Raw genomic sequence first — 72089 nt, forward strand, 5'->3', positions numbered from 1 at the left:
TGTTTTTAGAAGATTCAAAGAGAGGGAAGCTCTCCAAATGCAATCACCTATGCTTGTATCTTGAAGGCATTTTGCATTATGCAAGATGCTGATATGGGCAATATAATTCACGATGATATTTGCATTGACGTTTCATATGCTACAAAAAAATTGCACTTGCAACCTTAAATCAGCAGCGTTTTAAAACGCCCTTTGTAGCTTTGCCTTCTCACGTGCGCCTTCTATTGCAAACTGCATCACCAAAACCACAGCGTCTCGAGATGTCAATGCTCACTGCCTTCGCCTAGGCCTACCAACTCTGTCCGCCAGCATTTCAAAATGCCCTCTATAGGTTTGTGCTTGCGATGAGCCACGACCTTGACCACTACCTGCAAAAATGGTGTCTTAGAACGTTGCCATGCCCAGTGCCTAGGGCTCTCACCTGGGCTCTAATACCACGTGCTGGGTGCAAAAGATATGGTGGTTGGTGACGGTGAGGATTAGGTGAGAACTTGGAGGCGTGCATCGGCACACAGAGAACGAGAGAGAGAGAGAGAGAGAGAGAGAGAGAGAGAGAGAGAGAGAGAGAGAGAGAGAGAGAGAGAGAGAGAGAGAGAGAGAGAGAGTCATGCACATAACTTGTAGAGAATAGCACAATTAAGATTGACAACTTGTTGAGGACTTGATTTGCTTGGAGTTGGTCCCCCCTCCAAAAGGACTTTGTATTATAATCAAAGCTCTCATTGAGAGAATTAAAACGACTAGTTTTTATTTTTAAACTCCTATAATTGCTTTAACCTACCCCCTTGGTCCTGTACCTTTGATCAAGGTTGCTCGGGATAGTTTTATCCTTCCTTCATCTTTACCTTTAACCTGAGATAATTAAATAGCAATTATCCTTGCTCTTTTATAGACTTATTTCCCTTGGTCCCAAGCCTTTGATCAAACTAAGTCTATAAGCACTTTAATTAATTTCACTTATTCTCTTTTATTTTTCCCAGACTTAAATGGCTAGTTTAAGATGGAAAATACTTATAGAAGGTTAGAAATTAATTTTCATGACATTGCGGCTGCCACAATAGCAAGAAGCAACATCTACTTTTGCTGGTTAGCACACACACTTTTTTTTTCAATAGCAATGTCGTTATTTTTACCTCGTTGAGACGCTTCCATCTGGCCTAGCTTCTCGTGCTAAAAATGTCCACCGCGGCTCACAACGTTTTTCACTGCATATTATGGTAGTTTTGAGCGATGTGAATAACCTACAATCGATGCACCAAATCCAGCAGAAGCTCATCAAGCTCCGTATGTGCTTTTACGAGGATGGAGCATTTGGTGTAAGTGTCAATAAAAGCATTACGAATCATGACATGTTTTGGATAACAAGCATTGAACGTCTTGACTTGCCACTGACCTTCAAGTGGCAAGTTGTGGTGAGAGAGCCCTCATGATGAAAACAACTCTTGTACATGTCAAAAACAAAATGTTCTTGGTCATTAAATATCTTCTTTGGCTATGAGGCCCTACAGCAGGTCGCATGTGCCTTGAGAACCGAGGGACATGAGGCTCACGAATCCAATTAGGTTTGCATCAGTCTAACTTGCAGTTTAATAGCCAAGATCTACGTCAATTTTATTGGTTGAGAGGATAACTATTACAAACTCTCTCTCTCTCTCGTGCCACTATCAAAAGCTTCTTGTAACTCTGTGTGACATGGAGCACTCTGCTTGCTCGCATGCAAAACAAGTGAAAGGGTCACGGTGGCTTTCTAAAACAATAGAGATAAAATCATTAGGTTGAGTTTAACTAGAATATATAAGGTGAAGCATTGTTCGAGAATGTCTCTTTTATTAAGCGATAGAGCTTCCTCCTTGCAAAGAAGCAAACTGGAAATACTAGCATAAATTTTGAAATTTGCAAGATTTTTGAACTAAGTCTCAAATATTTCACCGATTTTTCTTCCCTTTACCATGGTATGCTCACACAATAAAAACAACTCATTAATATATATGTGTGTGTGCGTGTGCGTGCGTATAGAATTCACTAGAATTATGCAAGGTGGAGCTTCAATTTAGCATTCTAAAAGAATAGAATGCAAGAGAAGCCAAGCCATGTAAGGATGTGAAATGAAAGGTGAAATAAAAAGATCCGTTTAATATTTTAAATTCAAAATAACATTTAAGGTGGGTCTAAATCATCACTGAAAACATTGAAAGTATGTTCAACTCTCCTCTAAGGCTTCTTTTAGAAAGCCAAACAAGTGAAAGGGTCACGATGGCTTTCTAAAACAATAAGAAAGTGATAAGATCATTAGGTTGAGTTTAACTAGAATTGTGTTCGAGAAAGGATTGCCTCAGCTTAGCCTTGAGCCAGTTGAAAGTCGAGACTTGCCGATTGAAAACCGAGGGGAGAAAAACTAGTGAAATATGTGAGAAAATAGTTCAAAAATCTTGCAAATTTCAAAATTTCTACTAGTAGTTTTGGTTTGCTTCTTTGTGAGGAGGAGGATGGCCGATTAATAAAAGAGACTTTCCCAAACATTGACTAGAACTAAGCTATCTAGTCAAGCCATGTGAGGCTATGAAATGAACGGTGAAATAAAAAATACTCATTAATATATATATATATATATATATATACACACACACACACACACATACATATGTGTGTATGTGTGTGTGTGTGTGTGTAGAATTTACTAGAATGATGCGAGGTGAAGCTTCACTTTAGCATTCTAAAACAATAGAATGCAAGAAAAGTCAAGACCCTCTCCCACCTGTTCTGAGAATGTCTGGCAATCAAAGGCTTCACGGGCTTTGTCTGTAGATGGGTGTACACCCATTTGGACACCCCCTTCTTTAAACACAACCTGACGATGGGCTCTAGATGCATCAATAATGAGGATCTCCTGACTGAAATTTGTATAGTAAGAGCGAGGGCTTTAAAAACAGTTTGACAATCTAGAAATGCACTACTCTCTCAAAAGAAGTGTGATTCTTTTGGACAAAGAACATGTACTGAAAACTTGATGTTGGCTTATTCTTAACAGAAGAAAGCTGCAATGCAAGCTTCACAAGAAAGTGTGGGAGGAATCCGTAACAAATATCTCAAAATGTGTAATATATTGTTAGGGTTTGTGTATGGTCAATGATCTCAAATCCCTTCAGGGGTCTGTGCCCATTGAATGGACTTTTTTGTATATGATGGAAACCCCTCTGCATAGGATATGCAAGGCTCGCATGTATTATTTTGACTTAATTCAAATTTAGCTCGAATGAGATTTTTTTAATAAAAAAAATGTCAAGAATGCACAGGCTCATGCCTTGGTTGCATTATCTATGAAGTGCACTATTACTTCTCAAATTTGCTCAACAAAATCAACAAAACGAGCTTAAGATACTCTAATTGGTCTTTATGCAAGTTGCAATGAGGCTAAAATTGCATTACTACATAAAAAGTTGGATTAAAAGATTATGCAAGAGGAAGATGACATGAATTTTTTCTTGTTGGTATCAAGGATATCAATGAGCAAAACATTTTTTTAGGTGAAGTTATTTTTTAGGTGAAGTTATTTTTTTTTTAGGTGAAGTTATTTTTTAGAGTTCACTTATGCATCTAGATTGTTCTCAATGTGTTGCAAGGCTCTTACCAGAATTTTGCTAGTACTCACGAGAAGTGTTTGCAAACTTCTTGTTCAGGATATTGTCACCTTGAATGGGCTTATTTGACATGGTCTTTGCAAGGAAGCATTTGAGTATATAAAGGAGATGGAAAACAAGGGTCTCTATCCAAATTCTATCACTTTTGCTTATATCTTGAAATCTTGTGGCATCATTGGGACAACAAAAATAAGGGGTCACTAATTGCATGCTCAAATTATTGAAGAGAATTTGTAAGGAAAAAACATTCTTGTCTCCAATGTATTGATGGATATGTATGCTAGTTGTGGTCTACTTGGTAGTGCTCAGAAAGTGTTCCAGGATATGGAAATTGAGGATGTGGTTTCATGGAATACGCTTATGACAACGTATAATCACTATGAGATGTGGGACAAGGCTATCATATGCTTTGAAAGAATGTAGTTTGTAAGATGTGCTCCATATAAGGGCCAGCAGACACATGCTAAAATTTTGAATGATCGATTTTTAGATAGAGACATTGCTGTTGCCAACTCCTTGCTTGATATATTTGCAAAATGTGGAAGAAGCATGGGAGTTATTCAACAGACTTCCGTTCAGGTATGTAGTCTCTTGGAATTCACTGATTACAGGATACACACAGCATAAGCTTTTTGATGACACTCTAAGATGTTTTGATTGTGCAACATTGGCATGACACCAAATGTGTTCACTCTTGCTTCCATATCCTGCATGCATTGATTGCAAGATACACACAATAGGAGCATGGCTAGAAAGCTTTAGGATATTTTCAACGGATGCAAATTTAGGGCCTTTGTCCATATGCAATCACCTATGCATGCATCTTGAAGGCATGTGGCTCTACCCAAGATGTTGATATGGGCTTAAATGTTCTCCAACTGAACAGTATGTCCAACTTCAACTACCTTACTCAGCTCGTTTCTGCATGTGCAACTAGTTATGGACAACATTATGCCGCTCCAAGTATAGCTCATGTAGATTCAACAACCGTGTGCCCTCGGCCATCCTTCAATGTTCATGGAAATAATATGCAGCAGGTCCCATGCCTCATTCTCAAGATTCACACCAATTCTTTTCTGCGCAGTTTGCCCATGCAACAAAACAGGTCGGGCAAAACCAAAAAGGAGTATTGGAGACCTTTCAAACCCTGGTTATATTTCGTAGATCATCAAGCTCAAGGGTACTTCGGATGCTTGCCAACGTGATGAGCACTCTCAAAGATCAGATATTTTGTGCGATCAACCCATGGCAAAGGTCTGTTCTAGTGCTACTAAAACAGAAGACATAAAATTTAATCGATGATCAATTGGCCTAATCTGGAGTTGATTCACCAAAATTCATTGCCTTCGAAGGCCCATTCAACACATTTTTCTGATGATGCTATTAGGCTATTGGCGATGCAGACCGGAGAGGCCGAAGAAATGGAAAGAGTAAACGTCAAAGTGGACATGAGGGCATAAAAGCTTAGCAGGATCAATCACCAAATTAAGCTTATGATGGTTATCCTCAAGTGATTAAGCCAGCGGCTTTAGTGCTAACTGATTGTGCTTTTAACAGAGAGTGTGAAGGGATTAGTGACAGACAACTCAATGTCAAGGGAAAGGCATTAGGGAATATTTCCACTTATATGCAAGTCATGGTCTAACGAGCCGTTGCCTTCAGTCACACTCCTCATTCAACTCTATTAATAGCCTATTTCAAAATTTGATGAGGTAAGCATTTCAGAACGATCTGCAGACAAACAGAAACATCTCTCATGACCAATTCAACGTAGAATATGGTGTCCACAGGAGTTGGTTAACGTGTATCTCCAAGGAGATGTAGCAGCATTGCATCGGAAGTCAAGTAGTCAATCATGCAGGTGCCTATGTTGCCAACTAGGTCAAAAGATAGGCAACATAGGCCCAAGTCGACAACATAGTCAAAGAGCAGAAGCAAAAGCTAATTCTTTTACCCACACAAAGAGTTTTGATGTTGGAGAAGCCAAAGAACACGTAGTGTGGAGTAATAGCATTTTTGGAGACAGGCATACCAATATGTCAACACTTATTAGCCTCCAGTAGCAGTTCACTGCTGGCCATTCAACAATTGGGTGGGATAGCAAAACTTTGTAGACAATATGGCCAATATTGCGACCTATAAAGAGCTTCCCTTGCTCTAAACGGCGTGCAGGCGACAACCAATGTGGGTAGTTGAGATTAGCAACAACACTATATTGCAGCATTGCTCTTCAGCAGCTGCATACGAAGTAGGGAATGCTGGTGGTGTGGATTTGAACGCACAACAATTACTGCTTTGTAGCTCCTTTCTTGCTAATAACCACGATTCGGTGGCAAATCCTATCAGCCAAAGGTCCATGTACGGTTCAGATGGCTGTAGATGGGCACAGACTTCAGTTTGATATTGTAGCCAACACAAACCCTCATTTTCCCGGAAAGCTACTCCAGGGCAGGAAATGAAAATCTATCACACCTTCTCAAAGGACTTTTGTGCAATAGGTGATTGAGGTAGAAACTCTTTATAGCAGTCATAGTATGTTGAACAGGCCGAGTGCAATTATCACCAACGACTTGACATTCCATAGCACAGGGCATACTATCTATTTATATATTGTTTGAGTGCATAACCAATTTCAACGTCAAGAGGATTGTACAGAGTTTGTCTACTGTTGAATGCATTTTGCAATCTCAAGATTCAAAATTGATTTAGTTATACACTCGATATATCATATATGTTGGGTGCCAAGCGACCTCTTGTGCAAATACACTCCTCATGATACTCTAGTAAAGGTCCAGTGAGGCCTGAATAGCTTCTCCATCAAGTGGTTAAATGTGGTTGGTGCATTGGTCAAGCCAAAAGGCATGACAATGTACAAGTAAAGACCAAATGTAGTGCAAAATGGGGTCTTTACAATGTCTTGATCAACTATCCTTATTTGATGGTAGCCACTTTTTAGGTCAATTCTACTGAAGTAGATCGACCCTTATAGTTTATCAAATAGGTCTTCTACCTGTGGAACGAGAAACCTATTCTTGGTAGTGATCCTATTTAGTGCTCTATAGTCGACACACATTTGATATGTGCCATCTTTCTTTTGCACTAGTAATAGTGGTGAACAAAATGGAGATGAGCTAGGCCTAACCATGCCTTTCTCAACTAACTCATGCACTTGCTGCATAATCTCCTCTTGTTGAGCTTGAGAAACTCAATAAGGAGGTTTTTTAGGTAGTGAGATTCCTGGAAGAAGTTCAATGCCATGGTCGTCATTGCCTCGTTTGGGAGGTAGTTCACAAGGGATATTGTCAATAAAAACATCTTGGAACCCCTTGAGGAAATTGGATAACTCTAATTCCTTTTGATTGTTTATATTTTCTTTTGCTAAAGCATTAGGTTCATTTTGAGAATCTTTAACAAAAATCATGTACATGGAGATAGAGCTCTTCATTGACTTATTGAAAGCTTGCTTATGTACAAGGGATGTAGTACTACCCAACTCCTTAGCATCTATGTATATATCTTTTTCCCTGAACATAAAGTAGATTTGTCTTTCAGGGAATTTAACATTAGCAGCCATGTGATCAAACCATGGTGCCCCTAGGATTACATCCTCGTGCTTGAGAGGAGAGATGAACACATCCTCCTTGTCCACATAGCTTTGGACATGGAGCCTCAATTTCCCAATTAAGGGAGTGACTCAGGCTTCTTGCCCCTTGAAAGCACCATCGGCAAGCAAGACATCTCCCATCTCATAGGCTTAGATGCCTAGCTTGGTGGCCAATTCTGTGGATATGAAATTGTGAGTAGAACCGGGGTCAAAGAGAATAAAAGCATCATTTTCTCTTACCCTTCCCCAAGCATGGCATAGAGGAGATCCTTTGTGATGAGCATCCTCTTCTTGAATTTCGACCAAGGTAGCTCTAGGAGGCTCATTATTTGTATTCTTGTGGGGGCAAGCACGATAGGAATGCCCTTGCTCCCTGCATTTGAAACAACGGTTATCTTTTCGATAACGCTCTAGCTCTTCAGGAGAGAGTTTATTTTTTCCTTTATAAACTCCCTTCTCCTTAGCTTTGTTGTTGTTGGCATTGCCTTTGGGGGACTTTTGGACATGGTCCTTCCCCTTAGGCTCATTACGGTCCTTGTTTTCCGTGGGCTTAAGATTTATCTTAGCCCCTTTTTGGAAGTTGATTCTTGAAGCCACCATGATATGGTGTGTGGTCTTTGGGAGTTAACATACTCTGCCATATCCTCAGTTAAACCCACACAAAATTGTTGTTTTTGCTCTCCAAAATCCATCTTTTTTAAAGACAGTGTCTTTGAGATGTAAATCCCAAAACTTGTCTACATATTTGTGAATAGATTCATAGGGAGAGAGCTTCAAGCTTGGCTATTCAGTGAGTACTTTGTCTTTGGCATCATTAGCCAAAAAGTGCTTCATGATGGAAGCTCTTAAAGCTTTCCATGTTCGTGGAGCTTCACCGTTTGCTCGTAGGTTAGACCACCATTGCCTAGCAGACTTTTGAAAATGCATAGCTACATGATGTAGCTTAGAGGAGTCTGTGAAGCCCTCATCTCCAAATTCCGCATTGAATTGTTGGATAAAGGCCAAGACTTTGTCTGTAGCACCAAAGGTGCCATCGTAGGTAAGGAAAGGGATTTTCTTTCCTCCCTCTTTGAACTTTTTGAGCTTGGATGACCTATTCTAGGCGGCATAGGGTTTCCTATGGCCTCTTCTTTTAGGTGGTTCAAGAGCTGCACCATCACTTTCTTCAGAAGAGGAAGAGTATGAGGAGAATGGAGAAGAGGGTGACCTCTTTCTCGCCTTTTTCTTCCCTTGTTCCTCCTTATCTGCACCATCACTTTCTTCAAAAGAGGAAGGGGATGAAGAAGATGGAGAAGAGGGTGACCTCAGTCTTGCCTTTTCTTCTCTTGTTTTCTCTCTTCCCTCTTTGAATCATGGTGTAGAGAAGTATGCGATGGTCTTCTATGTTTAGGGGGTGTTGGAGAGCATTTTGCTCGCCGTCTTCGTGGATCCATGTCCACCGAGGTGACAGGAGACTCACTTCATTCTTGCTCTTTTGGTGGGGGGTATACCGTTGAAACTTGGGTTCTCCTTTGAGAGGGAGATGCCTCATCGAGTAGTAAATTTTTGAGCCCTTCGTACGGATCCTCCTCTTCTTCCCTTACTGGAGAGAGTCCTCTTTTGGAAGTCTCACAAGGAGGCTTCCTAGGTATTCTCTCTTCTTGGTGGGGAGTTTGGGGAATACCATGGGTGCACAATTGCTATAGCACTTTACCTTGGAGGGATGGATTGCCCAGGGCTTGTTGAAGCCTAGAAACAATATAATTTACAAGCATAGGGGCATCATTATTTGCTCTTTCATCAGACAAATCAAAGCTATCAACATTCATTTCAACCTCTTTTCCCTTGTCAGCCATACTAGCAAATTTTAGGTGTAAATTTTTACTTGTACTTTGGCACTTCAAGCCCTAGTTGCTACTCCTCTTTACCTTCAAAGATAAGCACTCAAGCATCTATACCCGTGGCTCGAATATTATTAATTGCAAGGAATAGAAGAGAGAGTTCAATAGATCCAAGACAGCACCAGTTCCTGTGAAGCTTCTAATAGCTCAATAGTGGTTAAGCCAAAGGCAAGCCCGGTAGGACTCCATTATTAAGACCATAGCCCTCAATGGTATCATCGTTAACTATATAAAGCAGGCGTGCTTCAAGGATGAAAAATCCCTATTCTACTTACTTTTTGCAATTAATAACACTAATCATTTGTAGCAAGCTTGAGGATCTCTCTTCTTGAGCAAGAACGGAGAACCAATAGCTCTAACACCAATGTAACATTTAATGCACAAGTAACTTGTGTGTAGTGGAAATTGATAACATAGTGAGCATTTCATTAAGAATAAGTTCCTAATGAGCATAGAGAGAGTACTTAATTTGAGAAAGCAACATAGCAATTTACACCTAGCTAATTTGGCATTGACAATATTTGAAAAGAGATGGAAATAGAAAAATTGATAACAGTTGAGGACCGGATTTACATGGAGCCGGTCCCCCCTCCATAAAGGCTTTGTATTATAGCTTCTCCCATCAAAGGAGACTTTTGTACGATATAATTCTTGTGTTCCTTGATAAAACTCATTGGTGCAATGAAAATGGAAGCTTCATGCACCAATTTATGCTTGAAAAACACACCTAGTGTCCCTAACCTCAGTCCCAAGACCTCACACACCTTCAAAAATGGTGAGCGCTAGCAAGGAATGAGGATAGATTTAGAGGAAGAAGGTGTATCTTACAAGAAAGAAGTATTCTCCTCACATAATCACTCTATTAGCATAGCTTAGCTTAGTAATTAGCATGGTAGAGAAGATGAGCATGCCATTGAAGCTTGGCTCTTGGTTGGATCTGCATTCCATAGCCAAGCATTGTTGGTGTAGGCCTCTACTTCTCAATGCTTGGAGAAGGAGATGGAGTTCTTCTTGCACACATGAGTTGTGTGTGTGTGTGTGTGTGTGTGTGTGTGTGTGTGTGTGTGTGTGTGTGTAGCATAAAAGACAAAGTAAAATGCCAAACTCCCTCTCTCTTGGTCGACCCCTCTTTCTTTTTGCTCTTGCTGGCATCCTATTGGCTCCTGCAAAGCTTAGCCAATCACAAATTACAAGCCTAATTGATAGCCTTTTGAGATGTATCCCCCTTTCCCCTTTTGTGATAGCTTTAGATAATTAAATAATTTATTAAACTCTCAGACCTCTTTGTCTTCTGGCCAATAGGTAGCCATTGGGCTGCTGGATGCTCATTGGACCCCTTGGTAGAGTGTCCAATAGTGTTCTAGGGAGCTTAATTCCTATTGGTTCTTTTATCAAGCACTTTTAAATTGATTAGACTAAATTTACTCTAGCCTAATTCTCATTGGTCCACCTCTATGGCCATCCAATAGGATTTGAGGGGAGATTGGGGGCAACTGGCCTAGGAGCCTGACATGTGCCAGTATTTCCTTTGTACAAAGGGGGAGCTTTGGAGTGTGTGTGTGTGTGTGTGTGTGTGTGTTTTTCTCTCATACCTACTATTAGGGCTCGCCCTCTCCTTCCTAGCGATGTGGAAGACTTTGTAGTCTTCCCATGACCATCCAATTTTCCCCTACTTTGGCCATTGGATAATTGAGTTAATTTTTGGAACTTTAGCCTATGGAAGGCTTAATGGAGCCGAACCTTAGGTCTTTTAAGCCCCATTGAAGCACATTGCTCTTTTGCAGACTGTCCCCCTTTGGATCCCTATTTTCCCTCCTTTGGATCCCTGTAGAGACCGGTCTGGCAATCTTACCAATAGTCTAGCTTTTACTCCCCTGGTACTTCCCCATATTAAATGGTCAGTTTAACATGATAAAATTATTTGGGAGAACTAGATATTAGTTTTTATGACACTTCTATTTATGCTAAAAACACAGACTCAATTGTGGACGCTCTACCTGGACTTATATTTGCACTGACCGCCAATGAGTCCTCAATAGTTTGGCCTTCACTATAAGTGGAAAAGTTGAGAACCGCTGCTATTGCCGTGAATTAACAAAGGAAACTAGAAAGAGATAATATTGCATATGCGGAAATAACAATGGCAAAGGACGCGGTAGTTCTCCAACAACAATCTACATGATAAGATGCACGAATATATATTCATGCCTATTATCGCATATATTACTGCCTATATTACGGTGTATATTTCCGCTACACGACTTTTCAAAAATAAAGATGCTCATTTGGGCCATCCAAATTGGATGGCCCAAATGAGCATCTTTATTCAAATTGGCTATACTATATGTGTGATGTGGAGGGGCGTGGACTTGATTCCTTTGCGGAAGTTGGACGGATTTCAAGCGCAGGCTAACTCTAGCCTATTGCTACACGACGGGTTTGCAAGGGTTTTATCTCATGCCAAGGTCTTTTGCCCAATGGTCGCCACCCAGACAAGTCTCATCAACAAGACCTTATAAAGCCAGTCAACTCCACAAAGCGTCGAACCCGCAATCTCCAAGGCATCATGTGGCCACCTTCATTGACTCACACACTTTGATAAGCAAGAATTCCCGTGCGTTGTTGCCCTGAATCTCTCCTAGCTCCAACCCCTACCAAGGAGCTCTTCCCACAACCGCTTTTTGGCCCACAAAAGGCTCCTAAGGGCTTGTTCCCACAAGAAACCTATCACACCAGTAGCATCAAAAGTTATAAAGCATTCACAAGCTTTTAACAAGCTTCGACAAGGCAAGGACCTTACAATCATAAAAGAGGAGTTTCAAGATTTCAAAGGTCTTTGAAGGCTTCATTGAGCACATAAAGGAGACTTTGAGCTCCAAGTTTTCTCTTGAGCATCAACGGTTTCCTCAAAAATAGAAAGCAAGGCATTCAAAGAAGATTCAAAGGGGCTTTTCAAGCTTCAAGTCTTTTTCTTCTTGAGCTTTAAAAATGGGTTTCTCTCTCACTAAGAACCTTTGTAATTCAAAGATTCAAATTCTTGCAACCAAAGCACAATCACCAAAGGCAATGCATGTCTCTACATCCATCATCAAGGATACCATCATTGTGCATTTGCACAGAGTTTAGACACTGGATTTGGGTTAAATATCCAAATGCTAAAACTTTCCAAGGCACATTGGAAGAAGGAAAAATCACTTCAAGGGGAGGAGCATTGATGTAAGTAGCAACCTCTCATTTTCATTAGTATTTTTTTGCATTGCATTTAGTCTTGCATCAAATAAAATTGTCAAGAACTGCTACAAGCCTGACATTTCAAGGATTGTTGGAGGTTTAAAGCATGTAGTAGTAGCACCAATTGGAGTTTGAATTTTGTGTGTGTGTGTGTGTGTGTGTGTGTGTGTGTGTGTGTGTGTGTGTGTGTGTGTTTGTAGAACCTCTCACAAGCTTCCTAATGCACTTATGCATGCATGATTTGACTCTAACCCCAAGGATTAATGCCTTGATTAAAATAAGGGGTTTTTTTAAAGCTTCATTTTGGATTTGAACTTTCTAGTCTCTACATCCTTTTTTGAAACCTTTGAGGGTGTGTGTGTGTGTGTGTGTGGCTTAAAGGAAAAAACAAAAGTTGTTTTTTATGCTTGTCCCTAGTCTTCGTGGGACCCAAACCTTCAATAGCATTTTTTGGACGCATTGCAAAAGGTAAAGCATTAAGCACGCTACATATTTCCATTGGCTACCTGCCCACGTGTTGTTCTCAAGTAGCTTTCTTTTTGTTGCTTACACTAGCCCCACACTAATCATCATCAATAGTCTCGAGCCTTGCCCCAAGAACTACTTCAACTACCACGTCATTGTTGCACTAGTCTCCAAAGACCCACTTCCTGGCTTTTCTCTCATTATTGCACACATCCACACCATCAATACTTGGCCCACAATTACTGCTCACTGGCAACTGCTCGTCATCCAAAACACATGCTAACACTACCTCGGTGCCTCTCATAATTATTACCAACCTTATTCATGGAGTTTTGTGTCATCACTTGTTGCTTGCCCACACACTGCAGCACTGCGTGCATCAACATATTAATTCTAAGCTCGCAAGTTGCAACCCATGCACCATTGGCCCATGTGCTTCTCTATCCAATGCCACATCACTACTCTATGACATCAACTACCGTTCCTTCACACCCTCATATTCCCTTGCCTCATAGCCATATTTAGGCTCCATATCGCAACTTCTCACACCTTTTTTGCCTCTATTACTATGTATATTGATTCTATTTTGTCATTAAGGAATCATGTTATACAATAGAAGAGAAGCTGATTTCCACACTAAAACATTCATGACAACAGAGATATGAGCAATTAAAGAGTCTTCAAGCACATCAATCACTTCAAAACACTGCGTCTCATTCTCCAATGTAGAGGTGATCTCCTCCGTGGGCAGGGCACATATACACGTGACCAACATTGTTTGATCTTGGGTTTTAACTCCTTCATTTCCACAGGATCCATGTATGCTACAATCAACACATATTTCATGATTTTTAAAGACAACATAACTTTTTATAACAGATATATACTTCATGCATTGAAACTAATGGCAACACTAGCTATGAATCTAACGACACCTCCGGTTCAGTAGTAGGAATGATGTCAAAAGAAACATTGAACTAGCCTATCAACACGTATATCACTCATAAAACATAAAAGAAGTCTATTAGCTTGTACAACGACACTCCCAATCCAATAATAGAACTGATGCCAATAACAAGGCTAATAGAACTACCTCTAAATTGAATGTAACCAACCATGTTCAACAACAAAACTTCCAGTCCAAAATAGAACCGATGCTGAAGTGAACACAATCGGCACGTTGTAAAATAGTGCCTGCTGGTCTAGCATTTCACAACGACACTTTCGGTCCAATATTAGGACGAATGCCGGCATGAAAAGCAAGATCATCTTACTTCTAAAACTACTCAAAAAATTTATTTTTAAAAAAGTATACCAACTTAAAAACAAAATAGTTAAAGAGCTTATGAAATTAAACTAAAATTTATACCATAAATTTTTGTCTTCTTTGTGAGGGCTCTGAAAATCTTGACAGATCTTTGGTTGGATACCTGGGCAAGTGAGAGCATGAGAATTGTAAAGAAAATGGGCCCCCTAGGGGCCCTTTTTATAGATACCTTGGGGGCCCGCCGGGCTACAAAGCAGGCCCGTCGGGGTCGTAGCACTCTGAGCTTCCCCTGTAACCCGTCGGGGTTGGCGGGCTATAGACCTGTATCGGCCGAGCAAATCTCACCGGACCTCCTAGTCCCCTTCAAGTCACCATACCATTTTTTGTGAATTTTAAGACTTGTGAATTGAGAATTTTGCATCTTATCTAGGTTTTCTTGTAGAGATGAGTCGGTTTTCTTGGCATCTCCTATTGGCTTAGCATATAAGATCCATTACATCAACAAAAATTTGAGGAGGGTTGTCTGGACAGAGGGATTGGTTGGGGTGCTGCGGATTAGAGGGCTGCCATGGCTTGAGAAGGAGAGTTAGCCGCATGGGGTGGTGGCAGCGACATCGATTGGATTGAACGTATGGAATCTGATTGTATGCAAAAAAGGGCCAGATTTCTCGCAAGCTTCATGCCACCACCTCGATTGTATCATTAACAGAACTAATAGTACCTTCGTTGTAAGCGCTGGCTTTTGCATCTTTTGGAGGGATCGCACCTTGACAGCCTTCAACTTGCATCTTTTGACTAGAGGTATTAGTTTCTAATGGATGGTTGTTGCACCCCTACACGTGGAAAGTGATGATTGGAGGCCCAAAATTGATGGATCTTTAGAGTTATTTTTTGTTCATTACTGCTCAAAGCACAGGACTCACAGAAGTTCAGAAGCAGACACTCAATGCAAAGAAAAAAATCTATTGCTCTTGAAAGTGAGATCATTGTCAAAGGCATCAATAGATCTTTTACACTTGTTGGTGACGAGCTTGAGTATGTCGTCTCTATGGACACAAAAACACACTCATTACAGCCTCACCTTCAGGCATTATTGAAGAGAATTGCTTAATTGAGACCCTAATTGAAACCCCTTGGAAATAACATACATTAACCGGACTGAAAATTCGGTGTCGTGTTGCCTTGAATTGCAGGTTGATGTGTTGAGAAGTATAACATGGGGCATTTACAAGTTCTAGTTGGTCATAGCTTGCCACAATGCCTAGTAGACAACTGAATGCAAAGGTAGTATGGGCTGCATAACAACTAAATATGACAACGTCCCCGCCACTTTTTGGCTCTATTTTGAAGGTGAATGATATCGAGCAGAACGCCACCCGTACTAATGTCCATGAGCATCACATAATAGTATTTCGCCAGATGCGTGTTTGGATTATTGATGAGCGGACGTAAATATGGCACCTTCCTCTATGGGGGCGCCGACCTCAAGATGCCCATTATCATGTGCAATTAGGAAGCGCGATACATAACGCGGGTTAGTCAGCAAGGAGGCAAGAAGACATAATTGTTGACCTAGCAGCTTACGAGAGAGAGAGAGAGAGAGAGAGAGAGAGAGAGAGAGAGAGAGAGAGAGAGAGAGAGAGAGAGAGAGAGAGAGAGAGAGAGAAGGTAATACTGATCAGAGGACATAGAACATAAAGCTACATCTGCATGTTTTGTGTATGGCAAGGAGGACATATATTCGCAACACTGCATGTTCCAATTGCACAAGCACGACTCCAACTCGACAACACTGCAAGGTCCGTTATTTGCATCCAATTTCCCATGCACATGCGTTTGCTTGGCACAACACATAAACGCTATGGGGTAGGGCACACCTTTCGTTTCTTATAAGGTCCGTTATTTGCATCCAATTTCCCATGTGCATGCCTTTGCTTGGCGCAACACATAAACGCTATGGGGCAGGGCATGACTTTTGTGTCTTATAATTTTTTTTGGCGAGACGACAGTGCTAGCTCTCCACCATACTTTTGTATGGCACCTCTATAAGATGTGCACTCTATACTTTGCACTTTCAGTATATGACATTTTATTGAAAGACAATATGTAACTATTCACATTGCTTTTTTTGTAGCTTCACTCAAATATTGGCCTATAAATTGGACAATCGAAAAGCAGCAGTACAACATTGCAGGTCCGTAAAGCACCACATTAATTGTTGCAGTTCATTCATGCTTTATCTATTTGCTTGTTTTAGAATTTTTCACATTACTTCCTTTGCTTCAGTTTATTTGTATCTCGTTTTCAGAACTATACACACGATGTCGATCAACATCTGCACATGTTACTTACACACACAACTCTTTGCATATGGTTGCTAGCCAATGCATGTGATGTATTATAGTAGTGAATACACAAGTAGTGAATGCATGTGGTGTATCACAATAGTGAATTCACCTTGTGCATCTTTAATTTAGCTCTAAATAATTGATACCATACTAGGTGTCTTAATAATTAATGCCATACTATATATGTCCTTGTTTCTCCCGTACTAGGTGTCAGTATGAAATCCTCAAGACCTACAAGATTACAATCCAAGCGTTAATAAGCTAGGGAGCAAACTACTTGAAACTAGATTACCGTCCATATGCTAGGTCATGGTTTGAAATTATTACATTGTAATGATTGGAGCATGCAATATGACATCTTTGCTCACAAATCTAGAAATATGTCTCTCCTGTGCGACGACAAACCTCACATATATTGTGATAAAAAAGGTCGATAGAAAAATGAAATAGACACTCCCACTGTCCTCACTTTTGTATTATTGTGGGCGCTTTGGAGCGGCAACAACAAGACTTACTAAGCATTGCATCTACAATCCATTACGAGTTCAAGATACTAGCCCCGAATCAATAGTATCTCCCCGAGACCGATGAGCAATGTTTAGACATAAAAGAGGCAGCTATTATAATTATGGACGAGCTATCCATGTTAACCCAAAAGACTTTTGACCTTATCATAAGACAAAATGCCAACGTAATAAGTTGTACATTGGCAGATCCCTTCAACAACAAACGTGTTCTCTTGCTCGGTGATCTTGCCCAACTACCCCCAATTTGTAGTCACACACAGGAGCTTTGTAACACATGCCATATCACAAGCTTGATCCACTGACTACATGCAACTTTCTACAAGATGTCATGCTCTGTAAGACATGCAACGGATCCTGAATTGCTTCAATTCTTGCCCATTATTCATGAAAGAAAACCAACCGTAGATGAGATCAATTGTGCCTTGGGTGCATGTATTATAGATGAAGCGCATGTGCATGACCACATCAACAACTCTACTACGATAATCTCTGTACTCGTCGCGCAGATCAGATGTTTAACACTATAACAACCTTGCCTTGAATAAGTTGTACTATCAAACTCACATTACAAAAGTTGAAATGAAGATGAACTCGGGTAACCTAAATGTCCTTCAATAGTGTCTCCTAGACCCTAAGTTCAACGAGCTGGATTCGATCGCAATTGGTGTGCATTGCATGATCACTGAAAACATCGACTTGACGATTGGTGTGGCAAACGGTGCAACATGCATTGCCGATGTCATAACACAGAACACAAAAGGTGAAGTTGCACGTATCACTGTCCCCATTCATTGTATCATGAATAACTACAAAAGAAGAAAGGAAAAACACAAATGACTACAAAAGAAGAAAGGCAAAACACACTCAACATCCACCTTCAAAAATGCGAGTCGATGTTTTGCACTACCAACCATTCTTTCTTTTTGAAATACTTCTCGTTTGTAAGAATTTACATGTAGCACGTATACTAGAAAAAACTTTCATCCATAGACAAGTAGTACAACCTCGCTTGGATATAATCTCAATTGTAACCGTTCTTATAATCTCTAATAATTGATGCGCTTAACTTTGTCTCCTCCCATAAACATTATAGCATTTTTCAAATGTATATCCCTTTCATGCAGTGCCTCTCTTGCCAAATTAGTCATGCTCTTGTTCCCTTGAGTGCTAGATACTAAATGTCAATTTGCACATGTCTTGTTACTTAATAAGCCAAAGGTTCTTTTTCTCCTATCTGCAGCCACAAGCCACCACGTGGTGTGGGAAAAACAATTTTTTAATGAGAAAAAACGAGCGAAGCGTGCAACACTAAAGCAATGCCATGAAAAGCTTTGAAAGGAGCACCATGCAAAGCTTTGCGTTGTCTGCAGTACCGAAAAGTTTTCGCAGCTAATTCAACAACTAACTCGAAGCAAGAGACAAGAGCGAAAGCGACAATCTGCAGGTTGAGAGAGAGAGAGAGAGAGAGAGAGAGAGAGAGAGAGAGAGAGAGAGAGAGAGAGAGAGAGAGAGAGAGAGAGAGACCTTCCTTGTGTTCTAGGCTTCTAGTGGGAGTTTGCATTTAGGAGAAGCACACGCTCCAAGCAGATGTGTAGATTGGATGGATGGCAAACAAGAGTGCGAACAAAAAATGAAGCAGGTTACTTGTATTAATTTGTAAACAAGTAAATATTTAGTCTTCCTTCTTTTGTCAAACTAAACAAATGCTAAGCTTCTAAGTTTAAAAAAAAACAAGAACTTGTCTCAAAGGTCTACACATAATGGCAGAATTTAATAAAATAAGGTCTACACATAATGGCAAAAAACAAGAACTTGTCTCAAAGGTCTACACATAATGGCAGAATTTAATTAAAAAAAAAGAAAAAAGAAAATTGAGATCAAAGTCAAAATTTCACTAGCACTACTGAGGCGACGATGCAATTTTCACCTGATTGGCCGAACTCAAGACGTCCGTCGTCATGCGATCTTACATAGGGAAGTAGCAGGCGAGCGTATTGCTCGAAGCAACTCGCTTGAATCTGACGTCCTTGGAAAGAGAACTACACGTTGCAGCCCAACGCGAGCAATTTGGCCGGTGCCATAAACAGAATCTTGCATTTGGAAAGACTCTTACAGTTCCCAAGAACAGGCCCTACGTGTGATAGCATGCTATTGCATGACCAACGAGTTGCATAAGTGAGGAGAGGCCCTATGACACAGAACCTAAAGTTAGATATGCTTCTCTTTAAGTTTAAACATAAAAGCAAATATGCTTCTCTTTAAGTTTAACCAATACGCTACATCTCTTGTATTTGGCTTAATGCGTGTTTTTTGTGTCTGGCAGGGAGGACATATACTCACAACACTGGACATATACTCAAAACACTGGACGTTTCCATTGCACAAGCGCGAATCTAACTCTGCAACACTACAAGGTTCCTTATCTGTTTCCAATTCTCCATGTCTATGCGTTTGCTTGGCGAAACACATAAACGCTACGGGGCAGGGCACGGCTTTCGTTCTTATAATTTTTGGAGAGACCACAATGCCAACTCTCACCATACTTTTGTATGGAACTTTTGCATGACGTGCATTATATACCTTGCAATTTCAATCTATGAAGTTTCACTGCAAGATGTTATGTTTAACTTTCACATTGCTTGTTTGTAGCTTGACACAAACATTGTCCTTCGGCTTGAACAATTGGACGACACCCGTACACGATTATTAGGTTGGTAGTGCAATTTGATTTTTATAGTCTGTTGATGCTTTTTGTTTGAGTTTGTCAATGCTTCCTTAAGTTTAGTTTAGCTACATGTTTTCGTCAGTAGTACATGCTCAATCTCGATCATCATATCTATATATCAAATAGACCGTACATACTTCTTTTCTCATAGTTGGACAATTCAACTTATGTATTGTAATACTCGATGCACTTTGTATATGTTTACTTTATTCTTGAATTGTTGATGTCAATCTGCGTATGTGCTTATTTAACAATGCATCTTATATATTGTTAGCTAGCATTCTTCTGTGCATAACCATTTTGTAGTATGAAGACAATTCTTTATTCCAGCCTTTTCCTCCTCAGATATGTTTTGCACCAGGGTTTTGCTCCAGGTTCTGGGATCGACAATAGCCACCAAGACCCTCCAACTATGACAACATCTCTCTCTCTCTCTCTCTCTCTCTCTCTCTCTCTCTCTCTCTCAAGTTCTACGAGAAAATTGACTACACTTGATTTAGAGCAAGAATATGGGTGTCTCAAAGATGGGTCTCTGGTCTAGAGACTAAATGACCGATGATATTATCAGGTTGAATGGCATCTACAAATAAACTACCAAAGTAGGTTAAAGAGTTGAGTTTGAGCATAATGATTAAGATGCAACTATTTGCTTAATTTAATTCTCTCCTTTATTAACACGTTGGTATAGTGAGCCCTATGGGACACAACTTGCTTCTTCCCAATGGTCATCAAGTCCCAATTTAAGCCATTGTTGTTGCCTATCGATTGGTACTTCTTCCATAACAAAAGCCGAGGTGACAGCAATCAAAACCAATCAAGTAGTAAATTGGGCTAGAAAATCTATCAAGACATGTACGGCAAAGAGCATTGCCTTGATCTCACTACTCAAACAGTTGTAGAGAGAGCAATAAAATTGGACCATTTTAGAGACAACTACATAAGTAATCAATAATTATATATGTTTAATAAATACACATAAAATTCTTTTTTTAAAACTTGCCAATGCACTTTGTACTTGTTTACTTCAGTGTTAGATGCTCGATGTCAATTTGCGTATGTCTTGATACGTTTTATAGAAATGTCCACCAAGCAAGACTAGTTATATTCGATAGATGTTTCATAGCAAGCCCATCACGCAAGACTAGTTTAGAAAGCCAAAAACTCTCCCCTAGAAATGACGCGTAGCCAAATTGCGAAAACAATGAACTTATAGGCCTACTCTGAGCAAGAACACAGACGAGGTGTGGACGCCTGTCCTGTGAGTTGATTTTCCGCTTTCAAAAACACCTCTAGTGTCACTTGTCTCACATGGGCTTTCTGCAGATATTCTTGACCGGTTTCTGGATATGGCAGCATCGATGACGAGATCTTGTGGACGCAAGCTTGGATCAGCTCTGAGGATGTGCACACCTCGTGGGATGCAGATGAGGGGCTTCCAAACTTATTCCCTACCAGAGCTTTCGTACGACTATGGGGCCTTAGAGCCTTACATCAGTGGCGAGATTATGGAGCTTCACCACAGCAAGCATCATAAAACATATATAACCAACTTCAACACGGCACTTGAGAAGCTCCATGATGCTAAGGACCCACAATCCATTGTCTCCCTCCAGAGTGCGCTGAATTTTAATGGTGGAGGTTAGTCTCAAGAATTATAAATATTACCCTGGAATGCCCCAAAGATGTCAGAAAGTGTTTTTGGTCCAACATGGGCATCTTTTAATGAGCACTTTGTCTTTTGTCATTGAAGGTCATATCAACCATACAATTTTCTGGAAGAACTTGGCCCCTAAAAGTGTAAGCTTTATGCATGTTTAAACTACACAGTTTTTTGTGTATCTTTAAAATTATCTTCCTTACACAGATGGCAAAATGTTACAATTTAGATGACAATACCTTATGCTTTCTACTTAACATGCTAATGATCCGATAGAGTAGAGAAGAGGCAAGGATGCCTTTGCTTTTACTTATCATTGTTGTTTTTTATTTATCATGTGTTTTGCATGTGCTAATGGAACTGGCTATCTTTTTAAGGTTTGGATTGCATGCTTCTATTGCGGATAGTGTTGAAGAAGTTGTTTGATTTGTCTTTGAATTCTCTATTGTTCGTCAAACCAAAGGGTTCTAGATGTTTAGACTTTGTGTTCAGTTTAGGCCCTCAATGATATTGCACATTCTTTCAGCATGTAATACTACTATCTGGTTAGATTACATGGCATTTCGAGCACACTTTCAGGAATTGACTCTTAGGGGCTAGTGCTTGAATTACGTCTAGCTGGTGTAAACCATGCCTTAGGTTAGGGCTGTTATGCAGTCCTGTTAATCGGACCTTAGAATCATTTGTGAACCATCTTTTGTGATGACAACACTTAGGACTATAGGCCCTTGGCAGTGCCTATCTGGACACCCCAGCTAGGGAAGTATGGGACGAGAGTTCTTGAGATATGACACTAGGCCGGAGTAGTTGGAGACTTCGAGGTTCGAGATTGAGCTAGGTAGGTTCTCTGGGCTAGTATGTGAATCAGATGTCTATCCCTTATGTTTTTTGTGTGAGTGAGTAGATTGTTTTATGTGAAGTATGCAAGATGGATCCTTTGGGGAGCAATAATAGTGGTCTCAGAAAAACTTCTTGCTTCTTCTCAAGACAACGTACGACGACTATGGGAATGCGATGCTGTAGCCTGATGGGTTCACTTTACTCGTGAATGTCTATCCTTATGTTTGGTGTGAGTGTGTAGCTTGTTTTATGCGACGTGTGGGATGGATCCTTTGGGGAGCAATAACATTGGTATGAGAGCAACTTCGTGCTCTTTCATATGGCAATGTGCAACAATTAGAGCACATGGGAATGTGATGTTCTAGGCCGATGGGATCACTTCTCTACACAACTAGCAGAAGAAGGGAACATTGCAAGCGGGTGGAAGGAGTCTACAGTATGCTTTTTTTTCTCATGGATTCTTGTGTGTGGTGGTTGATATTAGGAATCTCATGGTGCATGGAGCCTAGTTGGAGGCGGATGTGAGGGAGCCCTCGTGTAAGGTGCAATGGAAGTGAATCTTGAACTTTGCTCAAGATGAGTGCTTTGAACGGTGCTCAAGGGTTCCTTTTACTTATGGAAGGGAGAGCCTTCCGTTCCTTTATTGAGAGAGTGCAATGGACACAAACAAAGTGGTGAACACTGTGAATGAAGGTGCTGAGACTGAGAGATAGAGAGAGAAGAATACGACACCAGAATGCTGTCAAAACCCTCCTCCGAAGGCCCCTCTCTCTATGGCGAGAGCGGTCTACTTATGATTGCACAAATCTCTACAATGCTTGGACTTGCCGATGATGTCGACGACGATGAGGATGACGACGAGACGGGCTGAAATCTGAAAATGCTAATTGCTGAAATTTGCAAATCTTTACCTGCTGAATCCTGACTCTATGCCAGTGATGATGTCGATGACGACGATGCAAGGGCGACGTGCTAAAAAAGCAGATGCTGAAATCTGCGTTTTCCGGGCTGAATCTGCAAACGTCGCTGGATCTGACCGTGCGGCGAGGACCTGCTGCGGGAAGGTGAGATCTGCGAGGTTTGGGACTTCTTCTGCGAAATCTGACTGCTGAAAACTGAAAACACTGATGCTTCTTGGTGTTCCGTCGTGGTGAATCTGCAAAACGCTATGCTGATGCAAAAACGCTAGGGCTTAAAACTGTCTTGCGGTGGAAATCTTCTAACTCTAGGGCTGATCTGCTGTCTTGCTGTTGCCGGGGCTGATCTGCTGGTGTGCAAAAAACGCCAGGCTGTTGTCTTGTTGAAAAACGCTAGGCATGCATCTGCAAAAACGCTAGGTCTTCTGTTTGGGGGGTCTTGCTTGAGAAGGTGCACTGTGGATGTTAGGTCCTTGTTGTCTCTTTTGCCAGAAAGTGCTAGTGCTAGTTTGCTTATGTACTTGCTTGCTAAATTTGCCCTACCTAGTTCCCAACAAAAGTCACTTAAAAATAATAATTGAAAAATGTCAAAAATAGGTCTTATGCACTGTAAAAATGCTCTTGATGGGTTCTGATGGAAATCTAATGATCATGTTGTGTGCAACCAGAGGATATGCATCTATTCTAAGTGTCCGGACATGCACGGTTTGCGAATAGACTCACATAAGTGTCAGATCACTTCCTAATCTAGGTTGACTGAACTGAACTGAACCCTTGCCATGAAGTAGCTTGTCCACGTACACATAGGGTTAGATGTGTCACGTGACATCCCCTCCTTTTCAAAGTGAGGTACTGGTACCGAACTGTATGGCGTCGAGGGAGATCGCCAACAACGTCTGGATAAATCCTGGGAAGGACTCGTCGTCGGCCCACTCTGATGTGTGGGTCGTGCGATACTTGAACTTCATAAAGGTATGCAACGCTTGCTTCTTTGGGCCGTGCCGAAAGCGACACAAAGTCATCCTTGGCTCCTTCAATGCTTCAACTTCGTCTATAGTCATGCGTCTACCTTCTTCAAGAATCTCCGAGGATGAAAATTCCTGAAACCACTTCCAACACAAAAACATGAATATACCCATTCCATATAAAGTGATTGGAAAAATTCTAGTCTTCTCTAAAGACTGTGCATGCAATGTAGATAAACATAGAGACGGAGTGCCAAACCATTCATCAAACACATGCAAACAATGAGATCGAATCTTTTCTTTCGGATTTAAATCAATCAACTGTGTGGCAAATCACAATGAAAATGCCGATACTTGATGCTCAATCCTTCTTGTGCTCTTTCGGATACTGTGTCATGCCAAGGAAGAGACATGGAATGTGAATTCCTTGGGTGCAAATGTTTCATCTTTTCATGAGTAATCCGCATACATCCGTGCTCATTCATGAGTGAATCGTGCTCATCGTACAATATGTCATGCCTATGAAAAGGGATCACATAAGGACGGTGACTAAAATATAGGAAAACATCACGAATGAAACACTCGAACAATGCGTTCTGACTAATCATCGAACACATAATACTTCTTGTGGGGGTTCTTTGGACCTCGACTCGAGAGCCAAGATCGGTTCTTCGTGATCGATCGAATCTTCTTGTGGGGGTTCTGTGGACCTCGACTCGAAAGCCAAGATCGGTTCTTCGTGATTGACGAATCTGCTTAGCTTCTCTAGAAAAAGTATCAACTGTCAAAAAGTGATGATGTGGTTGGCTGAAACTCTAATTCTGTTGAAACCCTAATCCTAAAATCAGAAACCCTAATTCTGTCCTAATCCTAACCTTATCCTTGATTTGTTGACGTGGTGGGCTGACACGTGGCCTATTGTACGGACATCAGCGTGATTTACGGAAAGCTGGGCAACTTTTTATTGTTGCTTTTTCTACGCAAATTGTTGAGAAAGAGAGAGAACCCTCTTTGCTTTATTTTAGCAAGAGAGAGAGAAAGAGAGAGCCTCTCTGCTTTATTTATTAAAAGAAAGAGAGAGGAGGAACTTTTGCTTTATTTTCAAAGCTTTTACTTGAAGCTTTTGATTTCAGCTTTTGGGGACTCTGCTTTTAGCAACCCTTGTAACTTTAAATATGTGAGCAGGCCTCTCACAACTCAGAGCATCTGGACGCAGAGTCCGAGTGTGAGCGCTTGCCTGCACTCTTGTACTTTGAACTCAGATTAATACGAAAAGAAATACCGAAAGGGGCGCCAGTCTTTGGGGCCAATATCTCTAGGCACGGAACTCCGCCGGGCCAGTGTTGAATCAATTGTAAACTGTGAACTGTTTTGAAGGGGTTATTTGGTGCTGTTGCGGTAGATTCTTGACTTGGAGTGTCCAAGTCTGTTACAGTGGTATCAAAGCATGGCCGATTTCTCTTCTACAGGAAATCCAATCCCAATTTTTTTTTTCCGCAGCACCTATGGCTTTAGGCAAAGATCAGTCGACTCCCTCCGCATCCGGAGATGCGGGAAGGGATCACAACGAAGATTCCGGCAAGGACTATGGCCCGCCTTGGCCTACTCAAGCGGAGCGTCGAGAGATGGTCCAATTTTGTGAAGGACCCAAAATTTGCAAAATATATAAGCGAAACTTCTTTCCAGCAGGTGCACGAACAGTGGCAGAAAACCACACCACCACCCCCAAAACCCGCTCTCAAGAAACCTTCTGCTCACAAGAAGTATTTAGAGAAGGAATTAGAAGAGGTGGTTGATGCACGAATTGCTCAGCCGCGTAGAACAAAGCTAAAAGGCACGGCAAAAAACAGAAGAAAGGCACCGACTTCCTAGGTTATTTGGGTCGTCAACACACACACACACTCCCAAGTTCTCCCCAAAGGGAAGAATGGACACATGACAGGCTCCTAGGTCAGTTGTTGTCACCAGCGTGTGACTACTATCTATCCTTTTTGTTGATTTCTTTCTTATTATCTATTTACTTTATCTTTTTGGAAACACCCCTCGGGAAATCTAACTGCCCTGCATTGCATAGCTAGTGTGGAACTGTCCAGAGGGAGTCCAGGCCTGAGGGCAAGAGAGCACTAAGGTTGGACAAGGACTATGGTTAGCCAAGTGGGGTCATTGACTAGCCAAAGTGGAATCCTTTGCTACAGAGGCTACATTTCAGTTCAAGATGTGGCCGCAGTGTACAAAGAGGGTCGGATGACCTAGAAAGATACAATGGCAGCATCTCCTAAAATTTAGGGATCTGGTATTTTGGGACCTGAAAATGTGTTGACGTCATTACCTCCGGAATGACAAGGGGAACATTTTCTTACTCTGCCGTGAAGTCAACTGGGCAACCGGTTGGGATATTTTTAGACGGCAACCCCGAAACGGGAAAATGCTTATAAATGTGCCAAGTGGCACCTTCTGGTACACTTGCCTCATGCAACAAGAAGTGGCGCTGAATTTGAAGGAGGGAGAGCCTCATTTTCAGATTTGTCACAGGTTAAGAGCTTTGGAGTGCTTTCTTTCCCTCTTATGCACAGTGCGGTGCCAGGAGTGATGCCCTGCACGCTACGCACTGCCCTCTCTCTCCCCTTTGGCAGTATGTTATGCCCCTCTAGTGGGCTCTTCATTTGACCAATGTACAGTTGTGTGGGTTCATGCGCGATTGCCGAGGCAAGAGCCTCTTGTATAGGTACTGGATTAGCTAGCGGCTAATCCCCCCCGTAGGTACAGGTGAATTCGGAGAGGTTTCACGCCAGAAATCTCGTCCGATTCAAAGGGCAAGTAGCCCTACAGGTGCGGGAGCTCGAGGACTTGCTATGGATGCGACCGGCACGCGAAATGGAGCCCAAAACAGTAAATTACAGCCTGCTGTGTATTTTTGCAGGTTTAGGGTTTTGGCCCTGAACGGACCCTAATACCCCCAGGAGGTTCGGGGACGCAAGGGGACCGCTGTATAGGTGATTTGGCGCATTTTCAGGGCTGAAAACAGAGAATTCAGCGTGCTGCAGATTCTCGCCAGGTTTTGCAAAGTGCCCGTATGCGTCGGGAAAGTCATTTAATGCGTGGGAATACTGACCGTGAAGGGTTCTAGTACAGTTATGCTGTCGAAATCGGGCTGGAACAGTGGAAATTCAGCCGAGTTTGTGCGGGGCAGCTTGTAGGGAACCACAGCGTTTATTCCCTCTTTTGAACAATAAAGAAATACCGAAAGGGGCGCCTAAGTTAGGGGCCAATCTGGTGTCCGTCTACTCATACAGGTGCAATCTAGCAGCCTGTATCCCTCTCCCCTTTGTTATGTCTTGAAAGTACAATTAAAATAGACGACTAATAATGGGTGAAAGCTAAATCAAGGTTTAAAGTAAAGTCTACCGCCCTTTTTGGATTGAACAGGCCGGTTTCATGGTTCCATCGACGGGATTAAATTACTTTTTCCCATAGAAGTGAGCCTTGGTCAGTTTTGGGCTTGAAGACACAAGGGATCATAGACCAGACACAGGGAATTGCAATTATGGCTGACAGACCAGATGATGTGACTGAAGAGGTTTCCTCTTCACAAGGTCAACAGACACATGAAGTGGGTGAGTCCTCAAGACCACCACAAACAGATGATGATATATTCAGGACTATGTTCACACAAGTAATGCAGAATCCAAGGTTTTTAGCCTTTCTGCAACCTCCTGTTCCGTCTCAGCAAGTTGGGTCACTGGATCATATTCAAAAGCCTGTTAAGGCTCAAGCACAAGTGATTCATACCGCACAGTCAATGGAAACACCTATACACTTGACGGAGAACATGCAGTCTCCACAACCTGTGCCTAAGATGCAAGAACAGGTGGCTGAGATGCCAGTCTTTTAAGCTGTACCATTTCAGCCCGCCACCTTTTAGCAGCCTATAGCTGGTTCTAATGGGCAAGGAAGCAACCTACAGGCTATGCAACAAGTCTTCCTACCACCTTCAGTACACCCTGGCTATTTTGGAGGTGGATCGGTATTCCAGAGCATGGCTGGTCATGCACATGGAAATCAGTTTTACACGCCAGGAACAGTGTTTGGGGGTGCTCAAACGATGATGCCTAACCCCATGTACAGTGTCATGGGTATGCAACCAGGGTTTCAGAGCACTCAGGGCCAATTTGGGATGCCACAGGCAAATTTTGGTATGGCTGGAATTACAAATCAGCAGCCAAATATGGCATTTCCAGGTCAAGTTAATAGCGGCCAAGGAACACAGATGAACCCTAATAGTGTTCCCATGTTTCAGTCACTTCCATATGACAATTTAACGCCGCTGGAGAGGCCAACTCCGTACAAAGAAGGTGGCAAAGGTGTGTCATTCACGACCTTTACAGGGTTTGATGACAGGAAGAAGGCTCTCTCATTCCTCCAGCAGTTTGACAAGGCCTATGCAGGGGGAAACTTTACAGAGGCTTCTAAGGTCCGCAAGGCAGCCACTTTCTTGACAGGGAATGCGGGACAATGGTGGACAACTTTATTGCTTCAAGGGCAAGCTCCGTCCACATGGATTTACTTCAAGCAGATTTTTGCAGCAGCATGGTTATCTGATGACTTTGAAGCAGATGTCATGACAGAATGGCACCAGCTAAATGCTGCCACTTGCAGAAATCTGGATGATTACAATCGGAAGTTTTGGAAAGCTCTACTTCCAGTAACTTCCTATAGGTTTGTGCCATTGACAGAACAGATTGAAAAATACTGTTTTGGCCTACCCAAAGGATTGAGAAAATACTGCACGAAGACAAAAGTCACTACTTTGACGCAGCTCATCGAGGTAGCAAACACTGGCAATGGTTTGGCCAAGGGAGAAGATTGTGAATTTAACACTGGCGTCAATGTAGGATCAGGCAAGAAAAATTCAGCCAAGAAGCACGTTCCCAATGAGGCTCCTAAAGGGACTCGGGAGTCAACCAACGCAGGGAAAGATAAACCTACGGCTGAATCTGAAAAGGGACCAGCAAAGAAATGGAAAAGACGTTTTCCTCGCAAGTCAGAAGAGCAAAAGAAGGTCCTGAGGACAGAGAACAAATGCTTTATATGTGAGCAGCCTGGCCACATTGCTTACAACTGTCCTACAAAGAAAAGGCCAGCTGATTCTGATGACAAGGAAGACAAGAAAGGAAAGAAGCCCATGGCTGGTCTAGTGCCAGATATGGTGGGCGACAAGCCAAATTCAGATGCAAGTGAGCTTTGCAGAGCATGGGGAAAGGTCAGGGATCAAACAATGCTTATCTTCTTTGATCCAGGTGCCAAAGCCAACTTTATTTCCCCAGAATTGGCTTCAAAGTTGGGAATCAGACCTGAAGAGATGGGGTATACAGCAGAGGCAGGTTTGGCATGTCCTGGCCATACAGAGGCTGTGACACCCATCATTGGAAAGTTGCGTCTACATATCCAGTCCTATGTAGATGCTGAAGAATTTTACATCATGCCACTGGACGGATGTGATGTGTTGTTAGGTATTCCTTGGTTGTTTCGTGAATCCTGGATGCCTACAACAAAAAGATCACTGTACAGAGCAGGGGAAAGACTCACATTCTGGATGTAAAGCTTAAAGGGGAGTCTATTCCTACTGTATCAGCTTCTGCTATTACTTCTGTAATGAAAAAGCATCTTTCTGCGTACTTGGTTTTTGCACGTGAAGTGCCAGATTGTGATGAATCAAATTTATCTATGCTAGATAAAGAAAGGTCAATGTTTTTACAACAGTATAGTGACTGTTTTTCCGATTCATTACCGTCTCAATTACCGCCAGAGAGACCTGAGGACCATGCGATAGATTTGGTGCCAGGCAGTAGCCCACCAAATAAGCCTTCGTACAGGGTTAGTGCGGCTCAGCAGAAAGAGATAATGGGCCAAGTACAGGAGCTGTTAGAAAAGGGGTTGATTCAGCCCAGTTCATCTCCATTCTGTTCTCCAGTGTTGTTGGTGCTGAAAAAGGATGGCTCATGGCGTATGTGCATCGACTACCGTGCACTGAACAAGAATACCATCAAGAATAGGTTCCCTAGACCTAGAATTGATGATATTATGGACAAATTAGAAGGAGCAGCTATGTTTAGCAGGATAGATCTAAAGAGTGGGTACCATCAGATCCGCATTAGATCAGAGGATGTGCACAAGACTGCTTTTAGAACAACGTTTGGCCTTTACGAATTTTTAGTGATGCCCTTTGGTCTTACAAATGCTCCTGCTACGTTCAATAGGATGATGGACAGAATTTTCCGTCCACACCAGCAATTTGTTGGTACATTCTTTGATGACATGATAGTCTACTCAAAGAATGAAGAGGAGCATAGGCATCACTTGGCCATTGTGTTCAAAGAGCTACGCAGTCATAGGTTGCTCATCAATGCAAAGAAAAGTGAGTTTTTTCTGGAAGAGATTCACTTTCTGGGACACATTGTCTCAAAGGATGGTGTCAGAATGGATCCTGCAAAAGTTGAAGCGATCAAGTCATGGCCAAATTTGAAGACGGTGCATGATGTCCGAAGCTTTTTGGGACTATGCTCCTTACAGAAGGTTTATCCGAAATTTCGCTGAGATTGCTTCACCTTTACATGCTCTTCAAAAGAAGGCAGTCACCTTTAGATGGACACAGAAAGAGATTTCAACTTTTAATCTCTTAAAGGAAAAGATGACTTCAGATCCAGTCATTGTGTTGCCAGATCTTAGGAAGTCATTTGTGGTCTAGTGTGATGCCTGCGGTAGTAGCATTGGTGCAGTGCTAATGCAAGATGGCAGGGTAGTAGCCTATGAGAGCAGAATTTTGCAAGGGCCAGAGATGACCATGCAGGTCTATGAGAAAGAGTTACTGGCTGTGATTCATGCGCTCTTAAGTTGGAAACACTACCTGCTAGGTGCAGATTTCGTTGTCCAAACGGACTATCAGACCTTGTGATACTTCTTGACACAGACAAAGTTATCTGAGAAGCATATGCGATGGGCAAATATCTTGTCCATGTTCCATTTTCAGATTGTGCATGTGGAAGGCAAGAAGAACGTTGTGGCTGATGCCTTGTCAAGGAAGCCACAAATTTCAGCTGTGTCGATTCCTTATCATCATGAACTTGATGATATGAGAGAACAATATGCAAATGATGAAGATTTTGCAAGGGTCTTCGAGCAACTAATGGATGGACAACGTCATGAACACTATCTTCTTAAAGACGGGTTCATGATGATGCATGGCAGATTGTGTGTCACAAAGCCATTGCGACGCAAAGTTATGGAAGAGAGTCACGTCATGAACACTATCTTCTTAAAGACGGGTTCATGATGATGCATGGCAGATTGTGTGTCACAAAGCCATTGCGACGCAAAGTTATGGAAGAGAGTCATGTCCCACCGTATGCAGGGCATCGTGGTATCGATGCTACAGTTAAAGCGGTTGAGACATTCTTCTACTGGCCTACATTGAGAAGGGATGTGGATGCCTTTGTGCGAGAATGCCTAATATGCCAAAAGATCAAGTTTGACAGGCAAAAGGCACCAGGGTTATTGCAACCACTACCTATTCCAGATAAACCATGGGAAAGTATTGCTATGGATTTTATCTTCGATCTTCCGAGAACGCAGACAGGAAACGATGGTATTTGGACCATTATTTGCAGATTCAACAAACAGGCTCATTTTATTCCTGTCAGGAAGAAGATAAAGCCAGATCAGATGGCACGCTTGTTTATGAGCAATATTTTCAAGTATCATGGCATGCCACAGTCGATTGTTAGTGACCGTGATCCACGCATGACAAGTTTATTATGGAGAGGCTTGTTTGAGAATATGGGCACCACGCTCAAATTCTCTTCGTCATTTCATCCTCAAACAGATGGGCAGTCAGAAGAGGCAAATTCTACTGTCCTAGATCTGCTGAAGTGCTATGTGTCAGAGCATAAAGGAAAGTGGGAGCAGTATTTGCCATTGGTGGAGTATGTATACAATAATATAGTGCATTCATCAACTGGCAAGGCACCCTTTGAGATAGTTGAAGGTGGCAAGAAAGTTCCTCCCATATTGCATACAAAGGACAAGATATTTGAAGCAGATAAGTATGTTCAGGACATGGATGAAATGTACAAGGTCGTCAAAGTGGCCTTAGAAAGGACTCAGGCAAAGCAAAAGAAAGCAGCTGATCGTCACCGTCGTGAAGTGGTATATTCACTTGGTGATTGGGTGCTTTTACGAAAAGGCAAGGTTAAAGAAGATGAAGGGCAAGGAAAGACTGTTTCCAAAGCTCAGCATGCGTTATTATGGGCCTTTTCAAGTGTGCGACATAATCAGTGATGTTGCATATAGGCTGAAATTGCCTGACAGTTGGAAGATTCACAATGCGTTTCATGCGAGTCTTCTCAGACCCTATGTGGGTGATGTGCCAGAAGATATGCCAGCTGAAGATCAGCCGGAAGTCGAGGAACTTGACGAGATCTTGGTCCCCGAACAGATTTTGGCACACAAAGAAAGGAAAGTGAAAGGCAAGATTGCTAGGCTTTACTTGGTAAAGTTTAGAAACTATCCACCAATGGATGCTAAGTGGATGGAAGAAGGTGAACTTGCAGAGTCACCAACTGTGTTATCACTTTACCTGGAAGCCTTCGATTTGCAACCTACCTTGACCCCTTGAGTTTCAAAGCTAAATGGATTGTCAGTGTGACAATGGCTTTTGAAACAAATGATGTACATGGTATTTAAAGTGAGCTCAAATCAAATACCTGTTACATGAATGTTAGAGCTGTACAGATTGTCAGTTTGGCAATTGCTCTTATGGAATGTCCAAAAGTTTGGTTAGTGCTATAGAAGTGAGTATTTCTTGTCAGTTTGTCAAGGATACAGTAATTGCTTCTATTAAGAAGTACATGTGTAACTGCATTCTTAAACTGTCGGTTTGGGTATGCTCGAAAGTGTTACAGGATCCAACGTGTACTATAAGACAGTGGCAAAATGTACAGCTACCATTTTGTCATTGGAAAGTTAGTGACTCAAAGCAATGGCAAAGTGCGCAGCTACCACTATGTCATTGGGACTGGGTTCACACGCAGGCAATACATGAGTCGACGAGGTGTTGAATACACCAGGGTTGACAATGAGCATGTATGTGTCGTACATGTGTCGACAGGTGTTGAATACATCAGTGTTGACTAGGAGCATGAACGACATAGATGCAAACGAGGATGTTTGAGATTTCAAGAGGGGGGTATGTCACCAGCGTGTGACTACTATCTATCCTTTTTGTTGATTTCTTTCTTATTATCTATTTACTTTAACTTTTTGGAAACACCCCTCGGGAAATCTAACTGCCCTGCATTGCATAGCTAGTGTGGAACTGTCCAGAGGGAGTCCAGGCCTGAGGGCAAGAGAGCACTAAGGTTGGACAAGGACTATGGTTAGCCAAGTGGGGTCATTGACTAGCCAAAGTGGAATCCTTTGCTACAGAGGCTACATTTCAGTTCTGGATGTGGCCGTAGTGTACAAAGAGGGTCGGATGACCTAGAAAGATACAATGGCAGCATCTCCTAAAATTTAGGGATCTGGTATTTTGGGACCTGAAAATGTGTTGACGTCATTACCTCCGGAATGACAAGGGGAACATTTTCTTACTCTGCCGTGAAGTCAACTGGGCAACCGGTTGGGATATTTTTAGACGGCAACCCCGAAACGGGAAAATGCTTATAAAGGTGCCAAGTGGCACCTTCTGGTGCACTTGCCTCATGCACCAAGAAGTGGCGCTGAAATTGAAGGAGGGAGAGCCTCATTTTCAGATTTGTCACAGGTTAAGAGCTATGGAGTGCTTTGCTTTCCCTCTTATGCACAGTGCGGTGCCAGGAGTGATGCCCTGCACGCTACGCACTGCCCTCTCTCTCCCCTTTGGCAGTATGTTATGCCCCTCTAGTGGGCTCTTCATTTGACCAATGTACAGTTGTGTGGGTTCATGCGCGATTGCCGAGGCAAGAGCCTCTTGTACAGGTACTGGATTAGCTAGCGGCTAATCCCCCCCGCAGGTACAGGTGAATTCGGAGAGGTTTCACGCCAGAAATCTCGTCCGATTCAAAGGGCAAGTAGCCCTACAGGTGCGGGAGCTCGAGGACTTGCTATGGATGCGACCGGCACGCGAAATGGAGCCCAAAACAGTAAATTACAGCCTGCTGTGTATTTTTGCAGGTTTAGGGTTTTGGCCCTGAACGGACCCTAACACCCCCAGGAGGTTCGGGGACGCAAGGGGACCGCTGTACAGGTGATTTGGCGCATTTTCAGGGCTGAAAACAGAGAATTCAGCGTGCTGCAGATTCTCGCCAGGTTTTGCAAAGTGCCCGTATGCGTCGGGAAAGTCATTTAATGCATGGGAACACTGACCGTGAAGGGTTCTAGTACAGTTATGCTATCGAAATCGGGCTGGAACAGTGGAAATTCAGCCGAGTTTGTACGGGGCAGCTTGTAGGGAACCACAGCGTTTATTCCCTCTTTTGAACAATAAAGAAATACCGAAAGGGGCGCCTAAGTTAGGGGCCAATCTGGTGTCCGTCTACTCATACAGGTGCAATCTAGCAGCCTGTATCCCTCTCCCCTTTGTTGTGTCTTGAAAGTACAGTTAAAATAGACGACTAATAATGGGTGAAAGCTAAATCAAGGTTTAAAGTAAAGTCTACCGCCCTTTTTGTTTTAGTTGCCCCCAATTTTCCCTCAAATCCTATTGGATGACCATAAAGGTGGACCAATAAGAATTAGGCTAGAGTAAAATTAGTCTAATCAATTTAAAAATTCTTGATAAAAGAACCAATAGAAATTAAGCTCCCTAGAAGACTATTGGACAGTCTACCAAGGGGTCCAATGAGCATCCAGCAGCCCAATGGCTTGCTTGATTCCTATTGGCCAGAACACTAAAAGGTCCAGGTGAGAGTTTAAATAAATTATTTAATTACCTGAAGCTCTCACAAAAGGGTTAAGGGGGACACATGTCACAAGGCTATCAATAAAGCTTCTTAATTGTTATTGGCTAAGCTTTGCAAGAGCCAATGGGAAGCCAACAAGAGCATTTGGGGAGAGGGGTCGACCAAGTAGAGAGAGAGTTGGCATTTTTAGTCTTAACTCACTTTGCTACACACACACACACACACACACACACAACTCATGTGTTGAGCAAGAACTCCATCTCCTTCTCCAAGCATCAAGAAGTAGAGGCCTACAACACCAACAACTCTTGGCTATGGAATGCAAATCCAACCAAGACTGATTCAAAGGGCACGTATGCGTAGACCTGCTCCGCCCAAAACGATCCAAAACAGAAAATTACAGCCTGCTATGTTTTCTGCAGGTTTAGGGTTTCACACCTAAACTGCAAGACATCGCCAGGGGAGCCTTGGGAAAGCCTTGTGATGCTTAAACAGGGCTTTGGGCACCTGATAGTGACAAAACAGGGAACTACGGCACACTGAAATTGACCTGTAGCTCACTGGAAAGCTTCCGAATCGCAAGGGAAAGTGTCCTTGACGTGTACTTTTGACCTACACAAGTTTTTGCGCCAATATGTTGGCGAAATTGGGTCAAAAACTTGCAACTCTGTACAGCCATGGGCAGGTTTGGACAGCTTGGTGAGAGTTAGGTGAAAGTGTTCGGATCGTCTATTTGCAATAAGAATAAAGAAATACCGAAAGGGGCGTCAGTCTTTGGGGCCTACAGGGTGTTGCTGTCTGCTTGGTAGCACTCTAGCTTCCAGGCCGTGGTTTGTTTGAAGTGTTAATTCTAGTCACAGGGTTATTCGTGAAGTTCCTCTGTGTTGTATACTTCGAGTAAAGTTTTTTAAGTAAAGAATCGGGTCAAAGCTAAAGTCTATTACCCTACGGGTCGGTTTTATGTAACTTCTTGCAAATGGAGGAGAAGTCTGGGTCGTTTGGATATAAATCTAGAAGTGATTCCAGCTCTTGCCGATATATAGAAGTAAAGTGCATTCACCTTTGGCTATCTAGACAATGCGTCCACAGCCACGTTCTTACTCCCAGCCATAATGGAAAATCTGGAAGTTAGACAAGAAGTTGGCCCATCTCATCTTCTTGTCAGATAGCTTCTGCTGTGTGAGGAAATACCGCCACTTTGTGATCAAGACCGTCATCAGAGTTTTGCTCTTAGAAGATAATGCTTTCAGGTAGACAAGGTGTGAATCATAGCCATAAGTTCCTTCTTGTAGATCGAGGCATGCAATGTCGCATTCTTAATTTCTTAAGCCATCTACTTTACTGCATGGGCTTCTTGGTTGAGCACTGGGCCGATGCAATCACCCGAAGCATCGCAATGAACCTCGAATTGGTTCCTTAAGTTTGGCAATCAAAATAGGACCATGGCTTAATAAGTACTTTAGCCTATCAAAGGCTCCTTGTTGTCTCAAGCCCCATATAAATGGAATCTTCTTCCTTGTTAGGTCTTGGAGTGGTCTTGCTACATGAGCAAAGCCTTGGATAAACCTCCGATAAATAGCAACACAATCCCAAAGAGCTACGTACAACAGGTACCATAATGGAAGTTGGCCAGTCTTGTACCACCTGATTGCAGCCTTTCAGACTGTCAAGGAAAAGTTGACAATGGGTCCAATGTTGGCTTTGCCAGACTTGCAAAAGCCCTTTTGACTTCTACTGTGATGCTTGTGGTCGCAGTTTGGGAGTAGTCTTGATGCAAGAGAGCCATGTCATAGCTCACAAGAGCAGGATGCTTTCACGTCCTGAACGCAGGTTCTTTTTATTGAGCTACCAACTCAACCTCATTATCCTGCTTTTCTTCATCGTGCTCATCATCTTTATCGACTTACTTATTCTCTTGTAGAATCTCTTTCTTTTGATCCAGTATGGGTTTCACGTTCTCTGTCAAAATCCATGGTGTGCACTCCAAAAAGTTGGATCAGTGAGGCGGAGCTCCCACTCAAATGCACCGGCCTCTCTAGGTGCCCCTCACCAAGGTTGATGCTTCCAAGTGCCGGCATGAGCTCACAGGAGGCCTCTTTTTAATGATACTTAGTCTCTTGCTTTTACATAAGCTTGAAAGCACCAAAAATTATCTGCTTTCAAAATTTGACATTTCAAAAGCTCACAAAACTTTGAAGTCAATGCTTTCGACGACTGTCACCAGAAAAACACCAGTGTAGGAAAAAGTGTCATGTCAACACCCTCAGAAATCCTGTGTGCTTTACGGCCGAAAATATGCCACAATTTTCGGGCTCCCGTGTCAGCTCCTCCTTTTCCGATTGTGTCGGCTCCGCTTATCCTCTTGCTCCAGTTCCAGTACAGGTCATAAATCCACCAAGTTGTGACATAAAACACCCCGGTGTCCCCCCCCCCCCCCTCCCCCTCCCCTAGAGTAATTGCACCTGATTCCACCTACAAAAAGAAACTAGCTTGAAGTGTCAGATTATGCACTGCTGTTAGAATTCTTATATTCCAATCATGATGAAGCAATGACTCTTGGCCCTGGGATCAAATGTGACATGGTTTGTTGGATGCACTAGCCCCCTTGACCTTGTAAGTTGTAATTTCACTGTTGTTGACTTTCTCCTCTGAAGGATTTTTCCTTCCTCACAGGGCAAGTACTTAGAAAAGGAAAATGCATGAAGTAAAGTTTCCACACATATGCACTTCATGTTCCAGTTTTTGGCTGGTGCATGCATGTGCGCTGTGTCCTTGTCTGTCTCTTCATATGACACGTGTGTAAAAAAGTGTTTTTTTAATGTGCTGTAGCTTGGAGGTGGTGAAGGTCCCCAAGGTCCTCTTGCCTCAGCAATTTCTACTCAGTATGGTTCTTTAGAGAAGCTGATTGCAAAGATGAATTCTGTTGGAGCTGCTGTTCAAGGATCAGGATGGGTGGTACGTACGCCCCCCCCCCCCCCCCAAAAAAAAAAAAACAAAAAAACAAAAAGAAAAAAAAAAAACCCCTTTTTCCTCCTTTCTTCGTCCCTGCTCTATGTCGTTTCCCCCTTTCTTTGCAGTCCATCCCTTCAGATTAGCTCCTCTATGTTGACAGTGGCTTGGGCTTAATAAGGAGCTGAAGCACCTTCTAGTTGAGACAACAGCAAATCAGGTTCATTCCTATTTACACTTTCCATTTGAAGTAGTTATCTGCAGACAAAAGGATTGTTAAGGAAATATGCCGTGTTTACTGTACTATAGAAAGCTGCTTAAAGGATGTTATTTTTCTGTAGGATCCTCTGGTTAACAAAGGCTTAGTTCCACTGCTGGGAATTGATGTATGGGAACATGCCTACTACCTTCAGGTGATCGTTTGGGCCTTGCTCCCTGGTACAGTCTTGGGGTTTATCCTGACAGCCCATTTGACCAAATGTTTATTCTGCTTGTCACAGTACAAGAATGTTCGCCCAGACTACTTGAAGAATATTTGGAATGTAGTTAACTGGAAAGATGTGAGTCAGAGGTATGAAGAGAGTCTGTAGGATGTTTTCTTTTGGGCCCATGGAGTTTTCTCTTTTTTATGTTACAAGTACATTTCTTATTATTAGAGCTTATGTGTTTGGCTGCTCCTTCCTGTGAGACCTTTACTTGGTAGCTACTACAGCATTTATCATGTTGGTCTAATCGCTCAAAAGTATTGGAAGCGGATGTGGCTCTCTTATATGCTATATCATATTGGCTTTATGACGACACAATATTTGGTGAGAGGTGTGCCTGTGTCATTCAACTCTCAGCCCTTGTCACAGGTATACTCCAGATAAGTAGCTTTCAATTGGAGGTGGATTTGCTTTGTGAAAATATCTATGGCTATAAAATAGTTGATGTCCCCTAGTTGCGACTGAGTTAATGTGGGGGCTCCGGAGAAAAGGGATTGAACCGCTCACGCTGTGGGTGTTCTTACAAGCCTGTCAAATAGAGTGTGCTTGGAATGTGATGCGGTCTTTAGTAAGCTGGTTTTATATGGCACGCTCAATTTGAGATTTAACATGCACCCACTCTTGGAAATTGGTACTGTAAGAATGGTGTAGCTCCTGTCCAGATCATTCATGATAAGCGATAGCCTTACGTTAAGGCTATGCATGCGGAAGATGAATGATCTTGCTTTTCATGTTTTCAAGGCTTTCTAGTGGAAGTGCCAGAAAATGTTACTTGGAAAGTCGCACAATTTGATTAGATGTGTTTTTGTTATGCTCTGAAAGGGATTGCAGCTTTTGATTTTGCTAGGAAGTTTCACATTAGGGTTTTTTTTTGTCTTTCTCATTTGTTGCGAATGATTGATGATGGTAAGAAGACATTTATCTAAATCCTGTGGTCCGTCATAACACACGCCTTCTTGGCAAACAATGGAATGAACCCCTGGAATGTTTGGAATTAGTGGAGCTCACGTGAAATGGCAAAAAGTGGATTGTTGTGTTGTGTAGGAAGCCTCAGTTAAAACAAAAACCCATTTGGAACCGAAGCTTGGTTGTCAAAAATTGGCGGACGTTGTTAAGGTTCCAAGATGGACTGTTGAATGAAGCGGCATGGAATGATAGAAGCAACTTCAAAACATAACCAATTAGTGATTCGCAGATAACAAAAGTGAAATAGAACACATGATGTGAGAATCAGACACAGCGACCTAAAATCTTCACTCATCCCGTAGTGCCTCTTTTAAAGTTTTTGATACACTGCTTTCTACAAAATATGTTGTCACACTTCGTGTCTATAAAGCGAACACAAGAAAATAGAATCTTAAAGCAATCCTTGGCTAGCAGTCGGTTAAGAGTTTGAAAAGGGGAAATCCTGCTCGGATTTGGCAAGAAAATAGTGTACAATTTATAGAATTCTGGGTCGAGGATTTGCTTAAAAGATGTGTGTGTTTTGAGCCATTGGGCCTTTGGACACTGGCAGAATTTGGGCACCCCATTTCAGCTATTGGGCATTATCAGGTTTTTTAGGGCACTTTGGCCTTAGAATTTTCACAGGTCTTTGGCTTTTGGGCTTGTCACATACAGTTTTGACACATGGCCTTTGGGCACCCTACGTAAGTTTTGGGCACTTTCTTGACCAGCTTCAGAAATAAACTTTGCAATGTGTGGAGGAAGGAGTTAGTGCATAGCAGCAAAAAGGAAGAGCGACTCATACTGGCAAGAGGTGGTGACCAAGGAGAAAAGATTTCCCATGCATTGGCGAAGGATTTTGGCTCAAAAAGCATGTGCTATTTTGTAGTCTGAGCCAAAAAAGCATGTGTTATTTTGCAGTCTAAATTTTGGGATTTAGAGAGCTTTTCCAAAGAATTTTTGTAAAGCAACATTAGCTTAGCTTTTAGAATGAGTCTTTGTAGGGTTATTTAGGAGTTATAACTAGTGTGTCTGGTGCCTATTGAAGGAATTCAAAAAGGGATTTTTAATAGTGGAGGGAAATGCAAAGAGTTAAGAGGAATGCAGACACGGTGACATGGATATTCAGGGTGGAATTCAAGAGCGCCTCAAAGCCTATTGTAGGCATTTGAAGCCAATTGGGAAGGGTGATTCAGAGCGCTGATATCTCAAGGGAATTTAGAGAAGGCAATTACAAAGTAGCAAGCAATCAAGGAGGCTTCCAAGCCAATTGTGGGCATTCGGTGTTCGGAAAAAGTAACATATTAGCTAGTAGTAGGGTAGGGGGTCCTAGCTGGGAAAAAATAAAAAAAGAAATGGAATATGACTTAATACTCTTGGCAAACGGAAATATTGCTCTCAGCAAATAAAAGGACAAGAGAAAAGGTGTGAAAGGCGGAGCAACCAAGCCAGGAGCATGCGCGCAGGTCACGGAGAAGAAGCTGCGGTGGTGGTGCAGGTCTCTGCCACCACCGCAGGTCATTGCCATGGTAGGTGTTTGGTGGCTTCATTATTTAAAAAAAGTGAGACGTAAATTGCAACGTGGGTGCTCGTTTGCGTGGTGTAGATTGTCGCTATTTGAGTTCATTTCCCTTGTTGTCTAAGTTCAAATTAGACGAGCTTGCTATTTTTTGGTAGGGAGTCTTACTCCAAAGGAAGGCCTTGAGATAAGGGAATCTGGCCAGATCTTGTATAATAAGAATGGAACGAGCCAGTTGGTCGAGGTAGTGGGCTTTTAGTAGGGAAAATTTTGGTCGGCATAATTAGGGAGTAGGGAATTAAAGTGATAAAGGAAACTACCCAAGCAAGCTGGAAAAAGCTTGTAGTGTATAGAGTTCTACGAGTTTCATTTAATTATAGCACTATGTTTTAAGGGTTTAAAAGTGCAAAATTTGTTGTCAGTGTGTGCATTTTGGCTCGTCCCTTGAAATCACGTAGCTAGAGGGTCAACGCTTGTTCGGATAAAGTAACACATCCTTATTGTGAGGTTTGTTTGACTTGATAATGTGTTCACAACGTAAGGCGACCACCTCTAGAACCCTCCATGTGTGTTCTTTTGTGTAAATTTTTGACTCCTACCTAGCTTGTCATCATGGTGGTGTTTGCAAACACCTAGTGTTTGTCCTCCACAATTGCCTTCTTCATGATGCTAATTTGTTTTGGAGAGAGAGAGAATGTGGGTACTATATTCAAGTTCGTTATATGGTTTTATTGACAAATCGATGGGTAGTTGGAAATTACCACCTTAGTGGTATTAGACTTGTCAAGGTGCTATATTCTTGACAATACAGTTTAGTGGGAGAAGTATTTGCCATTGGTGGAGTTGTCTTACATCACTTCATACTTCTATGACGGCAACCTTTGTGATTGTTGATGGTGGCAAAAGATTCTATCTATTTTGTGTATCGAGAACAAGATTTTTTAGGCAGATCATTTTGTATAGGATTTGGAGATTGGTGGTGAAAGGGAGGCTTTGTATAGTTATCAAGCATGGCATAAGAACGCAACAAGTAGCCATTGATGAGACCTGCAATTGAAAACGAAAACTTGCCCCTACTTCGTTTTGAAAAGGTATGCCTTAGAAAGAAGAAGGGTAAGGAGGGGCTTTTTACAAAGCTAATTATGTGATACTATGGCCCTTTTAATTTCCATAAAAGATCAATGATATGTCCTTCAAATTGAAAGTTGCCATTTGGAAGATTCATGCTCTTGATGTGAGTCTAGAATAGACTTGAACATTCCAAATCAAAGATCTATTGCAACACGTGAGAAAAATGCAATAGGCAAAGGGGGGGAGAGAGGAGAGGAGAGTCGACATGGTACTGTAGAGTTTCGAGCTCGGATGCACTGGCCCTAGCAATTGGTGCACCTTCCGGTATTTTGATATTATTACTCTGCAAGAGTACAATGTTTGAGGGGCCTCTCTCTTGCAGTGCTCACCAACTAATCTGTTGAGAGAAGAGGCCTTGGCACACTTATGAAGGCCCCAAGCCAAAAATAGTTGCATGAAAAGTTGTGTACCAAAAGCACTTCGTCCCAAAAGCTCTGTACCAAAAGCTGGCGCCCTTTGGGTTGATTGTGTAAACTACAAAAAATCCATAAAGTGCCACGTCAGTAGCCAATGCAGAATTCGGGCTGTCAGTATAGGCTCCTTACTTTCTTTTAAAAGGGTTTAGGCCCCTTGACCTTAAGTACCATAAAACCTCGACACAGGGTATAAAAGGCAATTATGTAATGTTTTTGGGAGGATCCAAAGAACAAGATAAGATTTTGCATTGTCGTCGTGTGTTCTCTCTCACTGTGTCTTTGAATTTCTCACACCACAAGAACAAGATAAGGTTTTGCACTGTGTGTTCTTTCTTTCACTGTGTCTTTGAATTGCGACACCACAAGAACAAGATAAGGTTTTTCAGTGTACGTCGTGTGTTCTCTCTTTCAATGTGTCTTTGAATTGCTCACACCACACCGCACGGTTGTCGCATCAAATTTTCGAGGGCACCATTGTGTTTGTCTTGTCAAGATCTCTACGCGATACCTACATTGCGAGCGTCGTGCAAAAAACGAGTAATTTTATCTATGATCTCTAGGTGACTTTTCTCTCTATCTGAGTGTCATATTGAGATTTTGTCAATTGCACGCGATTCTTGGTGCTCATGACCACCTCATATGCACATCTAAATTCTAAAATGTTGACCTGCATTAGGATCTCAAAAGAAAATAGCAATTTTTGCACGAGTCCTATTGTGAGTCTGACGACCTAGTCTTGTCCCACATACTCCCAATATGTTGTGTATGAAGTTTGGAGGCAGTTGGAGATGATTTTTTCAAGGATTTTCATGTAGTTTGGTGAGAGGTCCCGAGAAGAGGATCATAGAGTAGCGTCTTAATGGAATGTGTTGTGTTCAGACAAGAGCTTGACAACCTCTTGGCATGCCTCCATGCCCTAGTCAAGTCATTTGCTTCCCAGTGACATTTCGTCTTGGTTCAATCTCTTTGAGAGATGTGATAGGTGTTGACATGTGTGGACGTCTCCCTTGACAAAGCCACATTTGGATGTGTTTAGGTGCATATTATGCTATGTAAGTGTTAGACTAGATTATGCACTCTTTTATGCGGCTTTCATAGAGGTGCAACTCTATGATTTCGTAGATGCGAATTGGCCTAGATCTAGTAGGGGGTTCATGTTCTCACTTAGGAGTGATACTATCACATTAAGTATCCAGAAGACATGGTTTTTTTTTCAAGTATAGAGGATGAAATATAGTGGTGTCGTAGTTGTAGCAAGTGAGGTAGCATGGCTAGAGATGCTACTTAGAGACTTGCCATACATGCTTACAAGCTACTTTTCATCTACCACTTCATTAGAGATAGTAGCATTGACCAGGTATATGAGGAGAGATGGATAGGTATTATATATTTTCATGAAGGCCCTGGGAGCAAAGAAGCTGAGGTAATCTTGAGTTATGCTTGGAGTATGAGAGATGGAATTGTGCTTGGGGGGGAGTGTTGAGATATCAAGCTCAACATATTGTCTACCTAGATGACTTCTCACTAACTAGCACAAGGTAGAAAACATGAGGATCATTGCTAGTGGTACTATAGCTAGTGGAGTGTGAGAGATGGAATTGTGCTTGAGGGGGAGTGTTGAGATATCAAGCTCAACATATTGTCTACCTAGATGACTTCTCACTAACTAGCACAAGGTACAAAACATGAGGATCATTGCTAGTGGTACTATAGCTATATTTCATGGTATTGTCTAACTAATGAGAGTGATCGACACTCAACTTTAGATTAACCATTGTACATAGTTCTTAATATGTTCTATTTCCCACTATTGTTTCGTAAACCTTATGAATTTGAGTAGTGAAGAAGAAGAAGAACTGCTTTGTACCTCCATCTCTATTGTGTGCTCTCTTGGTTATGTACATGTGTGCTTGCAAGTGCTCAAGTTCTCAACTTCTCTATCTCTTTACAAAAATATCTCTTGAATGCACATGATATATGTGATTTTTGGAAGGTTAACCCCCGATATTTCCTCTACATACAATTATATTATTCCTCAAAGGTGATGCATTGTGAGGATATTTAAGGTGGAAAAGGCCTACGATCTCTCAAATGCATCTCATTTTTCATAATAGCAATTTAATACATAAAACATGCATGGTTTGTTCATAGGTCCTGGTAGAGCTCATTGGGCCATCATTAGTTCATATGAGATACATGTGTATTGTAGGAGGATTAACCCTAGCCATGAGTAATCTCTCCTATGCGTGATCCATAATCCATACATCACATCCATGGGCCAATCATGACCTTAGCAAATGGGCTCACATGATGATCGAGGACCCAAGAATGCACCCACAAGTCCACATGAAGGGGAGACTCTCTCTCTCTCTCTCTACATCACCCATGTTCTCATCAAGCCTCTCTCCACTCAAGCTCTATATAAGAGAAATCTTCTATGCACTTTATTCTCTCAATTCAAGTTCATTTTGTGCCTAAGCTATTGTCAAGTGTGTCTAATCTTTTGTGTTGCGTTAATCTATGTCTAGCCCTGAATTCCAATTACTACTATCCACCTTAAACTAACACTAATCGATTGATAGCATTTCCAAAATTGATGGCAATGGCTTTCCCACTTAGTAAGCCAAGGTAAAAGGTTCCCTTTTGAAGGAGTACCTATGGGTAGCAGTGAAATCCCTAGGAGAGAATGAAAGGGTAGAAACTAGAGCTAGTCAAGCCAAGTTCCAAGGGAGGGATGAACAAGCATTCAAAATTCTAATTACCTCTCTTGATGACAATTGCATCCATTATTTGGATGAATGGAGTAATTCTCATGAAGTTGGGCTCATCATTGAAAGGCATTGTGGAGCCAAAGCTAAGAGGTCCAAGATTGCACTCGAAATGCAACTCTATGGACTTACAATGAAGTACGGAGAGTGGAATGAGTCGGTCACTTGATAGCTATTCTAGGTTCTGAACTTAGAGTCAGATGTCAAGATCATATTAGATGGAATGAATAGTCATATTTTAGATGACTAGACGGGAAAATTAGACAAATAACTGAGTTGAAGTGAAGGAATAGATTTAGATGATAGGATTTGAGACAATTGGAAATTAGATATTCAAATTTATGAGCTCAAGGGTATAGCTCTAGAAGTACAATCAATATTGTGATGAGTGCTTAGTTACAAGATAGTACAAGAATTCCAATGACTCATGAATGATACAAATAGGCTCTATAAAAGACCGATTGATCAATAGATCTCCCAAAATCAAAGTAGCGGGTCTTATTTATAGATGCCCATACTAGGTTTTAACCGACTTAATGATTGTACAGTTACAAGCTAGTAATTATTGGTAACCACTCGTAACTCTGCTATGTCATTTGTAGAAGCCACTTCCACGGGCAAGTTCCCATTATCTACATCCTTCTCCCCCTTTCTTGAATTTGGAGTGTTTCCAAAATTTCAAACTACTGGTCTGATTTTAGCATTTACGCTTAGCCCTCTATTTTTCTGAGGCTTGCTTCACTTCATCTTTTGGGACCCCGACGGCTAAGGTGGTGATTGAAGGGGACACTTGGCATGACTTGACCTTGAGGGGCACTGGAGGTGGAATTCTCCTTTTGAACGATTCTGTATATGACCTCTCGCTCCACTTTATCCCTTCTCTCTGTGAGCATCTTCACCTCATAGAGTGTAAGTGCATGCCACGTCTTCATATTAAGATCATATAAAGTTTTCTTTCCTTCGGTGAGTCGTGCCCTTGCCAGCTTGTGACAGATGGATGCAACATGAATCCATCTATCTGGGTTCGGCTAATGGTGTTTGATTTTGGCTTCCAACCCATTCATTTCTCTAAAATGGGGTTTAGAGTTGTCTTTATTGGCAAGTTCCTTTTTAGGAATCTTGGATGCCTCCGTCGATAGCTAAAGCAGCTCATTTGTGTACGTGATCAAGAGAATGATCTCTATTCTCCATTGATAATCATACCTTGGAAGTTGATTAAATTGTCTCTAAGCTCTGAGGTCGTGCTCTTTTATTTAGTTTCATTCAAAATTGGCCTCCAAGTGACCCATAGTGCATTGCTTTGCTCATACCATCCCCTTATCCGATCTACAATATGGATGTAGCTCATCTAATTAGCAGGTTCATTATAGACGGGGTAGAGAGCTGGATAAAAATTAGGTAGCTCATTGTTCTTCATTAGGAGTGCATATATCAATATCAGTGAGTTTGGCACTACCTCAATGTACTTCAGGACTACTTGATTTTCTTGTTGCATCATTTTCTGGAGTATTTTGACTAGATGAAACAGGAATTTTAGGGCTTGTTCTTGTTCCTTGATTATCATTTTGGTCTACACGCCTTTACTATTGGATGAGTTATTGATTGAGCAACCTTCTAGCTCTTTGCATTTTTAGCAATAGGGCTTTGACTTGAGTTCTAATGTCTTGCATGCACTTGTAAGCTCATTTACTCCAGAATGCTATAGTTGAATATCCAAATTTTAGATATTCATTGTAGTCAACTGCATTGTTTAGGGATTTTCCAAGAGGCGATCTTGCATTAATACATATTCTCATATCCAATTCAATACCTGAAGTGCATTTGGGTGTTCTAGAAGTTTGGTCTATTGTTCATGATAATTGATTAGCCTTCGTTGCTTTATCATGCTCTTAGCATCTACATATAACATTTGAGGTTGCTATGTATCCAAATAAGCATCATCATCCTAGAGATACACGTTTGGATCTGTTGATATGAAAAGCGTGAAGTATGGTCTGAGTCTCGCTCCACATGAATAGCCTTTCCCTTATCTTTGCGTGAGTAAGGCCCATTTGTTATTTGCTTCCAGGTAGCTGGTCTGGAGGTGGATTCTTCTGACATCCTATTGTCTAATATGTAGGGTTGTCTGGTGTCTGGTCATGTTGGCCTCGCGAAGTACCAGCTCCTTGAGCTCCACCTTGATTGGAGCTAAAGGCATCAGTGGGGTCATCATTGTCATCATCATCATTGATTTTGGCTTCCAACCCATTCATGATCAAGAGAATGATCTCTATTCTCCATTGATAATCATACCTTGGAAGTTGATTAAATTGTCTCTAAGCTCTGAGGTCGTGCTCTTTTATTTAGTTTCATTCAAAATTGACCTCCAAGTGACCCATAGTGCATTGCTTTGCTCATACCATCCCCTTATCCGATCTACAATATGGATGTAGCTCATCTAATTAGCAGGTTCATTATAGACGGGATAGAGAGCTGGATAAAAATTAGGTAGCTCATTGTTCTTCATTAGGAGTGCATATATCAATATCAGTGAGTTTGGCACTACCTCAATGTACTTCAGGACTACTTGATTTTCTTGTTGCATCATTTTCTGGAGTATTTTGACTAGATGAAACAGGAATTTTAGGGCTTGTTCTTGTTCCTTGATTATCATTTTGGTCTACACGCCTTTACTATTGGATGAGTTATTGATTGAGCAACCTTCTAGCTCTTTGCATTTTTAGCAATAGGGCTTTGACTTGAGTTCTAATGTCTTGCATGCACTTGTAAGCTCATTTACTCCAGAATGCTATAGTTGAATATCCAAATTTTAGATATTCATTGTAGTCAACTGCATTGTTTAGGGATTTTCCAAGAGGCGATCTTGCATTAATACATATTCTCGTATCCAATTCAATACTTGAAGTGCATTTGGGTGTTCTAGAAGTTTGGTCTATTGTTCATGATAATTGATTAGCCTTCGTTGCTTTATCATGCTCTTAGCATCTACATATAACATTTGAGGTTGCTATGTATCCAAATAAGCATCATCATCCTAGAGATACACGTTTGGATCTGTTGATTTGAAAAGCGTGAAGTATGGTCTGAGTCTCGCTCCACATGAATAGCCTTTCCCTTATCTTTGCGTGAGTAAGGCCCGTTTGTTATTTGCTTCCAGGTAGCTGGTCTGGAGGTGGATTCTTCTGACATCCTATTGTCTAATATGTAGGGTTGTCTGGTGTCTGGTCATGTTGGCCTCGCGAAGTACCAGCTCCTTGAGCTCCACCTTGATTGGAGCTAAAGGCATCAGTGGGGTCATCATTGTCATCATCGTCATTTTCCCTCGATGAGGGTCCCCCCTTGATATCATCTACATCCTATTGGTGATCTTTGTTATTTCATCATCATCTTTTTCATCATCAAGGTTGATTCTAAAATGTTCAGAATCAACATTGATGAGTGCTTAATTTGTCAAGGTGATGTTGTTAATGGATCTCTTTTCCTCTAGATTTTCTTTAATAGTGGCCATCAAGTTCTGTAAATCTTCTAAATTGCGGGTCAAATTACCCTTTGAATCTATGATGTCCACCAATGGACTGATGAATGTATTTATCCATGTGACGATTACTTTAGTACACTATGGAATTCCTTTAGGATCCCATGAGCTAAATTTTTTAAATTAAAAAATTGCCTTTTGTTCATTCAGCTGTTTTGTAAACCATTATTTCTTTGCATCTACATTTGAATTCATCAACTTCAATTGCTCCTTTTTTTGTTGGAGCTATTTGATGGTTTTGGTATTCTGCTCCCTTTCATTCTCCTTGAGCTTCAGTACACGCTTTTTGTATTTGTCTGCTTTGAAAACTTCTTGCTCTAGTTGTTGTTCCAAATGAGCAACATCGAAATGTTGCATCAATGTCTCGGCCTCCATAATCTATCCCAAAGCATTGATAATAGTATCCCATTCAGTTTGAATGGTTGCAACACAACCATTATTGATTGTGTTGACATCAATGATCTCTATTTGATATTAGAGCATTGGGACATTGTATGGGACAACCATTTTCTTAGATGTGTTAATAATTAGGTCCCCCGCCAACTTGTTCTTATTTAACGCTTGAAGCTTGTCTAGAGTTCTTTGCACTAAGGTTTTGGTGACCTTTCTTGTTGAGACGTTGTTTGATTAGGTCTTTTCTATAAATCTATTGCTGTCTTGAGGGTTATACTTGGCAGTACAATATATGTAGTTGCAAAAGGTGGTTTAGACTTCTTCTCCTTGGATGTGCATGCTAGTTTCTTCACTCTATTACTCAATTGATCATAAAAGTCCTTTGTCAATGTCTATTTCTTTAAAGTCAATTAAGACGTTCCAATTGGACTACTCTTGTCTAGAGAATGCTTTTTGGTTCCTTGGGATGCTACTTCCTTTTGGTCCTCCCAAAGCCGTTGTCTGGTCTTTCTAGGTTTTTACCCCATCATTCTCAACATGACATTTTTGGCATTGATGTGTTTAGGTACACAACAAGCCCAATAGAAATATTGCCATGCTTACTAGGCTTTAAAAAGATGTTGAGCTTTGACTTTGCATCTTTTGACTTTGGCCGTTTGTGTGTCAATACATTGTGGTATAAAATGGTGCTATGTTAATTGAGGTTTTGTTGTTATGGCTCTAGCCCATAATATGTAAGTTGGATTATTCTTGAGGCTAATTGCCTCAATAGTAGACTTGTATGCCGCTTTCTATATTAGTGGTAATATTGGAACTCCCTATCCACCCAACTTCCTCTTCTTTTTGGATTGAGGGGTTTTGTTCAAAAAAATGATGATGGTGTCAGCACTACAAGGTTGTGTTTTCTAGTCGAGTGGTAATCTAGAAATGTGGGAAATGGAAATAACAATCAACTACATCATGCAACCATTGATGACTACTGTGCTTGTGTCAGCATCAAAGGTTTCAACCACTTATTGGATGTCAGTCAAGTCGATTTGGAGTTTTGCTACTTCTAAAATGATTACCATCCCCCAATTCTAGAGTAGTTCCCTCTCTTTCTTGGAATACATACTTGCCTATGGCCTAGTCAGGGGTCAACATTTGTGTTTGTTCTTCCACTAAACCCTACTTAAGCTCCTCTTTGACTTGTTGCTATTCTTCTGATACTGCTTGCATTGCATTGGAAGAAATAGCAGCACACTTTCCTATCTCTAGCTCTGCAAGAGGGGTTGTGTTGAAAATGAGAACTCAATTAATGAAGCTAGGAATGGAAACCAAGCATGCATAGGTGTGTTTACACACACAATTGTTATAGGCATAGGTTTTATAGTAGGAGGCTCTATGGTAGCATGTTCTATGGGCATAGAATGTGAAGAAATGGTTGCAGGGTTGCACACTCATAGTGATTCTAATTTGACCAATGAATGGTCCACTCTTTATGTGACTTGGGAAGACAACATGTTGGAAGCATGAGTGGGTGGACAAAGTAGCCGTGTTTGGGACATAGCTATTTGGAGAGTGTAGAAGATCTCTAAAAACTTAAGAAGTCAAATATTTAAAAAAAATTCTTTTTGAATGGACACGTAAAACCCTCAATTTTCCCTGTTTCTCTCTCTCTCTCTCTCTCTCTCTCTCTCTCTTTGAGTCAAGAATTGAGAACTTTGTTCTGTTCCCTCTCTATCTTTATCTTGCGTAATTGAGCGAGGACTGAGCGCTCTCTCTTGTGTCCTTAGTCTTTCCAAACAATAGACGAAGGTGCACCATATGAAGAGTCACTCCATATAGAGTTGTGTATCTTGCAAGGACAACTTGCTCATGAAGGTTGCCTACCTACTTGGTAAGCCTCATACTCTTGAGAAATTTGCATTTTACTGTAGTAGTATGCTTAATACTTTTTAAAGTGGCTCTTTGATTATCCTAAGTGTTTTATTGAGGACATATCTATAGTTCAATACTGTAGTAGTATGTTCATTACTTTTAAAAGTGGCTCTTTGATTATCCTAAGTGTTCTGCTAAGGACATATCTATTAAGATTGTAGCCTCTTCATCATCATTCCTGTGTATATCTAAATAATTTTCCATCATCATCTTTCTAGCTAAAAAGAAGAAATGGTAGAAATTGAATGTCTGGAAGAGGGTGATAATGTGCAGGTCCTACTCTCTCTCCCTCTCTTTTTAAATATTGAAAATTGGGCATTTAGTTGTTTGTTGTTGGTCTTAATAGTCCCATCATAGTGGTATACCACATGTTAATGGAATCCCATCCCAAAATCACAGCCTCATTAGGGAATATGAAGCACAAAACAAGAAAGAGCAAATAATTAGAACGAAAAGAAAAACACAGGAACCAAAAGCATGAGGCTGTGTAGATATTGTTGATAATGTGGCAAAAGCACTTTTTATAAATTCAATATCAATAATATGTATGTGTATAAGGGGATCTTTTGACAATCTTGGTCTAAGAGCTTCTCCTTGTATTCAACTTCTCTTGTTTTCTCTTTAACTAGACGTAATCTTGAAGACCACTTACTATGAGAAATTCTAAAATTGCCTCCAAGCTTGGTCGAACATAAAGTACCCTAAATCTGTTCCAACCAATCCAAATCCATAACCAAACTAAAATGTTTGGCTATGATTCTATTACATGAAAGAGATGTAAGAAGGACTCCTTGCAATCTGTTTCCACTTTTTCAAATCCTTTTTAAGTGCCGATCCTTGTCAAAATCAAACTGGAATGGGTGTCAAGCTGTCGTTGCACAATCTTTTGTCCCTTCAAAGTCTGCATTGTAATGGAGTTTGTACTTGAATTAGGAACTGCTTTGTATTTCCTTATCCGAAGAGTTCCTAATATCATCTTTTCCCCTAGCTTTGCATCTGGTAACACATAGAAAACTCTCTCTCTCTCTACACACACACACACACACACACACACACACACACACACACACACACAAACACACACACACACACACACACACACACACACACACACACACACACACACACACACACACACACACACACACACACACACACACACACACACACACACACACACACACACACTCTCCTATCTGGTAATGTGTGCGCGCGTGCGTCAAAGCACAAAGTTGAATCGTGGACAACTTATACCATAAGATTCTCCTTCGTGTATGTAAATACATTTGCAGGACAAAGTTCCATTTGATATGGTTTCTTGTTTTTCATGTCATTAAGAGGTACATAAAAGCTATAATTGATTGCATTGACCCTTGCACCTATGTCAATCAAAGCTCTCCTAGTAGGACCTATTTTTTGACCCAACCAAAATAATCATGTCCATTTCTTCTGGGAGTTTGTTTGGAAGTAATTTAGTGATTATTTGCATGTGTTTGATCCTATTGCAAAATTTTGGTTTTTCCTTTTAGTATCCATAAGAAACATTCCTCTTGTGCATGTTCAATTATATCCTTCTTCCGCTACTTTTGCTCTTTGTCCACATGTAATCTATTCAACATCTCATTGGTTAGTGGAATACTTTTTCTTTTTCATAAATTTATGGTTGTTGTTTCCACTTTCTTTGTGTATTTCTATGTCTTCAATTGTGTAAGTATTTTTACTTCCGTCTAAACCCTCAACATAATTTTGTTCAAAAGCTTCACATATGCTTTGGTTACAACCTTCAATGGCATTACATATTCACTATCATATGAATTAGACAAAATCACTTCTACTATGTTGATTGAAATTTTTATCTCATTTTTTGGGTTCTTAGGACAATCTTGTAGGAAATGCCCTCCCTTTCTACCACACTCAAGACAATACACCATAGGTGGTCTAAATTTTTGTCTTGCAAAGGACATTCATTCTTCTAATGATTTGAATCTCCACAATTGTGACACACTCATGTCGTTTGCAATGCATGTTGTTTTTCCATAGGAGATCTTGCTCCAAGATTTGGAATTAATACATAAGTGTTTCCTTTCGTGGTGCATAATATGCTTGTTTGCCATAGGCATTGTTTAAGGTACATACCATCCTTCTTCTATAAATAGATTCAATCCACTTTCTTCATATGCGATCATAGGATCTAAAGCTTGCTCATTTACTTGCTCCTCATGCTGCATAAGTTTGACTAGAACAACATTAGTACCTGGTTAGGGAGGCTGTTGATCTAAGACAGGATGATGTCTTTCCATTCCCATTACTGCATTTGGTATTTGAACCATTTCAGAAGGATACTATACATAGGTTACTCTAGTGGTCTCAATGGCACATATTGCACATTTCCTTAACACTTTGGATTATAATAGCATTCATGGATCTCATGGTTAATCCATTTTTCCTCGAAACACACCACTAGGGTTACCTTGGTTGGTCCATTTGTTGTCCGAGAGTTGGTCCTTGTCCCACTGCTCTCAACAACATTTATCTCTATAGATTGGTGATCAATTGTTTCAAGTAAAAACAATTCTAATAATTACCGATTGATATTTCACGAATAATGATGCCATCTCCACCACAGTTACTTCAATCAGAAATGCGAATACGAAAAGAAATTCTCTCATGTCTTTATATTCAGCCATAGGAGGTGTTACCATTGGATCAACTTGCGTAGGTACTACAAATAACATCTTGGAACTATTTATGTCGCTTTCAATCTCTGTCTTGATGTAGACTTCACAATTATCACCCATGTCTATGGATTCAATACACATGATTCCACTGTGGTATGTTTCATAGTCTTTTTTTGTTTAGGAGTTCTTTAAAAAATAAATAGCCTAGTCTCTCTTGCTTTGGAATTTCACACTCAGGGCTTCTTTCTATGTATTCTCTCATTTGGCTAGCACAATCTCTTACTATCTCACCCTATTTTTGTGCCATAAATTTGTGCTACTATGTTGTACTTAATTTCAGTCTTTGAGAAAGAGGTTACAATCTCCTAGCAAGAGTCTAAAGATATGTGGCATTGTGTTTCCAAAGTTTGAAACCAAGTCAGCGAAAACCCTATCAAGATCCATTGCAAAATCCTTGTATATGGAGTGTGATATTCATATACTAGTTCAGCCCATAATTCTTGGTAAAAGATGTCCAAATGCTCATATGGATTTCCATGTACATCGTACTTCTTCACCCATTTGGGAAAGCCAATTGTCCTAACTCTCCTTGCATGGTCCACTCGAGATTTTCGAGAAACTATTCTCCCAGTTTCCAAGTGTTGGAACAATGTAGTATGTAGTCGTGACTCCCTTGACCCTATATTGGTCTAATAATAATCTTTTCTCTTAGATCGGAACATTTATTATCTTTTTGGGATAAAATCCCCTCACTCATCCAATCTCATTTGATTCTATGTAGTCCTCTTTCATTGTTGACACTGTCAAGAGTTTGTTGAGGATCTTTTCTCTTTGATCGGAACATTTATTATCTTTTTGGGATAAAATCCCCTCACTCATCCAATCTCATTTGATTCTATGTAGTCCTCTTTCATTGTTGACACTGTCAAGAGTTTGTTGAGGATGTATCTTTTTCTTTTTTGGCATCCACTATTAATAGAGCATCCCTTCTAGGTAATGCATAATATGGAAGTTTTTTTTGTACTTATTCTGGACCCTGTAATGTGACAACATAAGAGGCTCCTCGTGACTGAAATCATAGAATATCTTGCTCACTTGGTATATATTGGGTTTAGAATTTGTAATCCATAAAGTGCCCACATAAGAGGCTCCTCCTGACTGAAATCATAGAATATATTTCTCACTTGGTATATATAGGGTTCAGAGTTTGTAATCCATAAAAGTGCAATTGAATCGCCATTCACCCAATAGTATACCCCTATGTTCTCATTTTCTTTCTTGATTCTTTGCATAGTTATCGATTTTGCTAAAGCAAGTCCCAAAGGAGGAGGTTGTTCAATGATATCCTTGAAAGGAACTTGTGGTGCTATGAATTGTCCCCAAATGCCAAGACTATTGGGACTTTTTATCTTTATGTATCTAGTCCCCTTTTGATACATGTATGTGCTCTCTTGTTTGTCAATCCTGACTTATTTCTCAAACACTATATCATGGTCATCGACCTTTACCACACATTCCTTTAGGGTATAAGTAAATTTGAGCACTATGACCATTTTGCATATGATGATCTAAGGTATGTTTAAACCTTTGGGTGGTCTCTACACCAGATTAAGCCTAAATTGATATGGAAGCCATATCTAAGCTCGTATGTGAGTACATGTTTGTTTTCAAGAATAGTGAAGAGTCAATCTCCTTGATTAGTAACTCTTCCATAGAAGCATTACTCTTTGAATCTTTCAGAACCCCGATTTTCCAACACTCATATGGATCTAAGGTCCATAAAGATACAAGAATGACAATGCAATAAGTTCCAACTTGATTTGTGCTTACTTTAAGTTCCTTAGCTTTCCAATGTGATTCTTGCTCCTTAGTGCTTTGACGGTGCTCTGATGTCCATCAATCACTACACCAACTTTGCAAAATAAAATTTATTTTAGCACTATTGTATTCTTATATGTGAATTTTAATTTGCATAAAAAATAATTTTTTTGATTGAAATGTACAAAATTCTCCACAAGGTCTCAAAATCTTGCTTTGCTTATAACTTTGCTTTCCATTGCGTATTTTTTACCCAAACTTGACATGCAAAATGTACCTTTCTAGGGAACACAATTACCAAGTCAGATTTTCCCATTATGATTTTTTTTTTAGTAATCACAAAGAATGATGTTTTCTTGCTATGAATGTTTTGACATACCTACTTGTTCCTAATGTTGAGTTATCCCCTTTGGAAAATTTGCAGTGTAACACGTTTGAAGTGTCAAATACTAGTTTCCTCTTGATCAACTGCTATAATCCCAATTTTTGCAATTTGTGATTTAAACTTGATGCATCTTGACGACCGCACTCTACATAGCATATATAAACACAATATGTCCAAATAAAAAGTTCTACCTTAGCCAATTTTTTATAATTGCAATTATTTACTTTTATTCAATCTTTGTCGAGATTTATTTCCAAGTCCTTGCATGCTCAAAATCGGCAGTGTTGAGAGACCCACGTGGAGTATATTGTGATTGCTTATGCTTCTTAGCCTTAATGCTTTGCAAACACAATTTTATCCTCAAACTTGAACTTGATAAAAAAATTGGTCAATTTCCAAGTAATATAGATAGTTGTGCACACTACAAGAGGTTATGTGCACTTGTGACGGCTGTAGCGACGAAACTACAATCGGCTTTTTAATCCCCCAGCGTCGCTAAAACTGTCGCTAAAAGAGTCGAAATGGAAACGGCTGTAGCAACGAAACTACAATCGGTTTTTTTAATCCCCCAACGTCGCTAAAAGCGTCGAAATGGAAACGTTGCTATAGGCATCTCTAAATAGTGACGCCTATAGAGACGCAACCAGTCCTCATTCAACGACGATTATAGCGACGGTGCAGAACCTTATATAGAGACGCCTATAGCGACGCCTGAGAATAATTTTTTTGGGGTGGTAGGGCACTGAATGCCCTGCCACCCTACCACCCATCAACCATGTTGAACATTGTTTTCAAAATAAAGCTGCAAAATTGACAGACAAAAGTAGTCCGACGAAAGTGAATTGACGAAAGTAATACAATGATGAAATTATACACATCATAGGTAAAATCATTTGATGTAATAGCTACAACACAATTGTCATTATTGAGATTCAAATACATCGTTGACCAATAGTTACAAAAATGACGTACACACGTCATCATATATACATGCTATGACAAAAGAAAACTAGTGCTATCTGGCTATGGCTAGATTGACGTCGTCTAATCAGACGTCTCATCACATCCAAGCAACGTATCTATCGGATACTGCAAAAAAAAACAATAAAACTTTTTGTAAGTATAAACATATAATTACAAAACAATCTATTTTCTTAGCTTATCATTAAAATACAACAAATGTAAGAGAGTAAAGTGAAATACTAACCATGCCGGCGCGAGACCTGAGAATGTCTATAAGGATGTATAAGCCCTTTCTGCACGTAGACTCGTGCTCGTTCGGTGTGGGGTCACGTCCTATCATCAATCACTGTTCAAAAGATACAAAGAATACGTTATGTTAAAATTTAAAAGTACAATTATCCATAACTACCAAACCTAAAAGGCAATGTAAAAACACTTACAAAATTGGCCCCAAATGATGCCCACCTGCCGCTCCCCAAGTGGTGCGATCTCCTTGCCTCTACGCGCGCTTTGGCTGCTTCCTTTTGTTGCTTCCACTTGTTAGGATTCTCGCACGCTGCTCGCTTTGCATTCTTCCAATCTTCTTTGGCGAGCCAATCTGGCTTGTTCCACCCATGCTTTATTGATTTTTGCACTTCAGAATGCTTATGCTTGCAGTATTCGCGCATGCACACCTTCGAAGATCAGGTCTTCATTGAAGGGCTCATCCCGACTTGACACGAGAAACTCGTCATGCAGCATGCTGATGACTTTGTCTTTTAATTCATTTGACACTTCACTCCAGGTGTTTAGTATATAGTGTCGAAACACCTGAGAGCAAAGGCTATGCATGCGCGAGATCACCTTCTTGTCATCGTCATCCAAGATGATGCCGTCCCTGATGTCGATTGAGTACGGTAAGCCCCCTCGCCTGTGACGTGTGAACCTGGGTGTCTTGGCAGGGGTCTCAAGTGGCGTATTGAGTGGTGTCTTGACGGGGGTACAAATGTCAGGTGTCTCCACTAGAGTCTGGGTCCCGAAGCGATGGCATATTGAGTGGCGTCTCGATTGGGATACGGACGACAGGTGTCTCCACTGGAGTCTGGGACCTGAAGCAAGGAGTGTCAATTGGGGTGACTCCCGGAGGAGTAGCAAGTGGTGTGTAGCCAGGAACGGCCGATAGCCATGCCAAACCTGGAGTAGATGGCGATACCATGGCTTGTGTGGGGGCGGGCAAAGAAGGGGAAGGTAAGGAGCCTCGTCAACTATGAGGCGGTGTTGAAGCATCAACGGTGGTATCTCCACAGCAACCGCCACCGCCACCACTAGAACGTCGGTGCGTAGAAGAGTGTGTAGATCGTCTCGTCAACACCGAACTCTTGGAGCACACTAAGTGCTCTGAAACAGAGGGAGACGCTGAAGGAGTGGAACGACGCGACGGTGCCCCAAAGCGATGACACTCCTCGTACCACCTCCTCTGCTGGGATGACAAGGAAGAAAGAAACTGATCATCATCCATACCTGCATTAAACACACAAACATTAAATCTTAATGGTGAATGGAAAAGAAAATTTGATCAAGTTATAATTTGATTAAATACAATTTAAATTTCTAAAGTATAGCATATAGACAAGAATGGGCAAAACTCCACGTGAATACAATATATATTATAAAAAGGAGTAAAGTTGCTCAAATACAATGTTTATGGCTTTAAGAGGTCTCTCTCTCATCCTCACATAACTCAGAATAACTCCCTATGTCTATATAGAGCTCTTCGTTTAGGAAAATGTCCTCCGTTTCATTTTGTAGATCCTCAACATGCATCCCATAGAGAGTAGCAGTGCCAGCCTCGTCTTGTACCACCTCAGCGGCTTCCACCTCAGCAATATCCTCTCCGATCTCCTCCACTGATTCCATTATGATTGGCACGTGTTAGCCCTCATACGTCCCTGCACTATGAGGGGCTATGTAGCTCTATGACATATCACCAATTTGATGCAGACTTTGTAGGATGAAAAAATACCTGCAAGAGCCACATAGCTTACATGAGTGCTTCCAAACGATCAGTCCTCTAAAATTGGATATTCACAGACTTACTTGTTCACAATGCTCGGGTAGTACGAAAGTGTGAACAAGAAGATGCACCTGAATGGTTAGCATGGTAGTAGGAAAATGTTTCTCAAACATGCATACAACCTCCGCAGCGTTTAGTTTGGCGGATGGTATGGAATCTACATGGATCTCCTTTTGTGAGATCCATTGCACCAACATCGCAAGTTTGTAGATTGTGGTACGGACGTCATGAGACAAACATCCCTCAATGGACACTGGTAAAATAAACTGTAAAACACGTCTAGCAATGATATTAAAGTCCACACATGGATATGTTACACAATTTCCAATATAATATATTCTACTTCAAACATACCTGACACATTTTATGCCAGCTGTGTGACTTCAAACCAGTAAGCTTCCCTTCTTTAGTGAAACATGTTCGGAGCGAGTGCATTACACCAGTGGGCATCCGTACGGATTGAATGATCTCTTTTACTTTGCGTTCTTGGCCTGTTGTCAAAATCCATGGCACTTTAGGGAGTTTTATCGATCCATCGGGTGCTGTCTGCGGCCAATATTGCTCCATAGGATCCACATTTCTAAGATCAATTCTGGCCCCCCAAGTATCTTGCCGATGAGATGGTCCCACAGCGGATTACTCAAATTCTTGAATATGTGCATCGGATCAAGCAAGTGATTGATCATGAGTCTGGGCCAATATTACAACTTGTACCATAGAGAGAGTCTCTTCATCCCTAGGGGCAAACCATCATCACACATCTCCTTTTGCTATAACCATGCTCGAACAGACATCCTCGATGGATCTCTTCTCAAAAAACCATCGTGTAACTCGGAATTCTTTAGAAAATGCGCTTTATGACCTTCATAGATTTGCTTCTTTAGTGAGGGCGCTCGACGTGCATTAAGTCTAGGTCTACATGTGACACATGCTCTGTATCGGCTTGTTTAAAGCCTTGCATGTATACACATTACAATAGATAAGCTTGAGAAAAACCACGGTTTATAGTGTTTAAGTTTGAGTATATATCACCTGAGCATTCGGTTAGTCCGAGATAGTTATGCATGGTCCACATTAAAATGCCTTTGATCAAAGCATTGCGTCGACCTGTGTGTCGTCTCATATCCACCATGCCATGATGCTAGGGCAGCCATGGACTTACATTCAAAGAAATGCTTGATGCGATACAAAAGAGGAAAGTGTCGTAAAACCTTTTGTGGAATTTTTTATCCCTGGAGATCTACTCGATATCTCTGGGAATCACATTTTGGACACTTCTTCATGTCTATGTATTCCTTTCTGAAAAGAATGCAATCGTTAGGACAAGCATGAATCGAATTGTAATCCATCCCCAAATTTCACAAGATCTTTCTTGCTTCCTCTCTGGAATTAGGCATCACATTATCAACTGGCAATATGTGCTCTCTAAGCAATCTATACAGCGGAATAAATACAATACACTTGTGTAAGTAATCTATCGAATAATTATACATCTATAGTTTTTTTATTGAAGTAAACACATTGTAATAGATCACCTGAAAAGCGTTTGACGCTAGTGTCACTCCATCCAAACTTTGCCTGCATGTTGAAAAGAACCAAGAGTGCCTTCAATCTAGACACATGTGCTCCACCATACAATGGCGTATCGGCTTCACTTTTCGTGTCATCATAGATAAGCCTTTCTGAATCCATGATCATCTCAATCATTTCATCGATCTCGGGCTCAAAACATAGCCTCGTTGGGACGGTGGTCTCCATGATCATCCTCCGAGCTATCAGAGGTTGCATCTTGTGGCCTCACGTATGATGCTTGACCAAAGCGTCTGCGAACACGTCTACTGGGTTGCAAGATTGCTGTCTGTTGGCCTACGTCAGAGTCTGACAAGTTGCAATTGGCAACAAATCAATCTATAATAGATGGGTCAAACTCGCCAAATTCATGAACATGCTACAAAGAAACACGTCTTGTCCATCGCACAACATGTTTACATTGATTACAAGGACGTAAGATCCTTGTTGAGAGATATATGTTTTGATTGGACGGTCCCACATCATCGTCATAATGAATGTAAAGACCTTATAACACCTGGACATAAATTTAATCTTCTATTGGCATCCTTCGTCTCTCATCTCTCTCTCTCTCTTAGATCACACTGTAAACTATCTCACATTCTCTAGTCATGTCCAATCCCCGCACACCTCAGTCTAGAGGTGCATGGAGATCAGAACCACCGGGTTATAATCTCATCTTTATTGGTCAATGCCTATATTTGTGGGCATGAAAAATATACACACCCACGTCTACATTCAAAATGTGTAGAGAAATGAAGTGAAGTGAAGCGTAGCAAAGTGTTTAATGAGTAGGGAAGGCTTTCTTTTAAGCTTAATTTTGACAAGTCCCTTAACTTATCTCGTGATAAATTACTTTTACATATCTTGATATCCTTTCTTGCTTTTCAAAGCTTCTTCAACAAGCTACTTATACAAGAAGCTACTTTTCCTACAAGTGGCTTATACAAGAAGCAACTTTTCTATAAGTGGCTTATGCAAGAAGTTATTCTTCCTACAAGTGGCTTCTTCAACAAGCTACTTTCAACAAGTTACTTTTCCACCTTACCCTTTTCTTTCTTTGTTTTCTTATGCAATTTTTTTTTTCTTTTCTTGAGATAAAACTAATATCCCATGCATTGGTTATATCCACGTTCCCATGGTGAAAATCAAAATTGTCTCATGGATAGCTTTGCATTGGTTATATCCATGTTCCCATGGTTAAAATCGAAGGCGTCTTGTGGGTAGCTAGGGTGCTTTACTTGATCGTATTCGGAAAGTCGACGGCTTAGATATTTCAGCAAGAGTAAGGGCTAAGAGGAGGACCTTACAAACTCCCCAACAAAAAGAAAGAGCTGTCCTCAACTCGAAATAAATAAGGAAGCTGGGAACTCTTCATTCGCACGTTACACTTTCAACTTCTGGGTAATGATAATTTACCCTTCCTTGGTTGGCTAGCCTATATAAGGTGCACTATATTTTCACTTCTTCCAGTATTATTCCTTTTGTCTTTCACTTTTCTTTCCATCCCTTATCAAAATTCCTTAGGTTTGTCTCTTTACTCATTATATTACGTTATGGATCGGTGGCAAGAGTTAGTTTTATCTGTAGCCATTCCTCATCTACAACAAACAAGTGAATCCATGAGGAGAGATTTTGTGGAGCGATATGGGTGCCTGCTATTTCCTCACTTGGGAACTTCAATAGCTCAAACCAAATGGCTAACATTTCAAAGTATAATAGGGTGACCCTTTGGGGTTGGGATCACTTTCGTAATAATGTCCGTTTGGCTATGGTTACTGAAGCTATGGGTTTGGGTCCTCGGTATTACTGCGTGATGAGGTCAATGCATCGAGGTTTTTTAGAATGAGTCTTTTTGCTTGCTCAATTCGTTCCTCATCAAAAGATATATCTTTACCCTCACTTTGGTTTACCACTTAGAGGGCCCTTTAACTTCACACCTCATACTAGAGAGATTAGTGCAATAATTTCACAGCGAATCTTTCCTATTGATGAGAGGCCTAATATGTGCCCTGCTTGTGATAGTTGCTTTTGTGATCATGTAATGGATGGGCTTATTGACCTCTAGAAAATGTATCTTTGTTATATCCCTTAACAAGTTCATCATGTTCTAAGGTCTTGGTGCCTGTCTTAAGTCCTTCTTTCTCTGATTTTTCTTGATGGATATGATGAAATTGGTTCTGAGTTCTTATGTCTTGTAATTGATAGAAGTCCTTGAGAGAATTTCAAACTTAGCTAAATCTATTTATCAAGATGTAAAGGAAAACGCTAATCTCGTTATTATTTAGCAAAAGGTCAAGTTACAAAAGTTTAGTAAGATAGAACTTGGATTTTGTAGTTACATGGGCTAACATGGTTTAGTTTGAGTACAAAAAAGAGGAGAATCTTGATCAAAAAGATGAGGAAACTGAGAAGTAAGGCGTTCCCAATCTTCCCAAGAGGCATCTTCAATGGGATAGCCCTTCCACTGGACCAAAGCCTCCCAAATTGTTAGATGTTGTAGCTTCCGCTCCTTCATGTCTAAAATTTGTTCTGGCTCCATATGGAATTCTTCCTGTGTGATAAGAATAATATCTTCGTCATTTAAGATATGAAGGGAATCTGCAACATATCGTTTTAGCAAGCTAAGATGAAAAACATTGTGCACATGCAAGTGAGGGAATAAAGTGAGTTCGTAAGATTGGTCCCCTATCCTTCTCAAAATCTCAAAGGGTCCACAATATCTAAATGCTAACTTCTTGTATTTTCCCAATTTAAGTGAAATTCTCTTTGGTTTGACCCTAAGGAAAACTCTATCTCCTGCCTTAAAAACCCGAGGAGATCTATGTAAATCAGCATAACTCTTTTGCCTGTCACTTGCTCTCTTAAGGTTCTCCCTTATTATTTTGATTTGACAATCCATTCTTCAAGTGTATTCTTTGCTACAGGTACTGGGAGACTTGGGTCGGCCATTCTGAGCGGAATGATACAGTCTTGTCCATAAAGAGCTTTGAATGGTGACATTCCTAGGCTTCTATGGTAGGAATAATTATAAGCAAATTCTACTAAGGGTAAAAACTTGATCAAAGATGAGGTTGCTGACTGCAGTATGATCTCAACATATCTTCTATGACTTGATTAACTCTTTCAGTTTGTCCATCTGTCTCTGGATGATAGGCTGAACTTAGGTTTAATTGAGTGCCTAAGGATTGGAACACGGCCTTCCAAAACTTAGAGGTAAACTTGACATCACGATCGTTGATTATCCTAGCAGATATTCCATGTAATCTGATAATTTCTTTTACAAAAAATTGAGCAATATCTGCTGCAGAGTGGTTTTGACTGGGACAAGGTGAGCTACTTTTGTGAGTTTATCCACCACCACAAAAATTGAATCAAAATTTCCAGCAGTCTTGGGTAACCCTGTTACAAAATCCATATTGATGCACTCCTACTTCATTCTAGGTATATCCAATGGTTGTAGCTTCCCAAGAATCTTAACTCTTTCAGCCTTCACCTTTTGGCATACCAAACACTTCTTAACATACTCTAAGGTATCCTTTTTCATCTTAGGCCAGTAGAAATTCTGTTTAAGAGAAGCAAACATTTTGTGATAACCCGGGTGAGTTGCAAGGGGAGTCTCATGAGCTTCTTTTAGTACTTGCATCCTTAAGCATGTAGTTATGCACAATCGATTCCTGAAGAATAAGAGTCCATCTTGAATAGAGTAGTCTTCCAAATATCTTTTCTGAACTTGAGCTTGGATTTCTTGGATCAACGGACCAAATTGCTCATCAGTTGGGAGGTCATTTTGAACTTCTTTGGGTAGAGTTGAATGGACTAGTGTAATGGCAAGGGCCACTACTCTTCAGCTTAGAGCATCGGCAGCTTGATTTTCCTTGCCTGTTCTAAATTTGATCTCAAAAGTGAACTCTTGTAGGAATTCAACCCATCGCCTTTGTCGCATATTGAGATCTGGCTGGGTGAAAATCCACTTGAGACTTTTGTGGTCAGTAACAAGCTCAAACATTTGACCTAGAAGATAGTGTCTCCACTTTTTGAGGGCATGGACCACAGCTAGTAGTTCAAGGTCATGGGTGGGATAATTCTTCTCATGAATCCTGATCTGTCGTGATTCATAAGCTATGGGATGGCCTTCTTACTGTAGGATTCCCCTATACCTTGTATGCAAGCATCCACTATCACTTCAAAGGTTTTTTTTTTTTTGAAAATGTGGAAGTTTGAGAACAGGCTCACTGGCCAAAATCTCCTTTAATTTGTTGAAGGCTTTATCCCTCTTGTCTGACCAGATAAAGGGTTCCTCCTTCTTAGTGAGTTCAGTGAGAGGGCCTGCGATGAGTGCATAGTTTTTAATAAATACTCTACACCATCTTGTGAGGCCAAGAAATCCCCATACTTCAGAAATAGTCTTGGGAATGGGCCACTGAACTACAACTTCCACCTTAGCTGGGTCGGGAGAAAGACCATCCTTTGAAACTATGTATCCCAAATAGGCAACCTTCTCTACAAAGGAAGAGCATTTGTTACGCTTGGCGTAGAGTTGGGCTTTTATGAGAATCTCCAAGACATGGCGTACATGCCATTCATGATCTTCTCTAGTCTTTGAATATATAAGGATGTCATCAAAGAAGACTAGAACAAAATCATCTAACTCTGTCCTGAAGAGGTCGGTCATGAGGCGGTTAAATGTAGCAGGGGCATTAGTTAGGCCAAAAGGCATGACAGTGAACTTATAATGCCCAAACCTTGTGTTAAAAGCTGCTTTCGGAATATCCTCCCTTTTTATCCCAACTTGGTAATAGCCTGACCTGAGATCAATCTTGGTGAAAAATTTGGAACCACCGAGTCGATCAAGCAACTCATCTATGTGAGGCAAGGGATACTTTTTCTTGACAGTGCACTGATTTAGGCGTCGAAAATCTATGCAAAGTTTGAACATTCCATCTTTCTTCTTTTGGAAGAGTACAAAAGCACCGCAAAGAGAGACACTGGGTTTGATGAAACCTTGTTCCAAAAGCTGAGTCAATTCTTTAGTTCTATGGATTCTGAAGGTGATATCTTGTAGGGAGTCCTTGCTATTGGTTGGGCACCAGGAATGAGCTCGATCTCGTACACTAATTCCCTAGGCGGTGGAAGATTTGTCAACTCCTCTGAAACAAATATCTTGATATTCTTTTAGCCATTCACGCTCCGATTCTTCTGATTCGGTCTTTGGTTTATTGAGGCTTATAACATAAATTGACAGTCCTTTCTTTAACCCTTAACCAAACGACTAGCTTTGACCACCTTCAGGGGAGCTTTCCCTGTTCTGCCTTGCACTAAGACTTGTTCACCCTTTGAGTTTGAAAAAAGAGATGCTTTCTTCACTGCAATGGATGTTGGCTTTATTTTTATTCAGCCAATCCATCCCTAGGATTCCTTCAAATCGGCCCATCTTTAGGATTCTTTCAGATATACAAGTCTAGTTAAATTCTTTAAAAGATAGACCCTTCAAAAAGGTAAACTCTTTGTTATTTTTTTCTCTCTTTCAAAACTTTTTATTTCTTTTCTATCATGCCAAAAACTTTTACATCTCGGGGAAATAATTAATGATATAGGCTTGTACTTCTTTAGTAATTTCTATACATCAAGTTCTTCCATCTCTTGCTTTGATAGTATGGACTTTAAAGCCCTAAGGTTACAAGTCACAGAAAATACAAGTCTGTGGACTCGAGAAGAAAGTGACTTGCGAGCACATATAGCCTCACCAACTTGTTTCCAAGGGTTATGTGTAAATGGTCCAGTAAGTGAGTTTGGTTATTAATAGAAGAAGCTTGATTTCATATTCTATGGCATGAGAACTAATAATACAATAGCGATTGGGACCTAGTCCCAATTTCTCCCTCATCATGGCCAGGCAAAGATTATTTAGAAGGTATTCATGACCCCAAAGAGTTACTTCAGTTATGTTGCATTGGGTATTCCACATTTGTTGAGCTCCAGTTGTCCCTTTGGCAGGAAAAAGGAGGTGAACAAAGTGTTCTAACATGGCCTTCTTTTGTTCCATAGTTGCTTCTTCCATTTTCTTCTGGACAATTTCGAGTACTTCCTCTTCTTGAGAGGTCCACATCATCTGCAATTTGAGAAGTTATTTTCCATTACCTCACCCTTTTCTACAAGAGTCAGTTAAAAACCTTTACCTATCCAAGGACAAAAACTGCGCTCTGATACCACTTGCGAGGGCCATGCTTGGGGACCACTAGCTGTACCATCTCCACATGGATACACCGTGATCTCCGACATCCCTTCCGCTTGAGACCGACACCAAGACAAGATTCCTCCTGCTCTTTGATGCCAACTCAAGGGGGTGATAACATTCAATTTCTCTCATATGGATCCCTTAGCCCCAAAGAACCTTGCTTACTGATCAAACTTACCAATCGAAGTCATCAGTCTAACTTGGAACTCAACCTCCCAGGGTCAACTGGTGGGAGTTCTCTAATTCACCCTTGGTTCAAGGTCATTGACGCTTTTTTCTCGGTTAGGACCGAGCACAACCGTCAATGCGTTCCCCTAAGGTGAGTGTATTATAATCTACACGAATTCCTTGATCCCAAGTTGTTCCCCGCTTCGTGGATCAAAATCCCTTTCCCCCGCTTTTGAACTTTACTTCTGGGACAACATAAAATTGGGTTCAACTTTCTGGTAAAAATTTAACCCTCCAAAATTTGCCCACCTACCCAACCGTTTGATAAATGCACCTTCACAAGGTAGTACTTTGATGCTAGAAAACAGTATTCCAATCATGGCGAACCAAGAATACAATTCAAGCATTTGAAAGTAGCATGCAAACTGTTGCATACCCTTGCAAATGTGCATTTATCAGGTCGTTCCCACCTTTTCCTTTATAGAATATTTTTACTTCCTTTTTCCTTTAATATTAGTAAAATTATCTAGTTATCTTTCAAGAAATCATATATACTCTCCAGGCATCTCCCTATCCTCGTCACATCCACCCATGCCGGGACACACCCCCATTCAATCCCATTTCTAGGGCAATGAATGAACCCTGAGCTCAAACATAGACCACGGTTATCAGTCCTAGCCGAAAAGGACCATCCCCCGTTGTATCCCACAGGTAAACACCTGCGCCAGTCTTTTTCCAAACATGAAGACAAGTTCACGCTTAAATCGCTATGTTATGCTAGGGCTATCCATGTCAATCTTCTCGGTAAAGTTTTTAATCCTAGTTTAAATTTTAGATTAAGCTCCTTGAGTTATAAACCCTTAATTCGTAATTCTTTTTAAATTTCTATTCAAACAAGACCTTAAGAAAACAACGAATCTCATGGAAGTTTAAGGTATTGTCTCTACTAAGTTTCAAGTTATCCCCGACTTCGATGAATCCCATTTTGGTTCCTTTTCATCATTTGCAATCCATGGGACATCTCCATGGAAGCGATGGGAGTTTTATGTTCAAGCAACACGGTCATGACATCCGTGAAGCTATCCCCTTACTCCCCCCTTTGAATTTGCAAAACAAACTTGAAAGCAGACAAATTTGAAATGAACAATGCATATGCTTTCTATAATGAGTTTTTACTTTGGTGTGATCTATGCGTGATACACATAAAAAAATCGAGATGCACCAACTTACAACCTTGTGCAACTAATCAAAACTTCCTTTGAGTGCTTATGCAAGAGTAAAACCCTTCTATGCATGGTACTGTAAAAATGGCAAAGTTCCTAAGAGTGGACTTGCTAGTGTATCGTAAATATGCATGTAATAGTGTATGAATGATTAACAAATTCTTATTTAGGAAGGGATTTAAGCGTACCTTTACTCTCGTGGAGAGGATTAATCAAGTGGCTTAAAGAGGCTTAAGATTTTCGGAACCTTAATGTGTAGATAGTAGGGTCTTCTCCTTGCTTTGGAAGAGTAATGGCAAGTGTATTGACATGGCCGGATCTTTTCCGCTTCCCTTTGCTTGAAACCCACCAATTTGGCTATGGGAATAGAAAGAGATTAAGAAAATTCAAGCTATAGAAAGATTGTAGGTTAAGAGAGAGAAGGTGAAGAGGGTAATGGTAATTTAGATTAAGGTTATGGCTTCTCTTGAGGAGAGAAGTGTGTGTAGGGTGTGTATGAAGAAGGAGGATTAGCTATGGCTTTCATAGATCACTATCAAGCTTGCAAATTCAAAATGTGTAGAGAAATGAAGTGAAGTGAAGCGTAGCAAAGTGTAGCGAAGTGTTTAATGAGTAGAAAAGGCCTCCTTTAAACTTAATTTTGATAAGTCCCTTAACTTATCGTGATAAGTTACTTTTACATATCTTGATATCATTTCTTGCTTTTTAAAGCTTCTCCAACAAGCTACTTATACAAGAAGCTACTTTTCCTACAAGTGGCTTATACAAGAAGCAACTTTTCTACAAGTGGCTTATGCAAGAAGCTATTCTTCCTACAAGTGGATTCTTCAACAAACTACTTTCAACAAGTGGATTTTTCAACAAGTTACTTTTCCACCTTGCCCTATTCTTTCTTTGTTTTCTTATGCAATTTTTTTTCTTTTCTTGAGATAAAACTAATATCCCATGCATTGGTTATATCCATGTTCCCATGGTGAAAACCAAAAGTGTCTCGTGGATAGCTTTGCATTGGTTATATCCATGTTCCCATGGTTAAAACCGAAAGCGTCTCGTGGGTAGCTAAAAGTCGACGGCTTAGATATTTCAACAAGAGTAAAGGCTAAGAGGAGGACCTTACACTACATCTCTTGGATATGACTATATTTTTGTGGTTATTGACACGCTTACAAAAATGACCCATTTATTCCCTATCAAGACAACATTTATAGCTAAGGATATACCTCAAGTTCGCATGAAAGTTGTCTTTATGTATCATGGCTTACCTCGCCGTATAATTTTGGATCGTGATACAAAGTTCACATCAAATTTTTGACGATCCTTATTCTTAGCTACAAGAACCCAATTAGCCTTTAGTATTGCATATCATCCTCAAACTGACAAACAAATGGAGAGAACCAACCAAATCATTGAGGATATATTGAGAGCTTATTGTATGCATGAGCAAGTAAATGAACGAAATATTTGTATTTAGTTGAATTTGCATATAATTACTCATTCCAATACTCAATTTGAATGTCTTGTTTTTAAACATTGTATGGACAAGAGTGTCTCACTCTATTAAAATGGATAAAACCTCTCATAGGATTCAAGCATCCAAAGATATGCTCGATGAAATGCAATTGCAGATGTGTTGACCACTGAACATAAGAAAAGCCCAATTTTGGTATTATTTACTCCATCAAACTCAATGTAATTATTGTTTGGGACTTATTGAGTTTTTAGATTGTATTATACTAAATATGCGAATTAGCCAAACCCATGGGAAGAAGTAGGAGATGACTTTGAGAAGTTAGAACCTCCAAGGCTGAGGTATAAAAGCTAATTTTTGTAACCCTAATAACAAATTTTAAATAAATCAACTTTTGAGCTCAACTAAGTGTGCCATGGAGAGATAGTGAGTGATCTTCTTCTACTCTTTACGCACGCTATGAATGCTACATTGTGAAGGCATCTTCACCATTGTGCTAACAACAGCAAGAGCTACGAGCCAATGCCAAGCATGCACGGTTTTGGTCTCTTTGCAAAAAGAGCTCTCCCACGAGCTTTGAGGTGAGTCTTCTCTCTAACCATGCATCCGATTAGATATTTTTATATTATTATGTTCATGGCTAGTAGAACTATACAATAGTTCTAAACACGTCCAAGATCGATGACCTCTAATTTTTGGGATGTCTTCATATGTGATTTTTGCACCAAGTGTTTACAGGTAGTGAGTCAAATTAGAAACTTTAGGGTAGTTTCCTTTAGGTGTGTAGAGGTCACGCCTTGAGTTTTGTGATGATTTGATAACGGTAGGTCTTGTTTCGAAGAGCGTAGTTGTCATAGATATAATAACTTGCACGCATACATAGTGTGCTTTGAGTTGGTTTTCCTAGTTAGTGATTGTCATTAGAAGGTTGATTAGGTGATTGAAACCCATCTATTTGTTTCCATGAACCTACGGGTCAATCTCCATCCTTGGTTGATATCTTGTTTGTTGGACTAGTTCTCACTTTGCTAGCAACTGCGAGCAGCGAATTTGCCTGACAACATTGGCACCGCTGCTGGGGATGAGAGCCCTAGGTAGGTGACCTTAAACTAGTCCTACAAGGTGAAAGTTCCTCTGGTTATTTGGAGCCTTGTTATTTTACTCTAGGTAGGACTCTCGAGGTTTTAGAGAGGTTCTAGGGAGCGCGTGTCTCACCTGGGTCTTTTGCAGTAGACAATTTTGCTAGTTTGATATAGTTGTGATTGTTGGTGTTTGATTGGTTGTGGTAGTGTGAAAGTGCTTACTAGTCCATGTGTGACAGTAAAGTGTGCTTCTACCCATAATTGCAAAACCCCACATGATGAGTAGGAGTAGTTGTAGATATGACATGTGATTGTGATCTAGAGCTATCCATAATTGATGTTATTTTCTTGTATGATTGCTTGCATAAGTACTCTCTGAAAGGTCGATTTTTAGAGAGAACTTGCAATAAACAAGCTTCAGTAGACATTTATGCATGGTTGAGTGAAGCTAAGCATAAAAGAACACATATAATGCAAGAGATATGGATGAGAAATCTATAATTATTCATCTGCAGACATCATACGTGTATGATGTCTTAAGGCCTAGCAGCAAATCAAATTTGACAAAACAGATTGCACCAGTGTGTTCTAACGAGGTGTTATACCCTGAGTACACCTTGGGACTAAGGTTTTGACTAGCATTTGGTCCCCAAAAGACGAAAGTCGAGTGTGGAAACAAACAAAATAGGAAACTTGTGATTTAGTGCATATTTTTGCATTAGAAATTTGTAAGAGTACCTTTGGGACAGTGTTGAAGACTTGGAGAAACCTGTGCTTGAGTTTTGGACCAAATCTCCCCAGTAGACATCATACGTGTATGATGTCTCAAGAGTAGATCTGGTAGCAAAAATGGGCATTTGACTGGACACCCCTAGTCTACATATTATATATAGAGCACATGCACCAAGTTTCATCTCATTTGGGCTTATGAACTAAGCATTGAGGGAGTTTTACTCTTTCTGAGAAACTTCTTGAGAAAAAGTGGTGATAATGTGTAATTTGGATATCCAAATCTTGCTGCTGTGAGAACTTGTGCATGTTGTACACATCAAGGGGCATCTAGGATAGTAACAGAAATGCATTCTAACAACTTAGACATCATACGCATATGATGTCTACGAGGCTAGATTGTGGGCCAAAAGGCACTTTTTGTGTGAACCATTGTGTTTATGAGTATCTAGGGAGTAAATAGGCCAAGTCTCATTGACTTTGAATCAAATTAAGGCTAGTAGAGACCAAGAGACAGAGTTAAACAAAGTAAATGGTTGATTTGACTATATCTAGCACAATAGGTATGGAAATCACATTCTGCAAGTGGTAGTGAGTTTCTTATATGGTGAGTATCTTTTGGAATGAGATTCACTCCATTTTCACGAGATAGACAT

General features: G+C 40.8%; 1 protein-coding gene across 2 annotated transcripts; it reads left to right on the forward strand.

The window, feature by feature from the left end:
- Window positions 1–20792: 20792 nt before the first annotated feature.
- On the forward strand, window positions 20793–38760 carry MSD1 (manganese superoxide dismutase 1). 2 transcript variants are annotated; one of them, XM_086515072.1, is made up of 7 exons: window positions 20793–20926; window positions 21009–21323; window positions 21436–21482; window positions 37828–37953; window positions 38111–38167; window positions 38289–38360; window positions 38448–38760. In XM_086515072.1, exons 2-7 carry the CDS (start codon window positions 21032–21034, stop codon window positions 38535–38537), a joined length of 684 nt encoding a protein of 227 aa, XP_086371198.1. In that variant the 5' UTR covers window positions 20793–20926; window positions 21009–21031; the 3' UTR covers window positions 38538–38760. The 2 variants fall into 2 exon arrangements, with proteins under 2 accessions (XP_086371198.1, XP_086371199.1); XM_086515073.1 differs by having other exon boundaries at window positions 20807–20943; window positions 21039–21323.
- Window positions 38761–72089: the final 33329 nt, after the last annotated feature.

The sequence above is a fragment of the Adiantum capillus-veneris genome, chromosome 6, assembly GCF_014529385.1.
Source record: "Adiantum capillus-veneris isolate H3 chromosome 6, ASM1452938v2, whole genome shotgun sequence".
In the NCBI taxonomy this organism is placed as follows: domain Eukaryota; kingdom Viridiplantae; phylum Streptophyta; class Polypodiopsida; order Polypodiales; family Pteridaceae; genus Adiantum; species Adiantum capillus-veneris.

Coding starts and splice junctions, on each gene's coding strand:
- MSD1 (XM_086515072.1), top strand. CDS start 21,032: ATGGCAGCATCGATGACGAGATCTTGTGGACGCAAGCTTGGATCAGCT. Junction 21,324..21,435: donor GCTGAATTTTAATGGTGGAG/GTTAGTCTCAAG, acceptor TTGTCATTGAAG/GTCATATCAACCATACAATT. Junction 21,483..37,827: donor AGAACTTGGCCCCTAAAAGT/GTAAGCTTTATG, acceptor AATGTGCTGTAG/CTTGGAGGTGGTGAAGGTCC.